Here is a 70,284-nt window from a genome sequence, read left to right as displayed (position 1 = left end):
GAAATGCCATTTTAAGCCATAGTGAGAATGCACAGTCTAATCTTGATGGAGGAAAGAGGTGATTGTTGTGAATAGGGGTTATGGTGGGTAAATCGGTGAGACCAAAATGTGGGCGAAACTGTGCCAGAATTCTTATTGTCATAGTCACAATCGGGTTGGAGGAGCGTTTTCTTGGGGAGAAAGGGTCGCCCAGAGGTTACCAATGCTAGAAGAGGCGATGATGGGCAAGATCTGGCTTCGTTTAGACACCAGCTTATTTGAGGAAGCTTGATCCAGTATATTATTTTCTGTATATGCGCTGCCCAGTAATAATATCGGAAATTTGGAAGAGAGAGTCCACCTTGAGATCGATGTCTTTGCACCATCACTTTACTTATCCGTGGTTGCTTATTGTCCCATAGGAAGCCTGTAATATGCTTATCCAAGTCAGTAAAGAGGAGTTTAGGCAAGAACACTGGCAGGCATTGAATTAATGCTATAATTCTGCTACTAAATTAATTGAATTGAATTGAAAAAAACACATATTCCTCATCATCATTTGCGTCTATTCTCAAAGTTACTGTCAGCAACACCTTGCAGAATCAAGGACAGTGCTGATTGGACACTGCATAACACAAACAAACATCCACATCCTTTTGTCTGTGATTGTTTGTAATGTGAGTGACATAAGGTCAAAAAGGAAAACATGGTACTGCCAACACACCATGGAAACTGAATAGGTTAATAAAGCTTTTATAGAAAACATTTCAGTATTGCCTTTTCTCAATAAAAAAATAAATTCTACCGGAGTAATTTCCCCAGAGAAGATGGTCAGGGATTTTAATCCTGCCTGAAGTGAATACTTTGGTCTTTTATCCCCTTGAACATTGCCTACTGTTTTATAGTTTACTAGCTGGCCTTCCTGTAATCCAATTCACTTTCATGTGGACGGACCTTTATCTTGTTTTTTTTAAATCGGCTGAGTGAAGCGGGAAATGTTTTGACCTACAGAATCTCCATGTACAGACCACATCTTTTTTGTAAGGGTTAAAATGACATCTGGAAGGATGAGTTAAGTCCTTTCCATGATGTTGTCTGACCCTCACGATCTCCACTGTTCCATCTGTCATCGAGGTTACAACATTTCACAATCGTCTATCAAGTTACTCTGGAGAACGTGGGCCTCAGCGCCTCTATATTAGTGAGGTACTAATTGAGTAAGCCGTGTGCTGATGAAACTGTCAGCTCTCTTTTGTAGGCAAGAGTTTTGTGCTTCTCAAAATCGATGATGCTCTAATTTCAAATTACCGAGCTGGCCGATTGCTGGAGATGAATAATACATTTCATCACCTACTGTATTATGAGCACACATATTATGAGCTCATCTTTCATCTTGGAGCAGTGGGCATTGTTCAGGACTGGGCAGGAGCCTAATTATGAGGTTGCGCCATTGGGGAGAGCAAGCTAATCTCTGATGGGCTCCTCCAACAGATGTTTCCAATTAATGGCCTGTCTTTGAAGGAGTTTAGATCCGTACCACTCTGGGAATATTATCTCAAAGTAAAAGACCCAGCCTCGTTTGTGATGAGTAGACTCTAAAGACTTTAAATCACCACTTTCTTCTATTCAGTTATACTCAGAATTCATGTTAAATAACTGCTGGAATATGAACTGATGTGAATGTGAATGACCTGGATAGAGCGGATAAGGACGATGGACAACGTCCCTGGTCCGTCAACTGGCTGAGACACAGCAGGTCGGCAGCTTTGAGCAGTAAGACATAAGGGGACATTGTCTATGAGAAGAATAGGCACAATACTGCAGTATTTCCATTGAATAGAAAGAGATTGAGGGCAGGAACATTAAAACTGAGCACTTTATATTTGCCACTTGTATGCCCGAGCACGAGCCCCGTTTTCCTAGAATGAATGATTTTGGTCTGAGGAGCTTTACAGTGGCAGAAAGCGAGGACTTAAGCTGTCCCGAGAACCTTGATAGATCTGCGCCGGCGCTCCCCTGCTGCTCTGACAGGGAAGCATGTTACGTAGCATGAACGTGCATTTAGGCTTATTTAGCTCGATCCAGCCTGCTGGCGGACGGACACGTCTCGCCGCTGGAGATGCAACATGGTCGTCTGGCAACCCCCTCGATCAAAAGACTTTTGCGGAGCGGCTGGCAAATAGCAAAGGGCGACACGGAGAGAGCGGCGTGCGGCAAATGCAAAAGATGAAACACGACATCTGCGCCGATTTATCACGGCCCGCCCTTCAGTGTTCATAACCTGAACTAAATTATTAATCTACGTTTTGATTTGCCGGCCGGTGGGCCCCGTGGCTCCGCCAGGTACATGCATTCATTTCTGCCGTCCACGAATTGAAGATGAAGACATGGAGAATATGCTGCGCGGCTCGTGACCTTTCCATTTCTACATTTTGGAAGCAAATTGGGATCAATAACATCCGAGTGTCTGGTCTGGCTTTTTACTCATGGAGTTTAAAGTGAGGCGTATGAGACTGTGTTCGCTTAGATTATATTGTGATGCTTATAGATATTGAAAGTTAAACCATGGCATAACCAAATTACTCATTTCATATTTATGTGGAGCTGAAAGAAAAAATAAACTGCTCGCTTTACATTAAAGCACATTAAAAGGTTGCCTGTCATATCTGACACAGAAAATTGGGTTGATCTCTCCGTCACCATCTGCATGCAATTTGTTGATTAAACTGGAACTGCAAATATAATTGGATTCCGTTGGAAGTTTGTAAATGTGGAAAACAAGCAGACCAGCTGAAAGGTCCCATTGGAGCAGTTACAGAGCCCAGATTGACGTTTATTTGAAACATGACCACACGGCACCAAGGGATATACAAAAAAGCACTTTCAAATCAAAACACTTACGAACATCCAGAACAGATAAAAGAAATCAGGAAACAGTCAAAAGTCCTCTCTAATTCCTTCTGATTTTAACTCTCTGCACGTGTTCGTCCTCCACAGCGAATGGATGGCACATAGTCTAGTCTGCACTTGGGTGGGAGAGGGGCAGGTGTCATGTCGAGACAGTGAGGTTTTCACCTCCAAAGACAGCTGTGTGTGTTCTATACATTCTGTTTATTGACCTCTGGTCCAATACATTGCTTAATAAAATGCAGAGGCTATAAAAAATAGTTGTTCACTACTTCAGCATTGATGACTCCAATATTTGTGGATATTCATAAATAATTAAATACATAGATAAATAGATATTCTTTGTGTGGATTATAAACTTTCATAAAAGCTTTTTCTCGGTACTACAGGAGTGACTATAAATGCTGAACTGTCGAGGGCTGCCGTCCGACCCCGGCGTCCGGTAGACGGCGGGAAAGGCCGGAGGTCCCGGAGCCGACTGGCGCTGGTGTCTCGTGCCAATGTCCCCTCTGCCGTGCCTGTCTCTAGCTCCGCTGGCACTCGTTCTTACTGCAGGTGGCCTGATGTTCAATCTGCCATGTGCCCTCCTCGTATGTGCAGTAGCAGATTGTACAATCATCAATCTTCACCTCTCGGCCGGCCGGGATTACTGTGGTGTCCGCGTAGCAATTTGGCCCTGTAGGTGGTACAAGAAAAACACGTATGGAGTCATGCAAAAAAAAACAGGTCTGTCATAAAGTGGTGCAGCGGTGATGCATTTTCGTAGACCCACCCATGACGTTTGGGTGGCGCTTCTTCACTCCACAAGAAGCTAAAGGGATTCTTCCATTTTACTATGAATTATTGCAGCATATATATATATATATATATTGCAGCATATATATATATATATGTTATTCATATATATGTATATTAATATATGACATGTTGATAAACACCACGTTTATGATTTTGAAAGCAAGAATCAATCGGCAGTAAAGAGGAACATTAGGCAATTAAGCCTTTTGAAAGAATTAAGATGCGGCTCTTTAATTACTGTTACATCAAAGAGAAAAACGTCAAAAAAAAACTGTTACGTTTGTGTCAACCACAGACTATTTCAGGCATCTAACCAAAACACATTTAAAAAACCTCTTTGACCTTGAAACAAAGGAATAGGGAACACATGAAGGTTTTAGGAAGTTTCCAAATGATCCCTCATATATTTTCAATGCATTTATTTTGTGTTGTCACATCGTTGAGGTCAGACGCTAAAGACTGAAGCTACTTTGACTTCTGGTTGGTTAATAATTTTGGTCCTGTGGTTTAATAGGCCATGTGTACGTTGCCCTGGTCAAAATAATTAAACCTTGTTTGCAAATGTTTTATGGGTCAAAGTTGCAAACATATACGGAAAACAGAAAGATCCTCTTTATGTCGGTGTACCTGTGTGACGGAGGTTGTGTCATTTTTCTGCTTCTGGACCCACCGAGGACACTGATCATTGTGTGAAAATGCAGTTCAATGACACGAACCAACTCAAAGTCACATTCCTTTGTGCTGCTCCAAGGATCCCAAGATCATAAAATCAAATCAAATATGAAATCCAACACATGGGAACACAACTCTTGCTTGATTCATTTCTTGTCAAGACACCTTGTTCACATCAGGATAGAATATGTGCAGATCCAGACTCACGTCTCACGTTTTAGTTCACATTCACCAAGCACCAGGGTCTTTTCATAACCAAATTATTGAGGCTTAAAATATGCGAAAAATGAATAATAGAGTAATTTTGAATAGATGGATCATTTTTAAGTAATTACATGATGTTTTATTAACATTTTATCAGAACACATTTATTTAAATATATGTTTATAAATATCCAGGACTTAAAAACCCAACAGAAAGTTTGAGCCTCCCGCAAATATTTGAGAGAAAATGTTATTTTCTATAATATTAGAATACATTTTGGAACGGAGGCCAATGGGACACAAGTTAGTTGGAAGTAGGACAGGAGTTCACTTATTTGCTTCCTTTCCTTTCGTCTCGGTGGGAAATGGGCGCTGGTGTGTGAGCATTAATTTATTGTTTCCATAAATAGTGAGAGTAGAGGAAAAAGTTTTAAAAAGAACATACTTCCCCTGGCGTCAGGGGCCATTTCTGACTTGATTTCATTCAGTATTAAACGAATGTTAAAGAACATTTTCTTGTGTTTTCTGCTCGAATCCGCCACCAATCATGCTTATCTGCTTATCAAAGTCATTGGCCATCATTACCATACCCTTCAGATCACCACTCAGGGCTCTTTGGAGGATCATTTTTATGCAGGAAGACTGTGTTCCCATCAAGAAAGAGATGCATCCTGGGATTAGGGTGATTACACTGAATTTTCAAGGATTCGACTGTAATAATCATATGCTCCACTGCTTCTCCTGGGATTTTTTTCATTTTTTTTTTGCAGAAAAACTGAAATTAAGAACTATTGTGCTTTAATATTGTTCTGAAATGCCCCACAGGGAACATTTTGTACAAAAGACGGAGCCCAAACAATCGCAACATGGACGTCCTCATGCACCACCTGCAGCATTATTTGGAACAAGGTGTGCTGGACTTTTTATCTTGTGACGATTCCTCTGTCCTCAACTAGTCGCTGCGAAAAGAGAGATCATAAATCATCCATTATCTCTCAAAGCGCACAGCAAAATATAAACACGGCGGAAATTACTTCCACAACACCAGTTATAGCATAACAATGCTCATATGCTTAGAAAAGCACGTTCTTGAGCAACTCTGTTGTACAATTAAGATGCTGATAGATGGTCTTTCCGCTGCAGCCACCGCATGTTATTGGACGGCATCAAGCAGAGGGAGCTACAGGCACATCAATCAATGCGAACAGTTTGCAGAGGCCTGTCAAAATGTCAACCCCAACACATTCATAAGTCTCCAGATGAACACGCACGCACCCTATCTGAATAGAAACTCTGCTTGCTGTCGCTACGGATTCATCATCATTAGCGACATTTAGAACACAAGAGTCACAAAATGAAATAAAACACATTGGGGAAAATGCTAAGGGAGTGAAATGCACTAGACGAATGAAAAGAGCTTCCTCCTGGACCTGGGATTAACACACATCATTCCCCGTAGCATGACACTCATTCGCGATAATTAATGCATGTATTCGGAGCCACTATGCTTACTCATTGCTCTCGCCCTATTATTCTGCCATTCATACAACACCCACCTTTTTGTCAGCGCTTCATTAATATAATATATCCCCGTCTCTCCATCACTCTTTCTCTGCCGCTCGCTGTCTGTGGCAGAAAGAGGCTTTTGTAGCCACGCCAGTCCTCACAAGAGCCCTTCCAACAACATGCGGAGACAAATTGTCTCTGCATGTGCATGAGCAGTTGGACTCAAACTGTCGCTAAAACACGTTAGAAGTTGGCATGGGCAGCGTGTGAAAACCACGGCCATTAGCACCTTGGCTCCCGTAGCGGAGCCGTATAATGGACGAGGAGACGAGGACACGTCCCGATCATCACACGCCTTCGCTTTCTGAAATGTTGCTAAGTGCCATTATGAGGCGATTGAAAGAGAAGAATAGCAGAAATAACTCTTCTTAATGCATTTCTTGAGCATATTTGCATTATAAATGCAGCATGAAAGGGTCCTTGCTTTGTGAGGCTACAAAGTGGGAGCGACTTATAATATAAGAACATGATGGATTTCCTTTCGGAGATGCCTTGTGAAATGTGTGAGAGCGCTTTCAAATATGAACCGCCCAGCATCAAAGCAGCAGCTCTGAATGAAGTGCCACCGCGTGCGATTGTTTGCATATGTCGTCTCCAGCATCTGAGCCCACTGGGAAACTTTGTGGTTGAACAGCCAAGCTGCACACAAGCACTCTCGCCAGCCATCTCAGCGCCGTCCATGTGACAGATCTATTATATAGTATTTATAAAGCTCTGATGTCGACCTCAAAGCTCTTTTGTTTGGCTTTGTCAGTCTCCATGTTTGTATTGTGAAAAATACGTTTGGGCAAATCAGACCAAAGATGAGCATCATTGATAAATACATCCAAAAGAATCTGCTAGTGACATTTAATTTGCACCGACAAGATCCACGGTTGTTGACTTATAATAAGAAGAAGCATGCGCTTATTTACTTTTGTGTGTCTCGAAGATGAATTAATTAAAAAATGACTGGGAATTTGATAATAAATAAACCTTGCTGTAATCATTATCACCATTGTGTTATCATTGTAAACTTTATGCTGTGTGTGAACGGAAAGCTTGGCAGCCTTGGGAAGGGGAAAGCAGGTTTTAGCAACTTGTCATTAGAAAGAAGCCTCTTCTGGGCTGTCAGGCTGAGATGGAAGCTGCTTTAAATCAGCAAAAGACCCATTTTCAAATAATCATTTTATCTCCCCCCATGTCTTCCATCTTTAAAGGCGCTCTGTGAGTCACTTCATTTAAATGAGTCTCTATCGCTCTTGGCAACCACCGTGTCTTCGCGTTGCTCTATTTGAAGTGATTTGCGCCTGGGTTCAGGCTGTTTATCACAGATTAGTGTTGACCCTAATGTCCGAGGGGTCTTGAAGAGCCCCACTCTTTTCCTCGCGCCCTGCCAAGGCGTTGTCTTGCAAGAGCAAATTGCCACAGCGACGCAGATTTCATTTCCTGATCAGCATTCTTCAAAAGCAACGCTCGGCTCAGATATTACAAAAAAACATTTTAACACATTACATGACGCATGTTAGAAATAAAAAATACTGACATTTAGAGAGCATGCTTCCGTCTTTTGACATTTATGAGAGTTCTTTGGATGAATCAGCATCACTTGATTAAACTTACGGCGGCGAGCGAGTGACAGAAACTTTAAGGAGTATGAAACAATTTAATTGCAATGTGTTCCAGTGCTTTTAGATAACGAGTAAAAAACGATGGCAACCTGCCTCCATTCACAGCTGTTCTTTGATATTCATGAACAACTGTCTGGGGTGGATGTTAGCGATACCTCTCACTTTCATCTTCCTCCCCTGGCTCTTTCCCAAGTGTCTCCTCGCATACAGGCTGAATGACACATCTGAGACAGGGCGCCCTGCCATAACCATCGATTTTGCATGCCTGAAAAGGCCACGATAATGCTGGCGCATATTTGCCAGACTAATCAAACATTGAAAATACCTCATTGTGATTTATATCAATAATGAGGAAAACGGTCACGGCGTGACATGTTGAATGAGGAACCAAATCTAATTCACTTCTTCTGATCCGATCTGATGTCTTTGGTTTTACAAATACTTTGTTACTGTACTTAAGTAGAAATGTGGGGTATCTATACTTTACTATTTGAGTATTTATTTTTCAGACGACTTTTTACTTCTACTCTTTTCACGCATTTCCACGCAAATATCTGTACTTTCTACTCCTTAGATTTTAAAAATAGCACACACAAAAAACCTACCCAGATACAGTAAATCGCGACATCCGGATCGAGTGAATGTGATTGTGGTTGTATGAGAAGTATAAACATTTACCATCCTCACACCCTATTGGTTTTCTCCTCTTCCTCACGCAGATTCCATGTAACGTTGAATGAGTACCTTCTTGACCATGGGTTTGTCGTAAATGTTTTTTTCTAACTTTATTGAGAGTCTGGCACAAGACAGCGACTTGGAGGGAGTGCAGCGTATTAAATAAAGTGATGTGTGTCTGAATGCGGCTTTAGAAATGAACACAAAGGGATTCTGTATTTGCTCATTAAGTCTGAAAAAACGGGTGATTTGACCAATGTTTTGATAACCGGCCGCAGTTCAGTGTTTCCCATCATTATAAACAGGGGTGCACGCGTGTGTACGTCCTCCGACTCATGTCGTTCAGCCTCTCTGTAAAATGGGTTCTGGTTTTATCTGTTTAAGTTATATAGATACATTTGTCCCTCTGTTGTTTCTGCGTCGCCTCTCTGAACCTTCTGATTAATATTGTAACGGACTGACATATTCTGTGAGCGAGGTTACATATTAAGAGTTTGTTCTTACTGGAATTTTTCCCTTACATTACTTTAAGTAGTTTTGAAACCAGTACTTTTATACTTTAACTTCAGTGAAACGCTTGAGCTGATACTTCAACTTCTACAGGAGTCTTTTTAAACCCTAGTATCTGTACTTCTACTTGAGTAATGAATGTGAATACTTTTGACACCTCTGCATCTGGATTAGTACCTAATTCGTTACCAGTAATGAGCGGGGCTTTGATGCGACACATCGGAATGCGCTGGGGAGGTCTCAACATCTGTCTACACTGCAAGCAACATCTGCGGACAACACAAACAACACCACCTGAGCGGGAGCTCTCTGACGGCCTCCAATTACCTTATTTTACATCGTCAGTATTTCATCACGTCCAGTATTCAGTGCTGCATGATCAACGGCGGTAAGATGCGAGTCGACAACCAATGGCGCTCATCATTTGAATGAAGGAGTCCTGTTATACCTCTCAAATAAGCTCCATAAATAAAAGACAAAGTGAAATCCGATGTGTGATCCTCATGATATCGATTTGAGCTGAAAGGGGGGGATTTGTGATTTATGTTTTGTTTACTTCTCTGTCTTCCAATTATTCTATAAGTTATCCTCCATGTAGTTCATTTTATCATGTTGTTTGTTATGTTTAAATTGTCAACCCAACTGTGAAATGAAGTGCTCGCAAATGAAAGCATGTGGCAATTAAGTCTGCGAAGCGACAGGTCTTCGATGGATCGCTGCCTGACAGACATCCGTTTACTCCAGCTGCCCAGCACCCTGTGCACAGTCACTCACAGCGATGTGTGTTGATTCACACTCCCTGTTTACACCTCCATTGGCCTCGGTCATCAAGCCAGAGCCAGAAATATTCCCTAACTAATGAGCGTTTGTTTAACACATTCTGCTGCAACGATACCCAACTTGGTTTAATTATCACCTCCTCTGAGGTTCACAGCTATCCCAAACACGTGGCGCGACCTTGAAAATATGTTTAAACAGACAAATCTCACCTGCTGCTTTAAAAGCACTGAAGGCCGACTGCCGCACAAACGGCCGTGAATGCTGCCAAAGGTTATTATTGCATCTTCGTAAATAGCTGTAGATTATTTCCAGAGCGCGTGAGACCGAGCTGAGAGTTTGCATGACGATGTGGGACCAGAATTCTAATTTCAGCAAAGTGCCATACAGGTGTGTGTGTGTGTGTGTGTGTGTGTGTCAGGGAATAATATGACTAACAGTGTTTTTCATCGAGTGTCATTTTTTTCTAGACAATATTACCCAAATGAAAGCCACCCGAAAACGAGAATATGCAAACTCCACATAGAAAAGCCCCGACCGACCGGGGCTCAAACCCTGACCCTGCTTGCTGCGAGGCCATCGAAAATATGCACTTTCCCCACACGTTCCTTCCTGTACGGACGTCCCGACTTCATGCGTGTTTTGGACGCGGAGAAGGCGGGTCTAAGAAGCACTTTAGCCAATTGTGCGTTCTCGTCAAGGCTGCTATTGACGGGCGGATGACTTTCTGAGAAGTAAAAGAGCGCAGATTCTATCGCCATTCAAGCAGACGAGGCAACTGACATATTTACAGTAAATATTATGTCATACTCATTATTTGATATATATTAAACTAGAGACACACCTCTTCAGACTTGCACTTATAACAGCACTTATTTATAACAAGTTGTAAATTGGCTCATTTGATGAAATTGCCCTTTCTTGTTTCCTGCTCTTCTGAGTTTGTATCCCTATGGTTGAAATGCACTTATTGTAAGTCGCTTTGGATGAAAGCGTCAGCTAAATGACATGTGATGTGATATTATACTGATTTCCCTGTGAGGATGACAAAAAATAAAATTGTCCAAGTGTTATCTACTGTGTTCTATTTCCTGTTGGAAGAAGCATTTAACTCTAAAGTAAGAATGTGCTTTGACACCTTAATTGTTTTGCATTAGTCAACCTGGGATGTTTACTGAAATTGATTTAATTGCACTACCTGGAACATTCTCCGCCACTGATTAGCAGGTAAAGGAAAATGAGAGAAAATCAGTCTGGTAAGTTTAGAACATTATATCACTTTTGTCGTATTACAATATAACAATATCCAAACAAAGATAAAATCTTGTCTCATGCCATGATATTATATGGATATTATATGGATATATAGTCCACATCTAATCAGGAGCTTAAATGAATTCCATTAAGATAATCAGATGTTAAAATTAATGTAATTAATTCAGCAACTGTGTGTTTTTTTAACAAATTCGTTCACAAAGCTTCTTCCTGGTCTATTCTCCATAGCAACGGGGGCCAAAGGTCCTGGGGCAAGACTATATTGTAATGTACTTTGTAACAAAGATCAAATCATTCAAAATGAAGGAGACGTCTCGATTTAACTCGTCCTGTTAAATCATCCCCACTTCACAACCGTATTAAACACTCTCTGTCTGACTCAAGGCCCCATATTTCAAACTACAAATGCTCAATTCACCGTGTGAGTTTAAAAGCTCCTATTGAGACACAAAATCATCAATGCATCTGTTTTTCACAGGCGCAGCACTCGTCATGATGAGCAACCTGGTTTCAACTTCAATGTGTTAGCGACTATTTGTTATTCAGAATTCAACTGTGTTAGTTTTGGTCAAATAACGTTGTAGGCTCTGTTTATTGAATAGTAAAACGTGGTGATCTTATGGTAATGTTTAGGGAGTGATGCCATCTTAAAACTGAAAATCCTTATTGGCTGAATGGGCCTGTGGATTTGGAGGGACTGCACGCTCTTCTGCAGGCCGCCACGTCTATGCACATACTGCACCGTCCCTGCATCGCTCTGCATCGCTCTGCTAGACGAGGGGCCTGTAAAAGGAACCCGAAATATCCACTGGGAATTTTGATGGGTGGGTGGAGCGCTGCCCAAACTCTGCACAAAGCACTTTCAGCACGATCAATATGTGCATTTTTTTTAAAAGTGGGTGAACAGCAAAAAACAACAACAAGGGAACCGAGGACCAACATATATTAAAATATTAATAGAGTGAGTAACGCTCCGCGACTACAAATGTTTTAATTTTAATAAACCTTCTGTTTATTTGATCAAATTAGATTATGTATTTGATGTATTTGTTTGTGTCTTTTGAGGAGGAACGTTGTTTTTGTGGATCCGCTCGCACACTCTGTTTATTTTGTAAGTGTAATTTAATGTTACATGCTCAGTTCCAACTCACAGCATGGAAATGGAAAGTGACTTGCCGGCATTCTTACAAAATGTTATTAGCAGTAGTGTCGTCTAATAAGCGGGTTATACAAACAAAACATTTTTATGTGTAACGCACGTTGCAGCTCTAATCGCACATGCAGCCAGCCTGCGCCACTTCAAGATTCCAAGTCAGAGATGCATATCGCAAGTCATCATTCTTTTTGCTGAAGGAAGCAATGTTGCTGGCATTGCCATGTTGCATTAGAGTCACACCAAGAAAACAAGGGGACATAATCTAGGACATGCTGTCTGGAATCATTCGAAACAACTTCAGATAATCGACTGTGAGCCGTGGAAGTCCTTCTTCTTCTCCGGCGGCCGAAGCTCAGAAACCAACGGGATCATAAACCTCGGGCAGCTCGCAGCGGAAGACAACGCGAGCGCACCTCAAATCTCCAGGCAGTACGTTTGGAATATAAGCTGAAGCTTCCATCAGACAACCTGTGCAATAATGACACGTAACCTGAAGAGCAAAACACAAAAAACGGATTATCCTGACTTCTCTTTCAATAACATCTCAGCACTGCAAACTGCAGCAAGCGGCGGGCTTCGCCTCATCAGAGCATTGCGGTACCCCACCCTCCCGTTTCCCGTTGAGGTGCCTTTGAGCAAGAAGCATTTGACACTCAGCAGCCACCGCCAGCAGACTGCTTGTGAGGGAACAAAGTGTAGCCCAAAAAGAAACAGCCCCCTCTCCACTCACCAGTCTTGCAGATGGGACAGCACTGATCCGGCTCGTACTCCGGGTCCACGCACTCGGTCTGAGGACAGGCCGCCACGGAGCACAGCACCTCCCCGCTCGGCTCACAGCGGCACTTCTCACACGGAGACACCTGGATATCAGAAAAGAAATAATTAAAACCCTAATAAACAGTTCACACACTGATACACATGGGCAACAAAGACTACGCCTCTCCATTAGTGACTCAATATCTTTGTGCTGGGCTCTTGTTTGTCTCATTGTCTATCTCTCTATTTCCACTGCTTTGTCCCTCTGACACACACACACACACACACACGCATAATAAACAGCACTTACTTGCACACACAGTCTCACACAAATGCTCCTGCCTGTCTGGCTCCTACCGTGTAATCGAGTGTGTCACAATGTCACAACGCCACATCTAAAGGGAAGTCCCATCATTCTTAACTTGACTGCCAATGAATGCCTCATTTTAAAGAGAGCGAAGTCAAGAATTGAAGCGCGGTTTTCCAATCAGCGGATGTGGAGCGATTAATAGCAAAGGGAAAAGAGAGAGAGATCCTTCCCATTTTCTTGGTGCTTGAACAGAAACATTAGAAATGATGGGTTATCCGATCCGGTTTTCCTGCAGCTCTGGAAATAGAACAAATGTGGGGCAAAAGCGAGGACCGATAGTATACAGCTTGAATGTCATCCAGGCCCCTAAACACCCCGAGAAAAGCTTCGTTTAGCAGCCGCTTGTACAAAGCCATACACCTTTAATTCCTGACAAGAGAGCAAAGGTTAATTCTGCCGGCGTTGCTGTAGATTGCAGAGGCTCACGCCTCCGCACCGCACTCCAGTGTGAAAAATGGAGCGAAGCGGCACTCAATGCCCAAGAACTTAGCAATCAAGCATAAAAACCCGCCTGCTGCTTAGTTTCATAGCACCACCCCCCCCACTGCACGCCACAAAGGCTGACGTCTGAATCCTGAGGCAAGTCTTTCAAAGGGGCGTCAGAAGATAAAACATTTTGCCGGCACGTCTGCATGTCTCTTCACCCATATACGTAATATTACCATAACTGGAACTCTATTGTGTATATGAACACACTGAATATGGAAACACTCGGCCGAAGGCAGGCATCGGTACATTCCGATAATATTCAGGCATTGTGCAAAAGGAAAAAAAAAAGACAAGTGCTGACCTTTGCCATTATAAATCTGCTTGCCTGTTCGCTTGCAGGCTGTGAGGCAAGGTACCCCGGTTCTGCGTAGTGCCGGTGATAAACTCAAATGAGCAGTGAGGAGTGTTCCGTCAGCAATTCTTTCAAGTTTGAAAACAACAAAAAAATGACTGAATGCGGTTAATAAGCTCACCTTAAACTCCTGCAGCGAGGCGTAGACCTTTCCGCGGAACTCGCAGTAGTTCTTTTTCTCCCTGCAGACCGGGCAGCATTGGCTACTGTCCACTTTAATGCAGCGAGGGTGAATCTTGGGACATTCCTGCTCGGTGCACAGAGGGCCCTCGTCTGTGCAGAGGCACGGGCACGTCGAAGGGCCCGGGGTGAACTGCTCGCCGATGGCGAACACGAAGCCGCTCTCATCCATGCAGCCTTTCCCCCTGTAGTCTGGGTAGGCGTACTCGTCAATGGCGTCGAGGGAGAGGGTGACGTCACTGGTGGGGCCCTCGTCTATTTGGTTCTGGCCGTCCTGTGCGGTCCACACCTCCTGGGACTTCCCGCCCCTAGGTTCTTGTGTGAGGGAGCTGAGGTTCGTCTTGCCCCCGCTCACAGCGGTCCTGTTGGGGCCCAAAGCGTTCATTTGAGCGGCGTATCCCAGCGGCTCATCTGGGTCCCGATGTTTATCCTCCCTGACTTGGGTCAACACCCACTCCAGACGTTCTCGGCTGGCCGGTAAGGTCGCTATAGGGTTGCACCGAGCGCCGCTAATCATAAACCCCAGAACAAAGAGAACTTCTGCTGTCATGGCAACGGAGTGCAGCATCTCTCCCCACCACCAGCGAGGTGGGAAAACGCCTTGGCTCACATAACACGCTTCACATCTCAGGTGTGAGCCAGTCCATCTGGAAAGAGAAAATGAAACTGTGGTTATGCTCTCAAGATTTTGTCATTTTTTTTTCTTCCAGGTGAGGAGGTTTGTTTCATTTAGTCGAGAACAGTGTAAGAAATTCAAGCGACTCTTGAGCACTGCCCCGTTGTGTGAAGCAAGCATCCCGCTGAGTGTGACGCCAAGCCTGTATGATCAGTGAATTGGATCATTAGGGCCGGGAGTATTCATAGAGCTGTGTTAGGAAATCAATACTGTGTCTCACTGTAACACTTTCCTGCATTAATCCCTCCCAGTGGTGACGAGTAAGAGGAAAATTGACAAAGAAGGAGCTGAATCTGACACTCTTAAATTCCTGCTCTTACAAAGAAATCAAGATCAATGTCTGCCTTTTTTGTTTTAAATGAATTGCAGTTAACTTTAAAGAAGCAGAAATTGATTTAAAAATGGGACATAATCATCATGTGTCTACTATAGCCAGCAGAAGAAGCCACACCAATTTTCATGTGCTGTAGCGCTTTTACATGGTGTCTTATGTGCATCAAAACCTTCTCAGGTTTGTTTTCACATAAACTAAAAGTTTTGATCAAAAGTAAAAAGCACATCACTTCCTTTTTCAGAGCAGATTAAATCCAAGCATCAACAGTTGACGTTGCAGAGACTGCACATTTTCGAAAACCTCTTTGTTTTTGTCACTCGCTCAACTTGATTTAATGCAGCCTCTTGAAATTCCAATGCCTGCTAGGATGCTCCGCTTCGTTCGGTGGCCTACTTCCCTTAATTTCCTTCTCACCAAATGTTTGGTGTAATTTCTGAGCTCCGTTTAACGGGCTGCAGCAGTGTCAACGTGAAGCTCATTTTGACAGGTGAGATTACTCCTTTTGAATGACTGAACAACGAACTGCAGTCCTGTCTACGCTTCTTTAAGAATAGTTCACCCCATTGATCAATTTGTCAAAATCAATATACAATGCTTAATTGCCAACAGAGCGATTGGGACCCGGGAGCAGGAGGTGGTGCGCAACAAAGCATTAAATAAAACCCTAAGAAAATAAGTGGTGATACACAGGAGCAGAGACAGTGCAGGGACAACCAGCTGCATTCCTTTCATCCAGCTCCAACTACAACGGCTTAAGTCATTTATTTTGATATTCATGAATTCTGACCCAGTCTACGGTAAAGGGGCTCAAATTGACTGCAGCCACGCCAGCGTTGTTTGTGTGGCGTTTTGGCTGAATTGCTGTTTGATGCAGAATCCTTGGAGCTGCTTTGGAACGGAGAGGAAGCAGAACGAGGTGCATACCGATAACGCTGCTGCAGCTGAGACCGAGAGAAAGAGAGACAGATAGATAGAAAGCGAGAGACAGGTAGATAGCGAGAGAGAGAGAGACAAGAGCCCAGGCCTCATTAGTCAAAGGGACCTCATTTGGCTTTTTTCAGCCCTCTCCACCTTAACAGCTGTTACTCGCTGTCGCACTCAGTTTGCTGCGGCTGCGCCCTCCGTCAGGACAGGGGCCTTGGTGGCCCTCAGGCTGGTTGTCAACAGGGTGATGTACCCTCCGCCCCGCAGTATCTTCAAGGCTTACGCCGCCAAAAGCTCTTGTTAACAAGTACCACGGAAAGACCAAACTAAACTGTATCCAAAGTCGGCAGCATACAGCGCCGCTGTTGGAAAACACATCAATGAGCCACAAGCGTGAAGGTCCCAATGTGTTATTCTATAACTTATTCAATAGTCCATTGGCTTGTGCGCTGCTTTACTTTAGTTTAGCGCTTAGCACAAATGTAGCAAATCAATATAAAAATGTCGTTGCAATATTTGATGAGTGTCATAAAATATTGCTACGAAGGTTGTATCTGCGTAACAGCCAGTAACATCGGAGTTAGCTTTACTTGTCAAAAAACGTGGTAACTTTTGCTCCAAATTACTGTTCCCTGCTGCTTGTACAGAACCATCCTGGAAGTTGAAACTGCTACTATCTGTGATCATTTTCAAAATTCACATCTTCTGCAGGAAGAAGAGGTTTCTGGGTTAAGTGCAAAACAGTAGGCTACTGAGGAGGAGACCTGCACATTGTTAGTTTGGGTCTTGTGATGGTTATTTTTGACATTGAGAGAAATAAAGAAACAACTTCAGCTATTCTTTGATATTTACTCAATTTTAAATCCCATAAAATCTCAATCCAAACCGTATGTACATTATCTGGATCTGCAACTAAATGATTCATAACGTCCCGATGCCTTTTTACATAAAAATCTTCTTCTATATAAAGAAATAGTCTGCTTTCTTTTCTAAGCCACAAAGAGCTGAGCAATCATGTGGTTTCTCATCTGTTAACTAAAAGGAAGGAAATATATGTGTATATACAAATGTATTTATGTGACCATATGTGCATGTGTTTATGTATAAGAAACAATTATTAATAATCAGTTAACTTCTTTTAAATTGTGCAATACTGGGTTTGTTCTGGCCTATAATGTCTTTATGTACTAAAACAGTTTTACAAATCAGGCTGAAAGCCTCCCGTGGTTAAACAAGCATTTTAATAAAATCAATAAAAACAAGACCTCCTCTTAGCTTTGCTCTTTTGCTGCATTGTGTGAGAGGTAGAGCCGAACTCCCTAAAGTGAAATATCTCATGTCCTAAAACATGTGTGCTCAAGTCCAGTGGTGGAGGGGTATACCAGTTCATACCAGTTCAAATGCACGGTTTCTAATCCTCCAGTGAGCCAGACAGCTACGGTCAACCAGAGCTCAGAATAGGGGTGTAAGAGTTGTCACTTCAAACCTCCGGTAACCTCTGTGTAAGCAGCAGGAAGACCCCCAGAAAGTAACATGTAACCTTGCAGTGCCGCCCCCGCTGCTGCGCTTCTCCGGCCAAACCCTCCTTTCCAGCACCTTGGAGTACACTTAACCAGTGAGGCGGAGTAGAGTGATACCTCTGTAATTGGCACGCACTCTCTGGTCCCCCTTTTTGATGAGAGAAAGCACCACCCTGAACTGCCACACCCAGTAGCGGCTGGCCCATAGAGGGCCATGGGATGGGGCCCCACCTGAGCCACAAAAAATAAATATATATATATATATATATATATCAAAAATACATTTTGAATATGGTCAATATTTGTGTTTTTGAAATATGGAATATTGAGATTTAAATATATTTTAAAAAATGTCTCCCGACTGAATTAGTGTATTCAAACAAATAAAAGTACAGTATGTTGTGCTAAACCATGACATTACTTATGAATGGGGAAAGTTACACCTCTTATTAATGAAATCAAACTCCATAAACCATAGCAGACCTAATTACGATTTGGGAAGGTGGTGGAAAAAGGACTATTGACTCCAGTCACAACGAGAGCAGATGAAAATCTGTTTGCTGATGAAAGCTTGAACACAATCCAGTGCAGTGTATTAGCAGCCTAATTGTAATCCCATCAGCTGTCAAAGAATTGAAGAGACCATAAGAATAGGACCTGACAGCAAACAGCAATTATCACATTTACAGAGGATGTTACCTTTGAATTGCACCCATGCATCAGCAGGAATCGCTAATTAACCTGCCGAAAATGGGTAATTTCACAATAATAAAGTGCCATTATGTTATTCTATTTCCTCATTGACATGCAAATCTAAATGCCGACAGGCTATTTCCTATTAGCTTTTAGGGCTGACGAAATTTCCACTTTCAACGGATATTGTGAATGTTGCTAGTGAGAATGAACGCATTAGCCTTAGTGTTCGCCAGCAGCAGTGGGTTCAGTTATTACCGTTCCTGTAGATTTGAATCCCTCTTTCAAAGGCCAAAGTTCTGTTTACATCTCAGGCTCTGCTTTAACCACTGAGGTGCAGCCACAATGATTAATCAAGCAAGCAGAGACTCAACCTGGCTGTTAGTTCACGGTTCAATGATGCTCACCATCGCATTGATTTATGACTCATAAATTATTATTGTTTTCATTACCCAGCAGAGCGAATAAGGCCCATAAGTCTTGACACAACCACCTGAGCTCGGAGTGAAATCTTAGATCTACCTTGACTAATAAGAGGCTGTTATTCATATAGATTGAGTTGGCAAGCCTTCAATAACTCACAGTGTGGCAGTTCAGCTGCGTTAGGGTTGACCTGCCTCAAACAGGTTTCTTCCACGGATGTTGATAGCTGTTCCACTGAAACAACAATGCTATAAATAGGGGGAAATGTGCAGAGGCTGTGCTCTCATCTCCAGGAATATTCCACATCCTGAGCTTGGAAGTGTTTGACTGTTTATTTGTTTATTTCTTGTCTTTAGAAGAAATATTTGCACATTTGATCCGACTGAAAAGCCTACGGTGACAGATAATGAGGACAGAGAAAGGGAGTACAGTGAGGTGAGGCTCACGACATACTTCTGATTCCACAGGACATCTACATCGTCTTGGAGAATAAAACGCCCGCTGTGTCCCTCTGTAAAATCCAACGGGATGTCATTGAGAAAAAGACTCCTCGTGTCCTCGGGGCTGGAATTAACTTACAGAGACAATATGCACTCGCTGCTGTGTGCACTTCATTTATTGCACATTACAGATTCGCCTCCTCCTTACACTGTTCCTACATCTCAACATGCCGTCGATGGCACATCGGGAATGCAACAATTTACTTTGAGGTCCACTTCAATTTACGACAATGCAGATAACGGGGACGAGATGTGAGACGTTTAGACAGCGGTGGCTAGTGGGCTCGGATCTGACAGGGCTGAGAAAGCATTGAATTAATGATGCCACGTTTGAAAAACTCATTTTTATACAAATAAACAGTGTGAAATGATGAAATCCAATTAGAGCAATAAGGGACACTGAGGCAGGATCTAAGAGTATTAAGCCATCTGCCAGTGAGTAAAGATTGCTGCAGGGCTGCCTAATTGAATTTTATCCTCTTGACTGTAAATCTTACGACTGACCCAAATCAAAAGTAAGTTTGCCTGAACGTGCAATGCAAAACCGGCAAGCCCTTGCAAAACTGTCATATAATCTTAAGATTATGTGCGGTGGAACAAGGTGAGAATTTGCTCGTACACAAAGCCCTGCCAGCGTGCCAGCAGAAGACTGCAATGTCAGACACAAGCTTGATGCTTTTACTTTCTTTTTTTTAGATTAACAAGACAAGATGATCATGATGATGATGACAATGTAAGAAAAATGTGAATAAATCCTAATGATCGTGTAACGTTAAAAAAACAACCAGCAATCACCACAAAACAAGCGTTCCCAGAAAGGCACATTGTGTCATCGTTCAACCACTTGTTTTGCTGGGCACTATAAACGTATGAGATGATACAGGCATTGCATTATGTGTTGGGAGGCTGCGTCGGACTGCATGTTGCATCCTGGAGTGTGTAAGCAGCAGAGTATTTGTGCACTCATTAAAAGCCCTGTGATGCGCCTCGCGGTGCCATTTACATGAAGATATAACAAAACAGTGCACTTGCGGAGATGCTCGTGTAGCCTCCACAGGTGCAACAGCCTGCAGCAGGTTTGAACAACCCCACCTCTCCAATCAGCATATCAGAGCTTTGGCCATGGCGATTCCACGCAGGCACAGTGTTATTGGCGCGAGTGTGCGAAATCTTCCTTACATACATTATATTATGCCAGTTCCTGGAGAACACTCTGCAAAGTAAGTTGACGCAAACCTCGACAAACGATCCGATCCGACTAAAAACACGCACACACAAAACAAGCCGCATCTCCGCCGGCGCGGCAAGCCGTGGCATCGTGTCACCTGTGATCCTCGGAGTGCGTCCGTCGTCCGTCTGTGGGCGCAGCGGGGGGGGGGCGACGCAGCGACAACCGGTCGTGCGGTGAAGCGACCGCAAACTGACGCTCGTTCAGCCGGCCGAACGCTCAGTGTCCGCGGAGGATGCGCACCGCAGGGTCCCACAGCGCCTCGCGCTCAACTTTCACCAGCCGCGGTGAGTGGAAGCGCTCCGTCTCTCTCTCGCGCGCGCGACCCGCCGCTGCGTGTGCCGCGCGAGCAGCTACTGACGTCCCTGCTGCGCGCGGGCACTTTATTTCTCACGGTGACCAAAAAAAGAGAGCAGAAATGATTTGATAAATGGGGGCCGCTAGATGGGGCCCTTTGAGATGGACGAGGAGCAGCGGGCGGTCCATCGGTGAGGGCCACGTGGTTCACACCCCGCTGTGATTAACGACTCCGCTTAATTATCTGGAATTAGGGAGTCGTTTTCCTTGATTTTGGACACTAAGAGACTTGTTGTCGAATGAGAAAAGGAGCACATTAGCCCACTGGGAGGGGGGATACATACTTTATTGTATAAAATAGAAAAGGCTGGAGCCTAAATGAACAATAACTGAAGAAATACAGAATGATCAGAGTGAAAGATCACCAGTCGAAAAGCCTTGTAAGTTGACTTCGCGATTCAAGTTTTCAACGCTTTCTTTACACATTCAAAGAAGAATTCTTATTTAGGGTATATTAACCTTTAGGCAGTTGGAGTTTGCTGATTCTCTGCCACTGCTCTTCACTGCTGCTTTACTACATGAATCTGACAGCAGCGGTTGTAAATGAAGGAACCGTTAACAGTCTGCTAGCGGCTTTCCAAAGCTGTACATCCTCTCTTGTGGTCTATTGAGGTATATTTTAGATGCTTTAGGCCGAACCGCAAACTGTTGAAGGTTAACTGCCAAAATCCCCAAATGCACCAAAACAAGAACTGAGGACAGGACTTCGGTCTACAGTCCTCCGGGAATTAAATGAGGAATACGGACAAACTGTAACTCAACTTTGGAAGAAACGTAATTGCTAGCGAAGGAACAATCGAGATTCTATAAGAATTGAATAGGAAGGCTCCAGGTCTTCAAAACTATCAAATATCATAGTAGTAGCGTAGATTTCCAAAACAACAGATCATAAGTGTACCCTAACAAACACTTAAACATGTTATATGTATTTTAGATTGTATGAAGTGTTATGTTTCACAGTTAGGCTCCATACGGTCCTCAGCCACTCCCACATCTAACGCCCTTCACCTGTTCACACACCTGCCTCCGATCACTAATCAAGTCCTTAGTTAGTCTCCTGCCTCACACACACACACACAAAGAGCCAGATTGTGCATCTGTTTTCATGCCAGACAAGCACTATTCAGACGGATCGCCTGGTGCCGACCCTGCGTGTCCCCGTTTAACTCCCGGTGAACCCGCCCTTTGTGGTATCGTTACTCCGCCGCTGTTTCTGGAGTTTTAATTAAGGAGTCAAAGATCCGTGGAGTCTTGAGTGCATTGGGGTCCCCACACGAACTGTCACAATTATGCTTCATGATATCACTGGCCTATGGTGAAAAACTGGAGGGAATATCCTACTGAAAGTAACTAAATAGAACAGAACTCCAAATGGATTTTTTTTGTGTTTACATACGTTTTTTGTAATCTGTCCATAGGGGAATATTTTTTAGTGAGTACTGCTTTTTCATCAGGAATTGAGTGTCAGCTCTGCCTACCAATTTCCACAAACTTTCCAGCAATTCTGACCCCCCCCTCCACACCCAAAAAAAACCCATGTACTTATTTTCCTTTGAATTGCTTTTTCGAAACAGCGTGATGGCAAAACGCTCCCAAAAACCGCCCCCTCACTCCCGCCTGTGTCAGGTTGAAAAAAGGAAATCATTAATATAGCATTAGAAGCTGGCCGTGGACTCATAACTGCCCTGGGCACCCATCAGCGTACACGCAGCACTGCTCTCTGCTGCTACACCTTCCCCCAAGTTCAAATGTCGTCCTTCACTGTCATTACATGTTCTGCCTCCATTAACTATTGATTACATCCACTTCAGCATTCCGATATGGCTCGCTACCCAAACTCCACGGATCCGGCAGAGCAGAAGCCCCTAACTCCTTGTAGAGTAAAAAATGGGGGCAAACCTACCTACCCATCAGCAGTGGGCTTGAGCACACAACTGGAGGTTAAGTTGTTCTTTCCCAGGACCCGTGAGAACAACTTGTGTTGAATATTTACTGGGAGGTCAGTCCAAGTTTGCTTCTGCTTTCCAGGCGAGTGCAGGCTGGAAAGTTTGTTCTGCCATCAGCAAACTGCGTCCATAATACCACGGAAGCTCTGATATCTGCCAAACTTCTCAATGTCTGCGTGTTGCCAACTGCTAATGGCGGCTGTTTCTGCGCTCCGTTGTTTTCCATAGTCCAGTATCACTGCTGTTTAATATTTCCGGGCTCTAAGTGCACATTTTCTCTTTGTTTGTTACATGAGCCATGTTATCCTAGCTGTCTGGTCTGTAGTTTTAAACGGGTCAAGCAGAACACAAGGGCAATATAACCTTATTTTAATGTTAATTTGTTTTAAGTCAACAGCTTGCATCAGTAAAATGTGAAAATCATATCCCAATAGGTGCTAAAAATATATTATGCACTGCACCTTCATAAAGTCAAACAAAGGAGATCAAAGTTTTTTTGTTTTTTTTAATTATACAAAGAAAATAACTGCTATAAACAGTAGTTCCAGCTGAGTGAAATGTGTTGCCCTGATTAATATACAGTATAACTAGTTCAAAGGCACTTATGTTAACAATGCATAAATCCCTTACGAGTCAGACTCAACATAAATGTAAAGGTTTTTTCTTGCTGACAAAAGTAGAACAAAACAACCAATCTGTATTCATAAAAAGTCACATTTATTCCAAAGTCATTTCAAATATTACACTCTGCATTGTTTGAAGTTGGACCCACACCAGGAACACGATGAATAAGACATTTTTCACAATAATTACTCAGCGTCCATTTCCGATGCTGAAAGTCCAAGCAATCCTGCCGTTTGGGTTGGAAAATAAACAGGAAAAAAAGCTGGCGTAGAAAAACAATGAATGAGTTAGTTTGGCCAGTCCCGCTCTAGAGGATTACTGCGAAGAGTGAAATCCACAAGAATCCAATGTGGCTTTAGGAAAATCCCGTCAGAACTGCAACAGCGCAACGCTACTACAGAACACCCATGCCTGTTAGCACTGAGGAGAGCCTATAGTGAAGGAAAGGTTAAGTTGACAGCCCTTATTGAAAGATACTTAACACACTGACTTCTACTGTACAAGACAAACATTTCAACAGCCCGCTGCCAACAAAGCACCAGGTCACATGATGCTCCGTTGCATTATCTAACAAGAGAAATATTGTAAACTACTTACAGAAATAGAAAACTAAACCAATATGTGCATCATGTAAAATAACTCTCCTGGAGTAAGTCTTCATATAAAGCTCTGTAACACGAATCCATTTGAAAATAAAATTAGTTTTCTAGGATACTAATACAAGCCTGAGTTACCCACATTAATTGTTAAGCACGTCTGCTGGATAATACTGAGTGAATATGCACCTCCGCTGCCTGTTGTAATTAACAAGGACATGTTTTGATTACTACCATGCTTTCAGTCTGTTTCTAATACTCTCCCAATTTATGGAAGGCAAGCGCTACACTGGCAAACCTCTCACACACACACACGCACACGCACACACACTGGTGTAAGCTATGTGCAAGCCTATGTGTGCTTAACCTTAAATTATCCTTTGAATCATTAAGCAACGTCTTACCAGTCAGCTACACTGACTATGACTTAAAAAGCAGACATCAATAGGGAGCAAACTTCTGCCGCTCTGATTTTTTCATGCCGGAGGTTGACATTTTGGCGGCATAAGGGCACAAACCATGAGTTAGGCCGGAAGCGGCTGCAGGGTGGACAGTCAGGAGAGGGAGAGTTTTCATGCCAAGCAGGCTGCTAACGGGGACGGCGTAATGTGGGCTTTGGATGGTTTGTAAGGTGGAGGGAGAGTGGACGTTAATGGTGGGGGCTTGGTTGGAGGCCGCCAGGACGGCCATAGAGGTAGCAGCGTTGGAGGCATTGGGAGCGGACTGAGAGAAGCTCATGTTGAGGTCAACTGGGTTCGCGGAAGAAGCGGCCTGCATGGTGTATTTAGCCATCTCTAAGCTGCAGGGGGGGCGTTTGGGGAGGGGAGGAGGGGGGGGGGGGGTTGAGATGGTGAAGGGGTTAGGGGAGACGGTGGAAAATAAGGTTGGAGAATGGGTGAGATAAAAGAGAAGGGAGGCGAGAGAGAGGAGAAAACATAAGTATCAAAGACGGTGTTAAAAAGCAGAGTCAACAGAGAAAACGGAGCAGTGAGATGGAACAAATCCGGCTTCGCTCCGAGTACAATAACTCTGGCTGTGTTATCGTCATGCCGCCATGTGATGGCCTGCTGGCTGTGGGTCCCCTGCGTTATGTCTTACCTGGCGTTGATGAGGTACTGGGCGACGCTGATGCTGGCCGGCGAGCCTGTGATCGTGACTTGGCGCATGGCTGAGCCATCAGTGGCACTGGCAATTTTGATGTGAGCTCCAGAGACCTGCCGAATCTCATTGATCTTGCTGCCTTGTCTTCCAATTATGCAGCCAATAAACTAGAGAGGGAGAGAGTGTAAACATGTAAATGGCAGAAAAGGTTATGTTTCCAATTCTTGCAGGAATTAGATTTCAAGACAGCAGGTGGAAGCAACTCCTAGTTGTTTTCTACAGAGGAAATGCACGTTTTTAACGACAGCAGCAAACACTTATGTTCGTGTTTCTGACTGATATACCATGACTACATGTGATTACATGTTAGCTAACATTTGTGTGAAGCATGCCAGTATATCACTGTATAAATGATGTTGTCACACATCACTTTGTTAAATATTGACACCACTGTGATGTGTGTGCGGTTAATATGAATACAAGGTGTCAATGAGACTCCAGGAAGTAAACTACTCCTACCCAAGAAATAGTCCCGCACATCGTCAACCTAAAACCCCGTCGTTTTATACATTGTATGGATTCAATTAATTACCATTAGATACAGCTGTAAATTAATCCCAGCTGTTTCCGCGTCAACATAATTACGTTAACTGATCTGATTAATTTCTTAACATCTCTCTGTATTTGCTCATAAAAAAAACAAAGGAAACTTCCCACATATGAAAATACACCTCTGCGTCACATTTTTGATTATTTTATGAAGACATTTTTTATGGTAGACATTATTTGTTTTGTTTTTGTTTTAATGGGAATGTGGATCTTTCTGATTTATTGTCGTGGTTTTGCATGTTTAATGTGGCGAGGGACCTGTACTGTGCTGGTATTGGTCTCTACCCCTCAAAGTCTTGGTCTTGTCTTAATTTAGGTGGTCCTGACTACACTCTCATTACAGCTGTCTTCCTAGAATGTATTAATAAATCAAACGGCATGAGGGTAATCTGTGTGAGTTTTTGTGCTGAGAGAAGACAGAGTGTGGCACTTACATCGTTGGGTATTGCCAGTTCTTGTGAACTTGTGGGGGCAGATACATCGAATCCTGCAAAGTAGGACAAGAAATGCGAACAACGGTATGGCACAAATGGCTAACACGTTCTTGGAAGTTACTCTATCACTATCACACTGCTTAAATAGGAAAATGAAAAATGGCAAAAAAAAATCATGAGCAACAGACACGTTTACTGCATACACATATAAATTTGAATATTTTGCATTCCTACCCACAGACTAAGCTCTAACACACTAGTACTGTGCACATAATCACACGGTGTCATCATGTTTTGTCCTCAGTTTAGTTGTGGCAGATTACATGAGTACGTTGGGGGGTGAAGGGTTTGGGGGGCTGAGGTTAGGGATGGGCTGGGCTGACCAAGAGGACAATGTTAGATTTGGAGGAGAAATGTTGCAGAGGTGGAGGACGGGGTCGAGAGTTTAGGATTTTGTTTTCAGAGGGAAAATGGGAAAATGGATCTGAAATTCTGGGAGGATGTGAGAAATTGTGGGAAATGAATAAATATTTACAAAATTCAATATTGCTGACATTTTTCTCATTCCCCTCTCAGAGAGCTGTTTTACTTTTGTGTTTCAATCTGTCACCTACTATAAATATTTCATTGACTAACTTTCAGATTGTTTATATTAAACTAGTTTGGTGGCTTTTAATGGTCCTGTTTTTTTCATCTTATTTTGTCATACAAAAGGATGCAAATGCCAAAGCAAAACCCAACAGCTTAATTTCAGTGCTGCGCACGTCTCTGTAAAGCCACCAGCAACAGAACCTGTGAGAGTGTCTGTAAACTGAGAGAATGGAGACCTCCGTGTTCCTGTCTGAAGTCACAGGGGGGGCGGCTTGTTTCGAGAGGAGTGAAGTCAGAGGGATAGATGGACATCCCCGGGGAGCCGTGGGTACGTACCAGGGAAGGTAGGGTTGCTCTGCCCAAGGGAAGGGAGGGGGATATGCTGCATAGCCAACTGGTGAAGCTTGGTCAACTGCAGGGTAGGAAGGAAGTTAGAGCTAACCAATCAAACTGGGTTATTATCAGAGGAGCCGACAACTGCAATTCCGAGCCAATTTTGAAGATCACAAACATCACAAGGGATCAATTCCCATCAGAGGGCACGCTGGCTTCTCGTGGCAGCCATCAGAAAGTTCAGTCACATCTCTGGCTACAAAGCTATCACTGATCATGAACTCTTAAGATCTCCACCTTCAGTTTAATCAATGCATGCTGCTACAACAACAACAACAATGTGTTAGCGTTAGTAATGTCAATAGATCAGGGTTATTTAATTTCATCTTTATAGAGTAGGGTACACAGAGGTCAGAGTGGAGGCTTTGAGGGAGGGGACGAGGGAATTTTAAAGGGGAGAATGTCGGCACCTTAAATACGCATACTTACATCCTGGTGCGCAAAAGCATACTGCCCTGGAATCGCAAAGGCCTGCGAGGAATAAGAGAGGAGATGGGGTTGTACGACTGGGAGGTGCAGAGTTGCTCGAACATGACTCTCGAAGTGTGAATTAGTCAGAGTATAACGTGTGAACTCAGCGCAGTGAGTGCATTTCTGAAAATCCATTCTATTCCACTTTTCCGTAGCTCTAATGTGTATGGATTTGATGGAATTTCATCTAAATGTCATCCGCTGTTCTGCACCCATCTCTCACTCTTTGGCCATATCCAAAAATCCAATAACATAAACAGATGTCTGGTAGGTCAGAGCATACTGTTCCAGCATCAGGGCAGCAACCGGCCAGTTAAGGTTAAGCACAAGCTTTAGTCCCGACATCTTTCAGGTGTCACGCGGTGGAGGAATTGTTTTAGGTAAATGACTCATTCATATCACTTACAAATTACAGCTCGCCAGAATACTTTCTAATGTGATCATTGCCTCTTGGACCGTTACAATATGGAGAGCTTACCGCTGTATAATTACACAGATGTGTCCCTCTAGTGGTAAGATGTGTTCAATGATGAGCGTGACTCTGAAGTCCCACAAAATAAGGAGCCTATATACATATTGTGCTTTTAACAGACCTGTTAAATAATGCTAATAATGCGAATTACTAAATAATGGTACTTACTTGTGCAGGGTGTTGTGGTGCTAATACTGCATGGGCTCCAGCAGGAATGCCCTTGGGGCGGTAGGGAATGGTCGCTCCTTTTGGGGGAGACTAGAGACACAAACGTGCAGCCAGAATTTATAAACAGCTACAAGTAAGAGGAGATGTCTTAAAGCCACTGGTGCATTCTAGATCCCTTTTTTAAAATTGCCTGCTGAATATATATATATATATATATATATATATATATATATATATATATATAGATATAGATATAGATATATAGATATATATAGATATATATAATTCAATTTCATTGGTTGAAAAGTTAAATAAGAGCAAAATAACTGTTACGAGCAGAAAATATGAAGTTGGCTAGAAAGGTCAGGTGAAAAAAACATGTTTACTTTCAGTTTAGCTTCATTAGTGATTGCCATACCAATGGCTCAACCAAACTTTCATTAAATTTCATTAAATAAAAATTGTATCAACAAATTCGACAAGACTACAAGAACCCTTATCTAACAAAAGGAACTACTGTATATGTTGGATGTCCTCAGAAACAGCACCATTATTGGTGCACCCCTCTTGAGGATGAACAACCACTCCAACTTGAACTTAAAGCTTTAACTAAACTAAAACGTATTCAACATCTAGAATGTGCTACCTTTTATCAGCTCATGAACAAATGTGACATTTTTTGCCCGAATAGTTGCTGATCTTGAGGATCATCTGCTTACCTCCAGCATGACGGAGCAGATGTGCCGTACACACTGAGTGATGGCCTGTGGAGTGCCGGAGATTGTGACAGCCCTCTCCGTAGAGTCCGGCAGCATGTCTCCTGCCACCTGAACCTGAGCGCCTGTGGTCTTCACGTCGACCAGACAACAGAAGAAACAACAGCTATTTACTGCTGAAAAGAGCACACCATCACCTAAATTGAAATGCTGTTTCGAGCACCCGCAAATTAGCCCAAACACATTTTGACATGCATGGAGCAGCTGCAAGCCAAATAGCAAAGTGTGCTCCAATATTTGAAGAGGCACACACAAATATCGTCCATTCAGAACGAGATTTCACCCTCCACCAATCTTCACAGGCAGAGGGATTTTTCATGAGCGGCAGACGAAGAAAAAGAAATACACACATAAGGCAGAGAAAAGCAAGTGAAATGGAACAAACAAGTTTTACTGCTTGATACTTGAGGTGTTGAAGCAGCAGGGAGGAGGTTTTTTGTTGGCCTTTTGCCAGTAAGTAACAACTTGCCGACAGAAAACAAAAAAGAAAATGACTCCGGCCCTACCTCTCTGATCTCTTTGATCTTGGAGCCTCCTTTGCCGATCAGCGAGCCGCACTGGCTGCCTGGGAAAACCAGGCGAAGCGTCACAGGTGGCTTGCTTGTCACGGCGCTGTTTGTCATCGCTGCGGTGATATCCTGAGGGACAATTCACAAATACTTTTTTTTAGCAATGACCGTGAAAATGACTGTGTCACCTTTTTTGACAAGGAAAAGGGGCATTAACTTCAGATAAAATCTTTCAAGCATAGTTATTGCGTTAAACAGAATCTTAAAGGAATCGTTGCTGTGGAGTTTGCTAAATAATTCCTGCGCTGTACCTCCTCAAACCTCTGAGCGATCATGGAGAAGGCTCTGAAGATGCCCTCTGTCGGGCCTGTGATGGTGACTATCCTCTCAGGAGACGATCCCTCCGATATGTTGATACGAGCACCACTCTGGTGAACACAAATCCCTGATTATTCCAGCCTTAATTTGATGAAATTGATCTGCCGTAAGATATTCAATTATACGTGTTTTCACATCAAGGGTGTCAGGGTGAATTCTCACCTCCTCCCTCATTTTCTTGACTGTTTCTCCTTTCTTGTGTAATGTAGGAGGATATAAAACAGTACACTTGATTAGTTTGATAAAGAATACAACAAGACAATTAGGAACAAATCAGTGTGATGCAGATGGCTTGTAGAAAAAGAGTTACCTTCCCAATGATGCTGCCAACTTCCTGTAAATGAAAAGATAAAAACGATTAACAAGCAAGTGGCAACACACAGCTTTATACATGTGAGGCAAGATGTAATAATGTTAACAAAATTTGTATGCTATTACAGACCATTAGGATATGATGACATAAATAAATTAAATTATTTGAACTATTTCCATATCTGTCTATTACCTTTCCGTGCATCAGCAGCCTCAGCGTCAGCGTTACATTCAGATTCCCCTCGGAAATCATTTCTTCCTTCTCAGACATTGTCTATTTTCCTTTAGTGTAAACCTTCTGCAAAAAGGAGAGAAAGGGTTTAAGTCTACTCCTGTGCATAACAATGGACCTCTGGCGTTTCAGGTGGCTTAGTAGATTATCTGTTGTAATAAAGAGGCATCTACAAGATCCTAATTTCATTACAAATTCAAACTGTATGGAGTATTATGGGAGCTCCTCCTTTCAATGAATTGCAAGCCGTCTTTGTTTTTCAAATCATTCTGGTTCTTATCAATGCTCGTGCTAACTACCCTGCTCTTTTTCTATTTATTACTGTCAAACTGCGGCAGCTGCAGGAAATGTGAAATGTATCATTTCCTGTGCTCAACAGGATTCTTCTGGGGATCAGCTACCAAACACAGCCAACGCAACAGCTTTCAGGAACCGGGCTGCCTCATCAGTCTGCAGAGATGAAATAGATCTCTATTTGAGAACGTTATGGATGATTAGCTAACTCTGGGGAATGCAAAGTGACCGGATCGCTCCCCAAAGTATGAAGAGTCCTTTTGATGCTGCTAAAAGGAGGCAATTTTCCTTTTTTTAGATTCCATCAGGGGATTTGTGGATCATTATTGTTTGTCTTCTCACCGTGTACTTGTGTGTGTGGGGGGGGGGATAAGCATATCTCTAGGCCTCCACTTGGAACAGCATCTTCAGTTCAAGTTGTGTGTCCCTCGGATAAGATACAAGGGAAGCCACTTGCTGTGGAGGCCTGAGGATCAAGTGATGTGCGTGTGACCAGTTGCTCTCTCAATATCACATGTTGGCCTCGTTGTGGCCGCGTACCCAATCCGTTGTATTTGCAGAACAAATAAAGAATGGTCCCCTTTTTTATTAGACTAGCGTCGTTCTGAGCAGTGCTTTTGACATTCAGAATGACACCGGGCTCAATAAAACTAAATAATAATAATTAACTCTGATAAAGAACCTAAATTGAATAAACCATATTACCTTTATGGAAAGGAGTCATTGAAAGATGGAATGTTTTCTATACGAAACCATTCCATTTAAAATGTGTCGGCTTAATGCAAACGATAGATCTAGGTTTGTTTCAGAGACCTTGGAGATAAAGAGGAAGGAACATGGTGGGATGCTATTGGTGAGGGATTGTGCGTCTACAGTTAATCCACAGTGTAACACAAAACTGCTCTCGTGCCTTTGTGTTAAACGTTAAGCTTTAGCCAAAAGCCAGTTGGCTTAGCTTAGCATAAAGACCGGAAAACTGCCACCCGGGCTCTGGCCGAAGGTTTTCCTTCTACCCGCCTGTTTAAAGCACACTGCAACCACAAATGTAATCCATGTAAACAAACTCAAATAGTAATAATGTAAATGAAAATGTTAATTTATGAGATTCAGTTGGGCTGTTAGCACCACGCTAGCTGTTGCCCCCTGAGCTAAGCTAAGCTAAACTACTGCTGCCTACAGCTTCACATTTAACTGCAAGTAAATGTATTTCCCCAAATCTCTCTGCTCCCATGCTAACACCGAGGATAACACATTTGTCCGTTATTATCGGACAAAAAGAGGCAATATTACTAACGAGGGAGCGAATGAATACAAAAGGGTTTTCTAGGAACAGAGACAATAGGATGTTGTTGTCGCACATTCTAGTTTTGATATTACCGGTGTGACTTACTCATATCGGCACCTTAATCGGAGGACGTCTTACTGCTAACAAAATTCACAGGCATTCTTCCTTCCGTGTATCATTATGAAGTTAACGTAAATACAACAAATAAACAGCAACATCTCTGTCTAATCCTATAGGCCGGGATTTGTTTAGTTAACGCTAAGACCCCGTTGACCCATTTCTGTCACCTCTAGCACGTCAGCGCCCACTCAACACTTACGAACAAAACACTAGTGCCCAACAGCACCCTCAGAGTATTCATGATAAAACAGATCATCTACAGGAGCTGGAGACACAAATTTGCTTCAGACAATACAAATACAGATAAATCTGGGGCATTAATCCTAGAGGGAAAAGGAGAAGAATCTCTGAGTGGATTACTTGAGGGTTCTCGTGTACTCTAAGTTTGAGGTTATAACATAAATAATATGAAATATTGAAGATTGCAATGCAAAGATTATTGTATTTTACAATAATGTATCATATATTAGTGCTCCAGTTGAGGGAGCAACGCTATAATCATGATAATAATAATTCAACAATAGTTCATTTTAAAACGTGTCAAATGACACATCTTTAGAATAATTACAATAACCTACGACTAATCCCTGCTTAAATATTTAGTCACATTCTATTTATAACAATCACATATGAGACAATAAGCTTGGGGCCTGGCGGCATGGCATTTCTCCCTCAAACAAAGGTTACACTTTGAGAGATTTTTGTCTGGTTTAATGCGGTAATTCACTGTAGCCCAAACTATCTCTGCCGTCAAGAGTGCAACTGAATGCATTTACAACACAGCAGAGTACTGAAAAAAAACAGGCGCAAATGGGAGTCAGGAGACGTGCATTAAAATGAAGACAAGCATTCTTAGCGCTCTGCAATAGTAGGGAAGAAAAAAGTAGGACTCATTTTGTTACTTCAACTTAAAGTCAAACAAAACTTTGCTTGTGGTGAAACCCTCAGCATTACTGTACTTTGCTTTATTGTTACCAGTTAAAACTGAGCTGTGAAGGAGTCTGACCCTTGTGGCTCAATTAAGGGGCCTGCGTTCAAGAAAGATAAGTTTAGCGTACTGACCTCACATACAAGTATTCCTCCTCTGTATTTCTGGTATCTCCTAAATGAACGGCCCTTTAGTCTGCAGTCCGCGTTCAATGTTTGCCCCCTTTGTTGTCCGTTATCCACAGAGTGGACAGATGGTTCCCTGTGCCCTCAGACCGGCTGGAGCGGAGGCTGGCTTTGCTATTAGTCCCTCAGCTTAGCCCAAGATAAGCCCCCTACACAGGGCAAGTGAAGCCGCATCTCTTGCCTAATTCTCCCTGTCACAGCCACCAAAGAGGCGTTCCTCCGCACGGAGATCCACGAGCGGAAGGGGCCTGCGGGCAGGGCGAAGAGGCTCTCTGGCTGGACACTGTCCAGCGGAGACAGAGCAGAATCCAGTTAAAGCCACCAACAACTAAGATGGAAGAGCTCTAGCCTTTTTCAGTCATTAAAACACACAGAGACACTGAAGAGAGGCTTTGTTAAGCGGTACTGCTCTGAAATTAACAACCCTGCATGGCTGCTGTGTTCCTCATTAGATTTTCGGAGCTTCCTGCCTGCAAAGGGCTGGGTTTGCTCTAAAAATAAATCGCCCTGTATGAAATTGGTGCTTTGTACAAGGACCCCACTAATTGATGGCTGGGAAGGACAATGCCGTGTTTGAGGTATTTGGTGATGTTAAGCACAATGTCTTCATGGGGCGCTTCTCCCCACCCATCACTGCCTCTGCCCTCCCCCACACCAAGCCCTTCTGCCCCTGTAATGAGGCCATACTCGATACAATACAGCCCCGCACAGAAAAAAAAAATGCATTCAGCTGAGCTTCAAAATTGTGAAGGAAATGAATCAGTGAAGCATAAGTGGCATATTTAATTACTACTCACTGCGTTGCACGGGGACAATGATGGCTGCTGTGAGCCCCATGGCAGCCTGTCAGACATGTAGCAGGACACGTCACACTCACACATCAACTACGGTTTCAATACAATTTCCAATTTTTGTTACTGATATTTAAGAATTCATTGTCCACAAAGATGAATACAGTCCTTTGGAGCATTGTGTTATGTCATTCTTCTCTTTTTAAGGCACTTATTCAGCGTGAGGCTCAGTTCATAATGAGAGGGTTAAGCAAAGGCAGTGACGACTGATAGGAAATGTTCTAGGTAGGGCAATCAAATCAACTTCAGCCGACATCCCAGATTGATTTAATGCAAAAAATTAAGGTATCAAAACACATTACTACTTTGCAGTTAAATATTTCATATTCATTTCAACATGAAAAAAACATGTACATGTACATAACACTGACAATTTTATTTTCATCACCCTCACATGCAATTAAGTATAATAGTTATATATATAATCAAATAATAATCAGTATGATATAATGTGTACTGTAAATATGTCAGTTGTCTCGTCTGCTTGAATGCCGATCAAATCCACGCTCTTGACTTCCTCCAAAATGTCATCCGCCTGATAGCAGCCATGATGACAATATACAAGGTTTGGGCAAAACCAATGTTGCCCCAATTTGCCTGTAAGGATTGTGTCAGACATTTTTTAATTAAATCAGTTAAAGTGGCTTGAGTGCTTCTGTGACTCGCCTTCTGGGGGCAGTCTTCCGATTGCCCCAAACACACCTAGAACGTGTGTAAGACAGGCAGAGACGTGCAGGAAAAGCACATATATCATATTTTACATACTTGTACTTTTTTTCATTATTTTGGGCTGCAACTGAGCTACAGTCAATAAAAGATCAGAACAGTATAACAAAACTTGTACAACAGTGCATCTGTCTGGATCCAGACTCCAAACAGACTCCAAACCACAACAAATCCACCAAAGCTTTCAAGGGCTCTAAGACTCTTTATTTCTATGCTTTCTGAGACCATGAGATGATCTGGCATTTCATGCCAATCACTCGTGACGAATTTCCCTCCCCTCATGTACCTTGTGTGTCAATGAGATTAAGGAGTCGGGGATTTTATGTAAAGGGATTGCTATTAAGCGATTACTGGGACTTGTTGGTGTAATCAGTTACAGTTAGTGACAGCAGCATATAAAGAAGAAAGAAAGAATAGCCCAAACATGAAACGAATGGGTCTGCACTAAGTTTACCTAAATAGAAGAAATGGCTAAAGGATTAATATAATATCTAAATAACACACAGTAAACATTTTTCATTCACCACTTCTGGTTGAAATCCAGCAGCACCCTTTAAACTGCTCTGTATGGATATAATAATACACTATAACATATTAGAATAAATACACTAGATCTGTTCAAACATTTTGCATAACAAGCCCAAAGTGACGCATGGCTGCATTTTCATATTCCACGTGTCAAATGCAAGTTGAACGTATAGATATATTGCGAAGTACTCTTGAGGAATAAATGTCATATTGCCAATTATCATGCACGCATGTTATAGTGAAAAATACGGACGAAAAGCATGTTTATCAAATAATAAATGCCCAAATGTAGACGTACTTTTGTTTATAACAAGCTGTTGATGACAGGATGATGTTACTAACGTTTCGTCCCTCATGTCTTCTTCCGCAGAGAACCAGGCTGCGCAGCTCGTGTTAGCTGCGCATTAGCCAACGTCATGCTAAAGATCCAGCTAGCGAAGCTTATCACATGATTGCAAAACGTTTATTCTCTTCCTGGTTTCGTTTTCGGTCTGGTGACCTTTCTCCACAGCTCGGACGCGGACGGACTTGGACCGCTGACACGTCGATGCGCGTCAATGCGCAGTAGCGGTGTGTGCGCGCGAACCCCCCGCGGGCCATGGATTTCCAAACACTTTGCACCTTTGACACCTATAAGTCGCTGTGGAGTCACTACGGCTACGGGGGAGACCTCCGGCACGTGCTGGAGCAGGAGTTCACTCGGACTAAAGGTAAACGTCTCTGTCATCGCGTGTAGTGACGAGGCAGAGGCGCCGCTTGTGGACCGCTTGCACACACACACACACACACACGCACACACACACACACACACGGCTGCTCTCTTGTTGTCAACAGGAATTACGTATCTGGATCATGCAGCGGCTACTCTGTACCCGGAGTGCCTGGTCAGGGACTACTTCCAGGACGTGTCGAGGAACGTGTACGGTGAGGGAGGTTCACGTGTCCTTGATTCAGCCAATGAGATCCAGAGCATGAGAGCGTTGTCATTTCTCCGTAGGAAACCCTCACAGCCACCACCCCAGCAGCAGACTGACCCAAGACACCGTGGACAGGGTCAGATACAGGTACGGGCTGCTCATAATGGGCCCCTGTAACTCACATGAGTGCTACTTTCCCGGATGAGATGAGAGAACTGAACTTTTTCTTACAGGGTGTTGCACCATTTTAACGCCACCCCTGAGGAGTACTCTGTGATCTTCACTTCTGGTTGCACAGCCGCGCTCAAATTAGTGGCCGAGAGCTTCCCCTGGAGGCCACCGACTGAGAGCGAGGCGGGAAGTCGCTTCTGCTACCTCACCGACAGCCATACCTCTGTAGTGGGCATAAGAGGGCCGGCCTGTGGCCGGGGGGCCGTCGCCCTGCCCGTCGCCCCGCAGGAGGTGGAGAGCAGGGCGAGGACGGAAAGCCAAGGTGCTGCTTGCCAGACGCCGCACCTCTTCAGCTACCCGGCGCAGAGCAACTTCTCGGGGAGGAAGTATCCCCTCGGCCTCGTGAGGGGCATCCAGGCAAGGCGCCTCTACCCGGCGTGTGACCACCGGGGCCGCTGGTTTGTGCTGCTCGACGCAGCCTCCCACGTCAGCTGTTCCCCTCTGGACCTGCAGGAGTGCCCCGCCGACTTTATTCCCATCTCCTTCTATAAGATGTTCGGCTTCCCCACAGGCCTGGGGGCCCTTCTTGTCCGTAACGACGCAGCGGGCGTACTGAAGAAGACCTATTTTGGAGGAGGCACAGCAGCAGCTTACCTGTCAGGAGAAGATTATTATGTGCAGGCGGCCAACATTTCTGACAGGTAAAAAGCACCGTACGAGCCTGTCAAATCCAAGATGTTTTCTGAAGGCCCACAGTTGTTCTGTAGCTGCTGCATCAGTGTTCTAAGATGCAATGCTTTCTTTCTCCCTGATAAAGATTTGAAGATGGGACTGTTTCTTTCTTGGACGTCATTGCTGTAAATCACGGTTTTGATGCTCTTTACAGGATCACAGGTATTGTAACAGGGCATTTCAATAGAAAAAAAACACTAAAGTATTTTTTACACACAGAATAATTATGCATATGCAATAATTTGTTAACCAGCAATATTCTGTCTTCATCTGTTTTTGGCTTCAGGGGGAATGCACAATATACAGCGGCACACCTATGGCTTGGCACGCTACACTTACATGCTGCTGTCTAGCCTTTGCCATGGCAACGGGCGACCGGTGGCTCAGATATACACAGAAGGCCTGTTTGAGAGTCCAAACACACAGGGAGCAATCCTTAACTTCAACCTCAGAGATTCTCATGGACAAATAATTGGCTATTCTCAGGTGGATTCAATAAGTTTCAGTTTCCCAACATTTGAAATACCTCATGTTTTATGCAGAGGTAGTGTCGGTGCATTTTAAAACAGTTCCTCTGTTGTTCCTCAGGTGGACACAATGGCCAGTCTCTACGATATCCATGTGCGAACCGGTTGCTTCTGCAACACTGGAGCCTGCCAGTCCTTCCTCGGGATCACCAATGAGCAGATGCGGAAAAATCTGCAGGTGAGGGAAACAGTTATAGGAAAAAAGTCAGAGTCAATTAAGAGCATTTTCATGTGGAAAAAATGCTGTGTTTTTCGCTTCAAGGCCGGCCACGTCTGCGGAGACAGAGTCGACACGGTGGACGGCCAGCCGACCGGTTCTGTGCGCGTGTCCTTCGGCTACATGTCGACGTTTGAAGACTGCGAAAAGTTCCTGAGGTTTGTGGCTGAGTGCTTCGTGGAGGAGCCAGTCACAGTGGACCAAGTGAGACTGCAGAAGCTCATCTCAGCCTCAGCAGCGTCCCAGTGTTTGCCAGAAGATCCTCCAATCAACATAACTAATGGTGGTACACTTGGAGCAGAAGAGAGGGCGGAGCCTACAGATGCTTCACCGAGGAGATCTGGACAAAGAGAGTCAAAGACCCAATGGGAGGCTTATACCCTGACCAACATCTACATATACCCCATCAAATCATGTGGAGCCTTTGAGGTTGTAGAACAACCCATATGGTGTATCGTATATCTTGATCTTTCACTTTATTCTTTCACTGTCGGCCCCGTTTCTTTCCCCTCTCTCATGCTTGGATTTCGCTCTGTGCTGTTCGTCATGCAGGTCCACGACTGGCCGCTGGGACCACTGGGTTTACTCTATGACAGAAGCTGGATGGTAGTGAATGGAAACGGCGTGAACCTGGGCCAGAAGAGAGAGCCACGTTTGTGCCTCGTTCGCCCACAGGTCCACCTGCCCTCGAACAAATTGCTTCTGCGGGCACCAGGTCAGCGGCTCAGTAGGATCAAAAATAAATACAAAATCAAACTGCTTCAACCAAAGACATCTCAGTCCGACGGATGTTCTGCTATAACTTTTCTTTGTTAGAGGATTTATATATATTCTTCCACTTCCCTGCAGGCATGGATACCATTTCGGTTCCGCTGAAAAACAACACTCAAACGCACGAGAGCTACCAAGTGTGTCAGAGTAAAGTTTGTGGTGACAGGTGAGCTGGCAACGTTGAAGCATTTGAATGCAGCAGCTGCAGGAAACACTGTGACACATATCATATGTCGCGGGCGCTTTTCGCCTCGTATCAGTGCATTCTCTCGATTTTTTTTGGTTCACCGTAGATGTTGCCCCAAATGACAAGCAGCATCAAACTCTGTAGATTCCCCTCAGGGCCTCCACAACATAATGGGCCTCCTTCTCCCCAGGGTGGAGGCTGTCGACTGTGGGGATGAGGCTGCATCGTGGCTCTCAGACTTCCTTGGACAGCCGTGCCGCCTGATAAGACAAAGTCCCGATTTTACCCGTGATGGGAAAAAGAGGCTGAGTGGAGGTACCGATTTAAGCATTCTGACCTTTCTCTTTTTTTTCTTTACGCTGGATTTAACTGCAAAAATCAACATCCTGCTAAATCCACCTGCTCGTGGCTGTGACCCTACATCCCCTTCAGCTGGTTAGCTGGAATGAATCAATCATCCTTCTCTTCTTCTGCAAGTTACTCTGTTTACAAGCATCATTGTATTACATCTAAATTAATAGCTAAATAATATTCACCTAATTCCATTAAGAGGAACAAATTGACAGATACTGTCCACAAAGGGGACCTTAAATCAGATACGGCTGTGGAGACACTAACTCGTACCAGCAGGCGATCAGGAACAGATATGCGGGGGTAGCTGTTGCATCTTCATCGGTTCTATGCATCTAGTTGAGTTTCTGTGTTGTGGTGAGCAGTGTTCAGCCTGTGAGCTGTGACCTCTGTTCAGTCAACGATACCTCAGCCGGGGCTTCTCAGCAGAAAGCCTGCATTACAATCTGGCTTTTTAAAAGACCGGGGTATTTAGCAGCCAGGAGGATCTAACGCAGAGATCTTATCCAGTTGCATTATGGGAAGTGTGGGCTCCAGTGTTTTAGGAGTATTACTTAAGGAATAGTAATAAGAATATATTTCACTTTTCTGCACAGGCGCTGTCTTTTGTGAAGTCTGTTCTCAACGGATATATCCCAACTTTTAGTGTCTGGTATAAGTCAAGCCCAGAAAATACTGCATCCCTCCTTTCCCATAATGCAACTGGGTCATTTCATTTGACCCATGACTGCTAAATGCCGTACCTCTTTTTGCGTTTGTAAAGCAGGTTGTCTGTTATCTGCGGATGACGTTGGCGTTATCAAGATTCATCTGACGGCCTTGAGGAAAGTCCCTGAAGAGACAGAAGCCATTATGCAACTATTCGCGCAGTCTGAGTAGTTGTACCCGTCACAAATATACCAACCCTCGTCTCCATTTTAGGATTTTTGCTGGTACTTTTGCATCAGTGAGCCACCCTCCTTTATTGCATTATTTAATTCAATTTTGCATTATCATGATGAATTCAGGTATTTTGTTCACTGGATGAGCCAATTCCCATTTGACTCTTCAATCCATTAACAACTTCTCTATTGAATTTCTTCACAATATGTGAAGCCGTTTGAAAAAACAATCTTATCACAAGGTCCGTGTTCTAGCGGTTTTGGAGCTTTTGATCGTATCACACAATCTTTGTCACCAGATGGAGTTTTCCCCCGTTGTCATTGAATTGCAGATATTGAAATTTACATTGCCAGAGCATTTCAAGGACATCTCCTTGGCTTTAAAGTTGTGATTGATGTTGCTGTATAATATTACACTCACACAGATGGAACATTTGATCCAAATCCCCGAAATTCAATTAGAAGTGCACGTTTTGATTAGCGTTGACAAATTTACTCACACCTCCTTCACAATTCGTAATACAGCGCAACCTCAGTTTTCCGGCGGCCGAGCTAACCAGGCGTCAGAAGCTTTTCATAGAGTCACTGGGGTAACAGAAAGTCTTTCCCTCCTAGCTGCCACCTCCACGTCCCTCTCCCTGGTGAATGAAGCGCCGTATCTGATGATCAACCGCGCCAGCGCGGAGCTCATTCACAAGCTAATGAGCAGCAGGTTCGAGCACATCACGCGTAATTCAAAGTGCACAACGCTCCAGTGAATAACGTCAGGATCCGTGGACGCCTGTGCATTACCATGACAGTGGCTGATGTTTCCAAATAACATGCAATTTCCACGTTTCCCCCTTCCCAGGCAGGACGACACGGAGGGCGACCGGCTCCTCGACACACAGAACGTCATTAGTCGCTTCCGAGCCAATTTAGTCATCGCTGGAGGAGAACCATTTGAGGAGGATAATTGGCCCCACTTGATCATTGGCAACACTCGATTTGTGGTGAGCTGACACTTTGAGATACGTGCTGAAAAGTTTCAAATGCTTTAAGAGCGGATCCCTCGAAAATAAATGTGCTCTCTTTGTGATTAAACTGAAGGTCGCAGGTCAGTGTGGGAGATGCCAGATGGTTGGAGTAGACCAGGAGACCGGGAGCAAAACAAAAGAGCCGCTAATGTCTCTTTCGGCCTACCGCAACGGGAAGGTCAGTCAAAAGCAATTACTGCTCATTCATCTAAATGCTGTGTGTGTGTGTGTGTGTGTGTGTGTGTGTGTGTGTGAGGGAGGGAGAGTTTTGCAGCAGTGACAGTTGGGTGAAATGGATAAAAAGATTTCTTTCATGTTCATGATACATTTTTAGGTGACTTTTGGCGTGTACCTGACCCATCAGCTGCCAGAGGGCTCCAGTACAATCAGTGTCCTGTCTGCTGGTTCTCCGATACAGCCGGAGCCACTGAGTTCCTGAAGTAGTCATCCGAATCATCCTGTTTATTCATCCTCTTTATTTATTTTGGTGACATCCTTGGCTCTTGTCAGTCATTTTGGGCCGTGCACGTCGCTTGTCAAACCCTGCGGAGAGTTTGATGCTACTCTTTTATTTGTCTCTGACGCCACGGGGCCCTTTTGTCCTCTCAAGTGCCCCATTTCATACCAGGGATTTCATTTCACCCGACTCTGTTTAGATGAGAAATTATTTAGATTTCATCTCCTGTAAATGTGTGCCATAGTGGACGTCAAATAATAATCGCATGACAAAGTTCTACTCTGAATGTGATATTTGAACCAGAACATGCGATAATCGCAGCTCATCGCGTTAACCTCCCAGACATTTCTTCTTCTGTTTATTCCCATGGAGGATTATATTGGTTTGCATTCCTAACACACCACTTAATGTTATCCCTGCCACAAATCTATAACACGTTGCTCCCTGAAATGGAAAAACCTACCAGACACTCGGAGAATATGCTCTGAATGTGTTGCTGACTTGGACATGACATGACAGAAAACTAATAATATCTTGCACACCAGAGATTCTGTGCCTGTACACAAAGAAGCCGTTCTGTCAACATTTGAGTGAAGTTTTCCCTGCACATGAGAGGACAGCAAGGTTTTGTACTGCTTGTCACATGTTTACACCTATATGCACGTGGCCCCATATTTTATAGTGCAGAGCAATTGCATTTAGATTGGATGGGATACAGAATGCTACTGGCCAAATCTAATAAGAAAGCTGTATATGCAAAGGTTTGAAAATAAAGTAAGTATACATACATAAATGAGTGTATATTTCTTTACAAATACAAATTGTTTTTTTCATCAGATGAAATGTACATGACTTAAAGGAAAAACCACTTAATTTCACGTGTCGTGTTATTTGTGTAATTAAACGTGTGTTTTACTTGAATTGAGTCTTTTTGCACAATGAGCTCGCTGCTGCGTTTAAGGTGGCGTCACGTGTGACGTGGTGGGCTCCTCGTTGAACTGACTCCGCGCAGCAGTGCTACCTTAACCAAAGGTTCCGCCCCTTTGGTGAACTTTGGTCAAACTGCCCGATAGCCGATGACCAAGTGACCAAAAACAACTGACTTTACCTGAACAACAGTGCAGGTATGGCGAGGAAGAGGGTCTTCAAACAGGAGGGGTCATCCTCCGCCGGCAGCAGAGTCCAGGGGGCCGCCGGACACCGGAAGGGCCCCGAGCCGTGAGTTACTCCCTCATAACTCACGGGGGTTTGCGCTGTAATCGGTGTTGCGCTGTTATTGGTGTTGCGCTGTTATTGGTGTTGCGGTGACGCGCTGTTGTCCTATGAGCGCACGCGGCGGCTCGAGACTATTCCGGGTTCCGACATGTGCGACGGCCTCCCGAACCCGTCCGGTGGAGTTGGAGAGATATTCACACATTCGGACTTCCGCGTTGTTAAAACACAAACGACAGCTTTCTGCAGCCGTAGTGACGTCGACAATGGGGGAGGGGCATGAACCATATTATGTACTTAATAGATGAATAAACGCAGATGTGTGAAACAGGATGAAAGGACACTGGATAAGGCGGTCACGTGACTGCGGCCTCCACCACTACAGATGGGATAATACATTAAAACGTCCATAAATCATTTATTTTACACAGTTTAAACAAAATAATTACTGTATGCAAACTGTATTGGAGGAAACATGTGAGTTTGATTGTGTAATAACTTCAAATATGTTAATGCAGTTGGACCGGAGAATATCAGGACATTCCTATGTAGCATTTCCAAATAAAAGCCCTTCGTAATCTCATACATGCGCCAATTTCAGGTCAATTTCACATTAGATTTGAAAGGAAATGGTCCGAAGTTACTAATAATTTCACTTCGGGTTGATAGCAAGCCAACTCAAGGTGTCACTCAGGAAGAATCAGGACAGTCGGATGGACCATTTCAAAATGGCCTGTTAAAATGTCATTCATGTGCCAACTTCCATCTAAATCTCATTTGTGAGACAATTTCTGTTCAATTTCAGATGTGATTTAAAAGGGAATGGTCAGTAGTTACATAATAATCTCACCACCTCTACGTGTCAATTGGCTAATCAGGATACTCCGATGTACTATTTCAAAATAAAAGTCTGTCAATGTCATTCGACTTCTGGTCAATTTCTGATTAGATTTGAAAGAAAATGGTCAATAGTTACATAATAGTTCACTTCAGGTTGATAGTACTAGTACCAAGTGAAATTATTATGTAACTATGGACCATTTCCTTTCAGATCTAATCTGAAATCTGTTTTTAATTTTGAAATGCCACATCAGAATGTCCTGATTATAATTTATCCCTTATTGAATGAATGTGTGTTCTATCACGTTGACCGGAACTGCTCTTATTTTCAAGTCAGTATTTACAAGCCACTACCGTGAGGCCTATTTAGTAGGGGTGTAACGATTCATTCACTGAATCGATTAATCGATTTATATTCCTGCAATCCAACTGAATCGATCTGTGCTCCGCAAATCGGCCTTCCGGACGACATATACCGATTACAAATCGATTGAAATAGTACATAATCGATTGTATCGATACTTGGAAACTGCACATTGGATTTAAGTACAAAAACGGCATGGATGTCTGTTTGTTTGTTTGTTTTTTAGCACTTTAGACACGTTAAACGTTACTGGATTCAGTCTGCCTGTCTGTGACGTCATCAGTACGCAGCGGCAGCCGCGCGAAACTCTGAACAACAACAAAACACAGCGTGGAGGAGACGACTGCGAGCGAGACATTTACAAACCAACTTATCGATCCAGCGTGTGGAAACATTTTGGCTTTTGCAAACACGGAGGTGTTCTAAATAAGCATCACATCACAGTAACAATTGCCAAGTTTACCTGTAAAGACATGCAATCCTACAATGTTGTTGAAAATCCGGGGTTCTGTAAATTGATCCAAACATTGTGTAATTATTGTGTAATGTTTATATTGAAAATGGCACTTGATTCAAATAAAAGGTTAATACATTTGCCATTAATTGTTGTTTGCTTGTTTATAATATCCATAATTAATTTAAACCTGATTTCCTTACAAGAAACAACAGGGATCTCAGAAACTTTGCCTGCACTGTCCAGGAAAGTTACTGAATCGATTTCAAGTCACTGAATCAAATCGAATCGTTCTAAATCAACCCAGATCGTCCATGAACCGAATCGGCAACCATGAATCGCGATTTGAATCGAATCGTTGTTAAAGTGAATTGTTACACCCCTACTATTTAGTATTTACGCAGACCACAACATAACATGGGGTCAAGGACTGAATTGTATATATCGTTACTTCTGTAAAACATATTTATTTTTATCTTCATATTCAGAGCTCTGGAAGTCAGGTTAGAAGATAACAGATCTGTAAATCGTCAGCAAAACGCCACCAAACGGAGTGGAAGAATGGTTGTACACTAAAACAAAGGTTACATTTTATGACTTGGCAGTTCCTCTACATGGCCTAAAGCCTTGGACGTCTTATAGAAAGATTTGGAAGTGAAAAGTAAAGTACAATCGTTAACTGGGGACAGATGAAGCGACAGTTTAATGGCTGGGGAAATGAATGTCCTCCTATATGTTTCCCTCCAGCAGTGTGGAGAAATCCGTCTCCGACTAAAAGGGCTCTTCTGGCTGATTGGAGTGTTAATGCAGGGGGGTGGAATGTATCGTCCATTAATTGGCAATAGTCTGATCGCATTCTCTTCTCCGCTGTTGCCTCTAACGACACACTGCCCTCCTGATTAGACTGATCACTTCTTCTCTTCCATAGTAATGCTGCGACCCCCGGCTGGGAGGACATGTGCGGACCAGCTCTGCACATGCCAAGTGGCTTGATCGCACATTCCCGCGTACATCTGTTGTTTTGAACGACGGCACTCACAGACGAAGGCCAAACACACAGAGACGGAGCTGCAGTCAGTGAATGTGACGCCGCTGAATTCTGGTTTCATTCAGTAAAGCGATTCGGCACTTCCACCGTCCGCTCTGTCTTTTTTTGAGGGGGGATGAGAGGTTTGTGAGGCGCTCGACCTCACGAACCTCTCATCCAAAAAAAAACGTCTGAGAGATGGAGCGGGTTTCAGCACCAGACGGAGGTGGAGTGAATGGAGAAAAGGTGGGGGGGGGGGGGGGGGGGGCTTAGTGTGGATTTGGTATTGTGTCAAATCCAAAGTGGACATGTGACGATCGGGGCGTGGGAGGTGATCTGGCGTCAAGGACGGAATTCAGTATCACCAATAGTGACGGCACAGTATTTCAGTTGGTTGGAGACACAACATGGAGGCTCACCAGCTTCTGCGTGCGAGATAATAATCACATGTATTCACACTGATTTAGTTCCTCGCTCTGTTCGCAGGTCCGGACGGTGGCTGAAGGGAGGCGTACTGGCCACCATTGCTGTCTTCTTTTTGATGCCTTGCTTGCAGAAACAACTCCCTGCATTAATCCAGCACTTTGTTTACTCTCACAGAAGTAAGTAAGTCATTCCTCTGAGAAGTGGTGTAAATCCCCGAGTTGCTCACTAAAAAGGGCCCACCTGTGATCTCTCCCCGTTGGCAGTCAGGGTGCCTCTCTTTGTGGACCTCAGCCGACCCGCTGATCTCTCCCTCAATCACACCATCAACACATACTTAACCTCGGAGGAAGGAATCTCTCTTGGGGTGTGGTGAGTATAATCGCAAAGTTAAAATAAAACAAATTGGACTTTTATTTTAATGATGCAGTCATTGTTTGTGCATGTAAGCGGGTGCGTTGTTCTGAACCGTCGTAGGCACACTGTTCCTGACCGGCGGTGGAAAGAGGCTCAGGGGAAGGATTTGGAATGGTACCAGAATACTTTAAAGGATGGAAGTCCCGTCTTCATTTATCTTCATGGCAACACAGGTTCAAGGTACAATAAATAATGCATTCGCACTATAGTTTGTTCCCCGAAAGAAGTTCTCGCCAGCTCGACATATCTGGGTTTATTATTTTTAGACACTTTACTTTAAATCTTTCCAACAGGGCAGAAACTCACCGTGTGGGGGTGGCAAAAGTGAGTGATCACCACCACAGACATGTGTATCTTCAGATGGTCTAATAAACATATGCAAGTCTCAATAGCTACTCTGATGACCAATAAGCTGTATGTGCCAACAGGTATTGAGTGCACTGGGTTACCACGTGCTGGTGCCAGACTACAGAGGTTTGTGAAAATGAAGATTTATGACCCTTCTTCCGAACATATTTTTCCATTGCGACGCTTCTTTCCCTTCGTATTGATTGTGATAAATAACCTTCCCACATACATTCAATATAATGTGGAGGCATAACGTCCCTGTGGAGCAATGCACTTGTGCTTAATGAGTGGTTTTGTTGTAAGGCAGTCAACAGACAGCGGTTCATTTTCAGGTCAGTGGCTCGTGCAGTTTCTCTTGCGTTGCTGCCACCTGGTGGCCGCATAGAGGATCTCTATGATGTATTAGTGAGCAGTCCCTGATCCTGATGTGAGAAAACTCTGGCAGGGTTTGGAGATTCCACCGGAGAGCCGACTGAAGCCGGTCTGACGACTGATGCCCTCTACTTATACAACTGGGTCAAAGCACGTAGTGGAAACAGCCTGGTCATCATCTGGGGACACTCTCTTGGCACTGGGTCAGTAACAAAAAACAGCATTTTTCCTCGTAAAAATGATTCATGTCACTGTTTTGGATGTGCATTGCATGCTCCTTGCAAATGTGAAAATGGAAGCCTAGATGTGATAGCCTCAAACATTTTTGCAAGAGCTCCACACTGAGGAAGACTAAATGCATCGACATGAAAGCAGCGCAGTGCCAAACACATAAAGACTGACATTATTGGCCAAAATGGAGAAACTGAGGATGTTTCTTTTCTGTGCAGAGTGGCCACAAACACTGCAGTAAAACTGATTGAGCGAGGTAAGTTAAGCCATCAGGGAATTTTGGCAAATATAAATAACATAAAAGCATTCCTACTTCTTTGTATGATTCTGCCTTGTCTCGTTTTCAGGTGAGAAGTTTGATGGAGTGATGCTGGAGGGTGCATTCAATACTGCTCGAGAGCCAATTCAAGCCCATCCATTTAGCTGGGTAAACTAAATTGTACTATTACTGCTTGTACTGATTGTACTGCTACTTCATTATGCAATGAATGTCATGTTTTATCTTCTTTCTGTTGAAAGTACTACTGGAAGTACCCGGGCATTGGGTACTTTTTCCAAGAGCCGTGGGCAGAAAACAAGGTGGTCTTTCCTACTGAAGAAAAGTAAGTTTATTTAACATGGTGCTTCTTAAAAATAGAGTTTAAAGTTTAATATCCAATGATGCATAAAACATTCACCAGCCTCTAATGTGTTATTGCTGGGAAAAATGACTACTATTGAAGTTAATTCGTACTTTCTTTTTTTCACTACACACTTCATGAGCAGCAACAACAAAAAACAGTCCTGTTTCTTTCATAATAAGAGGCCTACTTCCTTCCAATGTGTACACCCCTAAACAATACATGTATACAATTATATTTAGTCACTTGAATATAATGCAACCTGTATGAAAATATAAGCATGTTAACAGTTATTACCAGCAAAATCCAATGAGTTGTTTTCTGATACTGCAGTTTGAAGAAAATGAGAAGTCCCATCCTGTTCCTCCATTCAGAGGACGATCACTTGGCTCCCATTCAGAGTGTTCAGCAGGTAACGCTGCTTTTCCTCTGGTACAATGTAAACAGAGGTGGTATAAATGGAACTGAATAAGGTTGTTCTCATGATTTTTTGGGGTAAAACATTTCTTTGCTGTTCTCTTCCAGATGTATGAGGTAGCAGTGAGTGCCCAGAATGCCGAGCGAGTCAAGCTGGTTTCATTTGACGGTTCTCTGGGGTATCTGCACAACGGCTTATATCGTGACCCCCATCTGCCTGACATCGTACAGTGAGAAAACATTTAAATTCCAACACTTAAACGGATTGTAGTCTGGCTTTGCAAACATTTATCTATTTTCTGTTTAACAACATGTATATCTATTATGTTTCCTCTGTAGGAACTTTGTGCTGTCCTTATAATGTCGGAAGAAGAGAAACCATGCCAGACTTCATCATTTGGCTTTACGCGGTAGCCAAATGGTTACAGTGCATGTCCTATGGCTACAACGTATCATTGCTTCCAATCAGTCTTCCTCTGTGCAAAAAAATTGGGGAAAACGCCATATTTTGAGAATCAAGTTCATATGGCAAACTGAGAGTAAAATTCTTACTGTGATTTATTCTGAATTATCAGAACCATAAACTGTTCTTCCCTCTGGAAATGAGATTTGGATCAGACATTGTTGCTGTAGATTCCCTCTAATGTCTGTTGTTTTTCGGTGATAATGCTCATCTATACAGTATAATGCGTTTGGTAATCCAAGGCTTAAGATCCTTCGCCAGCAGCTGTGGAATGTCTGAGGTTTTTTAAAAAAGGTTTTAACCACAACAGCACTGCATTCAGAGTTGTGTAGTTTCTCACTTAAAATGTCATGCTCTTTAATTGCAATAAATTTGGGGAGTGCCGGTATCAACTAGCGGTACATTGGTCTGGTCTCATCCGAAAAAAACTTGGACATCCATCTTACACAGTTAATACAACTCCTTTTTACCTCTAATAAGTCCACTAAAGTCATTCTATAGCCAAAGTATAGCAAGACAGGAACCTTCCCTGTTTTGCTCAGGGAAGGTCCCTGAAGGTCCCGGAGCAAGACACTTATCCCCTAATTTCTTCCTGGGCAAAATAATAAAAAATAAATAATAATAAAAAGCTGTAATGTAATCTAATGTCATTTTCACTGTCACTCCAAGCGCCGCTGCTTGGAGTACTGCCCTGGTCATAAAGGTGTAACGCCCCCCTCCGGCCTACGCGCAGTAGCGGTAACCAAACGGAACAACAGCGCTGCACACCGGGAAGCAAAACAAATCGGTATAAAAGAAAACACAACGAGCCGATCGTCTGGTCCATTGAGGGCAATGGGGCGTGTGGCCCCACCTTGAGCGACAGGAATGTTTTTTTTAATTTGTGTTTTATAATAAAAATACATTTTACAAATAGTCAATATTTGTGTTTTTGAAACATGGATTATATACCCGGTAATATTTGTAAATTCAGATATCTGCGCAAAATATGTTTTTCCTGCACGTCCTCTCCGCTTGTCTGCATGTCTCAGCTGGCTCAGGTCGGACCGGGCCCCAAAGGCGGAGAGTCGAATAAGCAGTTAGCCAATCACTGATAAAGTTAATGAGTGACGTTATAATTTCAGCGGCCTAAAATACATTTAGATTTGGGTCCAACCCTTCGTCGCCCCACGCTGCGCCTCGTCAGGGCGAGTCTTGCGACGCGCCTATCTAGCGACATGACAATGGCAAGCAGTGTCTCTCCAACAAGACCAAACCCTAACTCGGTACATTCTCTCCTCAAAGAACCGTTTGACAGAAGAACTCGCGGAGAAACTAGAGGTGAAACAGCTGGACCAGGATCAGACAACAGACCGGCGTGAAAGGGAAGCCGAGGCTTCTGTAGAGATGCTACACTGGGAAACTAAGTCATTTTATCCTCCTTTTTGAAACCAGTGCAGTTAATGAAGAACACACTTCATCCAATACAAAATGGAGAGATCAAGGTGCAGGGCTACCGTATGTTTATTAAGGCTGCATTGTTTCCAGTACAAGAGGTGCATGCAGTGGTTACATTCTCCATGTACAGTGACTTGAATGCCTACTTGTTACATCATGCTGCTGTATGTGGAAACATCCCCAGACCTGAATGATTACACGTGTTCTGATGAGCTCAAGTAGATGAGGAAGAAGCATTAGGAAATGTCTACTCGTCTCCAGTAGACCCAACTTGAAGCTTAATTACCTCATGAAATACGTATTATTATGGAAGTGGAAATGTTCTACAGCAGCGATTCCCAAAGTGTGGGCCGCGAGAGGTCATTTACAATAAATGTTTTTAATTTTCAATTTTGAAAAGTTTTAAATGAATATAAATATGATTTAAATTATTTTATCTGACCAGCTCTTGTCCGACTATCGTTATTCAACAAAAGGCGCCGCCAAACAAAACAATGTCAAATGGGGCGCCCTCTTGTAGTGTTAAAGTAAATATATAGGAGCTCCGGAGAAAATGGTATACAAAACATTGTTAATACATTTTTAATCGGTTAAATTCTTAAGGTCATTTAATCATCCCTAGTTTATGTTTTGATCAGAGTTGTGATTAAAGGTTTGGGTGGGCCGCAAAAGGTTTTCAGATTTCAAATTGGGCCGCGGCATTCTTGAGTTTGGGAACCGCTGTTCTACAGAGTAATCCACATGAATCGGTGTGCCTGCTTGTTGAAAGATCCAAAGCTGGTTTAGGGCCATTTAAACCAGGATGCATTTCATGACACCTGCGACCGATTCAACGCTCCAAAAGGTTCACATGAACATGAGATTGAACCAAAGAAATCTCCCAAAACAAAAGGGTTCTATGAGAAGTGTTTTATTGAATTCTTCATCTAAACAGTGAGGTGGAGAAATGTTCTGAGTGGACGGCTGCTTGCACTTCTGTTTACATCCACTCTCAGGACCACGAGGATTTCCAAAGGATACAACAGGAGTGCTGCCCTATAAACAAGAGATACACGTGTTTCCTCTTTCTATTTGGTGAGGAGATACAACATGTATTTCCCTTTGTCAGCTCTGCAATATCTCATATCCAGATTCAGTTACACTGACTGTTGGTGTTCACAATAAATCCTCTATTCTAACAATATCAGCCGCATGTTATTGTAATCTAGAAACATTCACAGGCTTCATCTTCTACACACAGTGTTGGATAAATGAAATATGTTGAGGGAGGTTAGCTGTGAGAAATATCATCACATGTTTACTCTTTATGTCTCTGAATGTTAGCAACAAGCTACTTCCTCACTTACTCCACTGAACCGTGGACGCCTAAAGCTCTCCTCTGGTCACGGTCCTTCTCACCTGGTCGGGAGTGAGCGATTGTCTTCTGTCGTCATGGTCACCCTGGATGTAGTGCAGGAAGTTGAGTCTCTGAAACAGAAGAACAGGAAGTAGTTCAACTTAGCTGCTCTCCATCTTGTCCTGGGAGTGGAATGTGGGCGTTTCTTTTTAGTGTTCAACGTGTAGCCCTGGATGTCCTGCAGGAACCCGGAGTCCGGCTCTTCCTCCTTTGCTGCTCCCTGTGTGAACGTCAGAGTGAGAAAGGCCAGCAAATACACCTAAATATTGATGTTATCATTCACTATTGACACTTTTCTGTCTGGGGCACAAACACCTTTGAGTTATTGAATTAGTGACAGTTTAAGGATACTGAGGTGCACAAAGAGCTAGTTTACACAATAACACACATTACTTTATATACATATTACAGAAGTCAGATACTCTTACTCATCTTTTAGTCCACAGCGAGAGGTAGCGGCCTGTTAAAAATAACAGTGAGTAACACATATTACATTTTGATCATTGAATCGGTGATGTAACGCGGAGAACCAAGTTACTCAGGTTTTATCTTATTCTTACAGGTCACAAGCTCGTACTCTAATTATATTCCTATATTTCTACAGATAAACTTGGTGATGATATATAGTCGTTGTGCTCACACTCACCTTTTGGTCCTCGGTGAACAGCAGCAGCTCAGTTGGAGTGTGGTTAAAGTATTGGTCAGTAAAAACAATATTTGCATAATAGAGTCAACATACAAAGTGCATAAACAGATTCACAATAGAATAAAAGAATCTACTTCTAACGTTGCCTGTAGGTTACAGATTATTCTAAGTTACTTACCTTTTTCGTCCACATTGAACAGCAGCATCTCAGGTGGCAAAGTGAGAGAGGTAACAACACATAATGGTAAGTGGCACGGGCAAATTATCTTTGCATAATATTACTTTGTATTCATGTTATAGGTCACTGTCTGAACAAAACCGACGCTGGTACTTACTTTTTCACACGGCCAAATGGGATAAAAACATAATTAGTATGGGAAGTAATTGTAAATATTTGAATATTATGAATTTCCATAACGGCATACACTATATTTGGCCATATGAAGGCATTTCTAACCTTGGGAGTTCTACTTACTCTGTTGTTTGTCAGTTTTCACTGATACCTTCACTCTTAACCTGTAAAGGAATGTGGACACTGTGGGGGAGGGGGAGGCATAAAACGAGACATAAAAGCATTTTTGTCTTCTTCAGCCCTGCCAGACGCAAAGGCTACATGCTCGGGGTGTCAACGCCTCTGCCAGACGCAAAGGCTACCTGAGGCAGCGCCGGCCAAGCCAGTCGCAAAGGCCGGCCGTCAGGATGAAAGAAAAGTTGATCGATCCACCGCGCAAAGAAGAAGAAAAGCCCCAGAGCAAGACGCTACATGGGGGACACAAGCCCTGCCAGACGCAAAGGATACCAGTACCTGCAGAAGGGGTCAACAGCCCCGCCAGACGCAAAGGCCTCAGGATGAAATAAAGGTTGACCGATGTCTTGTGCAAATATGACTACATAATACAGAAAAGCCCCAATGCAAGACGCTACATGGGGGACACTAGCCCTGCCAGACGCAAAGGCTACCATGGCAAACACTGTTCCTGCTGCAAGTGGACTCAGTGGTTGCTCCGAAGCTTCCCGGAGGATTGTCAATCAGAGTCGCTGTCTTCAGACTAACGCGCCCTCTTCGCAGCAGACTCCTCCCCGTCGCTCTCGTCCCTGCGCCGTTTTGCCGAGGAGTCGAGGCCAGAAGTTGAGGGAGATTCAAGAACATCTGCATCCAGGAGCTCCTCAAAAGAGTCTTCTGGGAGCACTGGCCCGATGTCTTCAATGTCCAGTAAAGGGACCTGTAACGCAAACTCACCCACGACATCGATGTCAGAGTCCTCCTCCTCATCGGGGAGCCCTAACCTGTATCTTTGAAGCATACGGTTAATTTCATCGTTCATATCATCATCACCATCATGAGGGACAGCGTTAAGGTCAGCATGAGGGTCAGCGTTAAGTTCAGCGTGAGGGTCAGCGTGAGGGTCAGCGTTAAGGTCAGCAAAGGCAGCAAAAGCATAAGCATAGGGAGCAGCAGCATAGGGAGCAGCATAGGGAGCGGCAGCATAGGGAGCAGCAGCATAGGGGTGAGAGTAGGGAGCAGGGTAAGGAGCAAGGTAGTGAGCAGAGTAGGAAGCAGCAGCATAGGAGTGAGAGTAGGGAGCAGGGTAAGGAGCAAGGTAGTGAGCAGGGTAGTGAGCAGGGTAGGGAGCAACAAAGGGAGCAGCAGCATAGGGAGCAGCATAGGGAGCAGGGTAGGGAGCAGCAGCATAGGGGTGAGAGTAGGGAGCAGGGTAAGGAGCAAGGTAGTGAGCAGCAAAGGGAGGGGGGAAGGGAGGAGGAAAGGGAGTAGCGGCATAGGAAGCAGCATAGGAAGCAGGGTAGGGAGCAGCAGCATAGGGGTGAGAGTAGGGAGCAGGGTAGGGAGCAGCAAAGGGAGCAGCAAAGGGAGGAGGAGGAGGAACCTGTGGCTCACCGTCCCCTCTGGGGGGCTCGGCCTCCTTCAGCTCGTCCTCGTAATCCGGAAGAACCACGTCGTCGAGGGCCCTCTGGACGACAGGGCGGTCAGCGAACAGGGGCCAGAGGGGTTCACCTGGGTAGAGCAAATTCATAAAAAAAGTTGTTACATTCACAACCAACACAAAGCTACCGTCTTAAATACCCAATACTGTGCAGTTCTGTTACGGCTATTTAAAACATTAAGAAGCTCCATGTGTGCTCTGTGTAATAATCACGTCACATCTACACGTTTCACTTTGCAAGTTGTTGTAGCATATTTGACTGCTAAAAATGTTCAACACGGTTAGCACCATTCTGAAACATTAATGAGGGGGTGTTGGAGCACGACTCTTAAGGAAAAAAAGAGTTTGTCTGTTTTAAAAAGGAACTAACGTTACATCAGTAATAATCAGAAGCACATATTAAAATGTTACTTCCATGTGAGACCACAGTCTGCACTTATTAAGGAAAAGGTCAGTGTGCACCTGCACAAACTATTCTCCTTCATAGTTTATAAGCTACGTTCATCATAATTCTGAGTGGAAACAGGTGGATTTGACTGATTCAGTGAGAGGTGACACTACCTCCAATATTCCCTTTAGTTTCTGATAGAATAAATAAAATGTTTTATGTGCAGAGACCCGCGTATGTAACTGCCTTTAATTCAGCGCCATTAACAACACGGGTCTCCAAAATATCCACACGGAAACATGTTGTAAACTAAGCTAACGTTCGGTCCATTAGCTGTAGGGAGCTAACGTTAACGTTTACTTTATCTTTATTTCGGGCTCTTAGCCTCTTGAATGAATACCTGAGTCGGGTATTAAATGGATTTTCGTCTAAACCTGAACGCTCTGAAGTTCGCTTCTGGAAGTTCCGTTGTTGTGATTATACAAAAAAAGTTGTTTATCTCCCAACGTTCGGTGAAAGTGCCGTCGGCGCCATTTTGTTTCCCCAATTTCCGAGACAAATTTGGACGAAATTATCCATTTAAGCAAAATTAAAAATACCATTTGAATCCCTATACATGTGTTGACACATTACACACGGTCCCTGCCATAAAAAACACACTTTTGACGTTTAATTACCATTTTACACGGAAGAAACTCCAGATGTGCCCCAAATCAGTTTCTCCATAATTTGCTAGCTTAAATTCAGAACATTCCATTTCTTAATATTCAACATTTAACGTTATTACGTGCAATTTTTGTACTGAGGTGAGTCACTCATCTCTTAAGAACATAAATAATCCCATTTGGGATGAAAATATGTCTTACTTGCAAAGGCAAGGATCCACCGTCTGACTCTGCTCAGCAGGGGCTCCACCGCAGGGGGTCCACTGGAAGACATCGTCTCCTCCACGTAACACTCGTTAGTACTTTTGGTCGGTTCTCCAACAATTTATTCTCCACAGGTTATTTTCCACGGGATTGGGCCTCAGACCGTTCAACTTTTTAGGTAACACAGCTACACTCGTCAAGTTCAACAGCAGAAGTGAATTCAGAATGGCCAGCAGCGTTCAGGTGACCTCAGTGAAACGTCACCGTCCTGTTGCCATGGCGTTTACTCACCGCTGTGCGTGAGGCGGTTTTAATGTAGTACATTGTGTACATGTACAATGTTTGGACTTGTTCATTTGTACAACAAGTGTTTCCATAAATGTGTGTGTGATAATCTGTGTTGACACACTGCATACAAGAATGCAGGTTCAGCCAAGAATGAAACATGTCACCAGTTCAATTCTTGTTGTTGTAGATGTCCAATGATGAGTAGAAAGATAGAAGACATGAGGATACACTTGAATCCCTGCGTGCTTCCATCGACATCATGTAGATATTGCACAATTAATAAAGTCCTGAACTTCTTTCACTTCATTGCTGCAAAACCGTTTCTCCATTGAGTTAATATGTCTTTCCTGATACTAAATTAACATGTGGTGATTTTATTTGCCTTAAGGTGATACCGGGGAATTTCATTTTTAAATTTAGATTAATATGCAGTTGTATACATGCAATTGTATATATATATTTACACATGGTCTTATATACGCTGATAATACGCTGATGCATATTGTAATTTATTTATGAAAACGAGTGATTAATGACAACCCTTGTGTGTTATCCCGAAAACCTCCACACGACGGCAGTGTTGTAACGTCATAAGCTTTTTATTCACTGATGCATTTTGGCCAACACGTGTTGGAGTCTGAGCTGCAGTACCACGTACTAAGTATGACGGCCTTTGTTGTTGCTCCAAACGGGCCACAATCCCCCATCTCATCTCATCCGTGTGGCATCATGATAGCAAGTCAACGATTTTCATCCAGGGGAGGCCATGGAAAGTGAGGTGGGGTCGACGTGGCGCAGGGGTAGAGAGGGTGTTGCCGGTTCGAGCCCCGGTTGCTCCATGTCCCATGTTCAAGTGTCCCTGAGCAAGACACCAAACCCCTAATTGCTCCCTGGGAAAAAATGTAAAAAGCCATGGGTTAAAAATGCAATGTAAGTCGCTTTGGATAAAAGCGTCAGCTAAATGAAATGTAATGTAATAATGTAACACTGATGTAAAGCAGCGTCTCCCCCCTGCACACAATGTATTTACAAGATTAAACAGATATTGTGATACATCATGAACCAGTGACAGTTGCTGAATGCTGCTATTTCGTACCGCAGTGACATTTATATCACAACTGTACAATCGGAAAGCTGAGAAGTTGAAAGGTTACAGATAAAGTGAGACTATATGTGATAATGGTAAATATTTAAACTGTTTAAAGGTTACATCTAGACATTCACCACCATAAACTACTGGTCCGTTTTAAATCGTGGCTATTATTTTTCTTTTCTTTCTTTAAAGTTCTTTAATTTCAATAAATACAGCACATCTGACAGCAAATATTCCTCTTAATATGTCACTAAAGCTGTAGAGTAAAAGAAGCAAGAGTATAATACTACCTGATAAAATGTAGTGAGTGCTAGAAAATTGAAATATTCAAGTGAAAGTAGAATTTAAAGTACGATACTGGAGTACATACAGTTATTTTAAACCAATGAAAAAAAAGTGTTTTTTCTCATTTGTTTACAAGCAAAGCCAACATACAGTACAGCAGAACATGTGAAAGTAACATCAATCCCGCTTTTCTCTGTTTGGAGGAAAATGCATTTGCAGCTAATCAGTGCAGACTACATGAATGCAGCTCGAGGGTCAGAAACACTGAGTGATGTAAAATGCACAACAACCATGTACAATATGTCCACCTGTTGTTTCTGGTTTCTTGATTGAATGATGATTTTCCGTGTTTCTTGTCTGTGCGTAATGATCGTCTCATCGGCGCAATGAGACGACTACCATCATTGTCATTCTTCCTGGGACGGATTCAGCCAGGGGAAGTCCGGCATGTTTGAGAATTCATTTGAATTAACAAACAAAATAAACACGGGAACAAGTCCAAATACAGAGCTTCATCAGCGAGGCTTCAATCTTTTTTCACAGCACAGTCAAGCTTTCCTCAAAGTTCACTTTTTGACACCTTCTGCGTTCACATGCCATGCGATATTTGCAGATTTGGAAGGGCTGACTTGAGTCCAGAGCAGAAGATCTGCAAATACGAATCGACTACACGTGCCCGACTCCACCTGCAAGTGGATCACAGACTTCCTGTCTGACAGGAAGCAGCACGTGAAGCTGGGGAAACATGTCTCAGCCTCTCGGACCATCAGCACCGGTTCCCCCCAAAGCTGCGTTCTTTCCACCTCTGCTCTTCTCCCTGTACACCAACAGCTGCACCACCAGGAACCAGTCCGTCAAGCTCCTGAAGTTTGCGGATGACACCACCCTCATTGGACTGATCTCTGGTGGGGATGAGTCCGCCTACAGGTGGGAGTCTGACCATCTGGTGTCGTGGTGCAGCCAGAACAACCTGGAGCTCAACGCTCTAAAGACAGTGATAGTTGTGGATTTCCGGGGGAACAGAGCCCCACCCTCCCCCATCACCCTGTGTGACTCCCCCGTCACTATTGTGGATTCCTTCCGTTTCCATCATCACCCAGGACCTCAAGTGGGAGCTGAACATCAGCTCCATCACCAAGAAGGCTCAGCAGAGGTTGATCTTCCTGAGGCAGCTGAAGAAATTCAACCTGCCTAAGACGATGATGGTCCACTTCTACACGGCCATCATGGAGTCCATCCTCTGCTCCTCCATCACCGTCTGGTACGCTGCAGCCACAGCCAAGGACAAGAGCAGGCTGCAGCGTGTCATCCGCTCTGCAGAGAGGGTGATCGGCTGCAATCTGCCGTCCCTGCAGGACTTGTTCGCTTCCAGGTCTCTGAAGCGAGCTAAAAAGATCGTAGCTGACCCCTCTCACCCCGGACAAAACCTGTCTGTGCCCCTTCCATCTGGCAGAAGGCTGAGGTGCATCAGGACTACGACCTCCCGCCACACGAACAGTTTCTTCCCGTCGGCAGTCGGGCTCATCAAAAGAGCCCGGTCCCCCACTGCCTGACTATAACACTCCACCGGTCACTCCCCCTCATACTGCACATGTCACTTTACTGTCATCTTTCACTTGTCACTTTGTCACTTGTTCGCTAGTCCACATGTATTTTTTAAACTTTTCAAATATTTTTAATTTTTAACTTTATTCTCTTATTTTATACGAACCCATAGCCTTATATTAACTAACCCATTGCATTAGCATTTCATTTTACTTTATTTTATTACTTGTGCACTGCTGTCTTGCTGTCTATTGTTACACTGTCTACTGTCACGCACCAACCGGCAAGTCAAATTCCTTATATGTTTGACATATTTTGGCAATAAATGTTTCCTGATTCCTGATTCCTGATCCTGATATTCAGAGCACAACTAGGGATAGGGAAGAGATTCCTTAAGAATCATAGGATACTAACATGACCACGTGCGGGGGAAGTGTCGAGAAAAAGTCCTTTTGACACCTGAATGCATCACACGTCGTACCGTCAAAACGGATCGTTGAATTCTTGCCGCAACTCAGAACAGATCCTCGACAATTTGAAACATTTGTCAGTTGGACATTAAATACTGAACGCTAACTGGTAAAACAATTCAAATTAATTTAAGCCGATGCAAACGCCTTGAAGCCAACATATGTTAACCAGGACTGCAAACATTCAAGCTGCTCCGTGACAACAGACCATTAACGTTATAAGTGTTATGGAGACTATTCTCAACTGCAGACCAGAGGACTTGGATGATTACTACTTGTTATTAGGATGTGATGAATTGTCGACGGTAAGTTATTGCTTGTGTGTTTGAGGATCAGCCTATTTGTATATGTGCATCAACAAACCAAGACATCAAGATACTGACTGAAGAATTCAGAAGTTAAAGATAACGTAGGATGCTGGATGCAGATAAAATATCAGCTGCCTCTAAACTTAAATCTGATTCAATTACACATGCAGATGATAGTCTGATCCTGCAGCTCCAGCAGTACAATATGTCAGAGGAACTAGTGCGTCATAGAGATTCTTTGTCGGGTGGGTCTCAGTGTTTTCCTTATTAACGTCAATTCATTATTTCAACATGGGAACATGAAGGAAACATACAATTCACCGAGTGTTAGAGGTTATGTTGATAATGTCCATAGACCGTTCCTAGTGAAAGATCGCACGAACGTGATCAAAAATTGGGAGCCCGTTTGGGGAAATCTGGAAGGATTCAGCCAAACAACTTCTCTCGTTCTGGTAGATTTATTTGTCCGATCAAGTATCAGCGCTGCGTTTGCAAAGGCAGGAGCAGTTCTGTCGGGCCGCAGGCCGGAAGAACAACTGACTATCATCAGGAAAAACATTACATTTTGTATTTCTTGTTAGATATAAAAGAAAATATTTCTATTGGTCCTAAACTGGCGTCGAGGAGGAGCAGGTCCTGTCGCCACAACACAAGATCCATTCACATGCAATGTGTGGTCTTCTAACATAATGTGACCATAACGAACAAAGCGGGAATGTTGTATGGTGCTTGGTGTGTCTCTAAATCTCATCCTTATCAGACCTGGTTCGCACTTTCTGCTTTTCCTTTGACTCAAGACAGTGACTCCCAAAATGAGCACTATGAAAGAGCTTTTGATTATCACTAGCAGCAGTAAGTGTTTCCGTCACGAGTACAAGGATCGGCATAGATCAATACGTTTTACAAAGAACCCTGTAGCGTAGGGATGTGTGTCTACAACGAAGGATAGGTTGGGCGCCAGACAGGCAAATAACCCACGTTAATACCTGTCATTTTTTTAATACTATCGTTCGTAAAATGCACAATAATGTACCCGACCAGCTGGGTACCCCCTGCTGCAAAATGTAAAGTAAATCAAAGACCAAATCAGGAAGCCCATCTACTCAGGGAAAACAGCTGTATTCAAACATAAATTATAAAATCCCCATCAAAACTTAAGGTACAGCAGTTCAAGAAAACACATGTTAAAGCACACCAATAATAAAGTAGAAAGACCTTTGATCAAAGTTTGTTACGGAGTCCCGATAATGTCAAATGTGTTATTGTAGAGGACGGTGAGTGTTGGGTTGAGTGGAGGGTTGCCGTGTGGGGTGGTGGGAGTGAGTTGGGGAATCCGGAGAAGTGTTTCTGTGGGGACTTAGCTTCCCTGATCGACCCGGCGAGCCGTAGTCCAGGGCGGTCCAAAAGATCTCTCCGGCCGATTCTTCCGCTTGCAGTGTCGAGCAGGTCTTTTAGTATTCCTCCCGTAGGACTCCACAAGGTCAGCAACCAGCGATCTCCTGCTTGGTTTGTTCCTCGCTCCTATGGCATGCAGCCGGTGTTAGTCTGATAGTCTGCAGACTGTGGTCTGCTACACTCTCCCCCCCCTTGAGGCTTAATTATAGGGATATCGCCAAAGAAAATTAGTCAGAGAAGTCGAGAAAATCATCTTCCTCTGAGCTTTCCTGGAGGATGTCGAATATGGTTTCCCTTTCCATGAGTTCCAAATCCTCGGCACTGGGGTAGAAAAGATTTAAGATTGCAAACATGCATTGTTCTTAGGTCTTGCCCTGTATGCTCCAATACAACTTGATAGTTTAGAGGCCCAAGTCGTTTGATTATACAGTAGGGACCTTTCCACTTTTTAGCCAGCTTGGCAGTAAAGTGTTTTTCTGCATTTGATTGGGGAAAATTTTGAACCTTTGTTTGGGTTTGAATTCAAGAGTACGGCAGTTTTTGTTGTAGTTTCTGTTTGTCTTAGTCTGGATTTCTTTATATGTTCATCCACGTCTGCTTGGAGTTGTTTGAGGTGTCGAACAACTTTATAAGCAGGAGCATCCGGGGAAAAAATCCTTTCAGAATCTTATCCATCAGTTGTCTGCCAATTTGCAGCTCTGCTCGCTCCTATGGCATGCAGCCGGTGTTGGTTGATTGATTCTTTCACTTGCAGGTGGGTCCAATCCGCTCCCCTTCCTTGCCGCCTTTATTTTAGCCAGGTGGAAAAAAACAAGTCTGCAGACTGGTCTGCTACAACCCCCCCTCAAAAATACAATTTTCATTTCACGTTGTTTTACCAGTGGGTTGCCCTTGATAACCAAATAAGTGACTTATTACTGAATTAATATTTAGATTAGCAAAAGCTCCTTGCTTTCAGCTCCAGAAGTGTATCTGCTGCTTTTTCAAATTAAACTGGGTTGGCCTTGGCAACTAAAGACCCACAGCGATGCAAGTGTATGTAGCAGGAAGCCCGAAGCAGAACCCGAATGCAAAAAGGACAATTTTAAAATGCTGCATTTCCATAGTAACTCTTTACCAGACCGGCGCACTATTTCTGCTTTCCTTCTATAAGCACCACCCCTTGACATTACATCACATGTCATTTAGCTGACGCTTTTATCCAAAGCGACTTACAATAAGTGCATTCAACCATAGGGGTACAAACTCAGAAGAGCAAGAAACAGTGAAGGAACTGTAGGGATGATGTGGTTTGGGGGGAGTGAATGCTGGGTGAGCAGACAGTCTCGGTCAGAAGACCCGAACGGTACGGAGTGGAGTGAGAACACGATGCAAGGCAGGTTGGATGTAACACCAGTAGTTTATTTCCTTTTTGTAAGCTTGACATTTCTTCTGTGTGCTGCATCAAAAACATATACAAAGAAACGATACAATTAAATAAAATAACGGAGTGGTCAATCAAACAACAAACAGTCCTACATGGCTCCTGGCACATGTCTGAGAACAAAGGAATTGGTCAACATAGCACATGTCACAAAAAGGCATCACAAAGGCATACAAATGAAACAATCAAAAGGATAAATTGAATTGATCACTCACGTTAACTTGAATACGCACACTTCAGGATACGCTGGAGTACTGGCAGGGACTGGAAAAAGGTGACCTGCCAGGGGAGCAGACTATTTATAGTCTTCCCCTTAGCCAGCAGGTGAAGCTTGATTGATTGATTGATTGATTGAGTCCAGCAGATTCACCAGTCATTCATAAAGAAATTAACAGAAAAAAAGCCCAGGTTCCAGGGAGTCTTTTCAAACAGGAAAGTGCAATTTCCTCAAATGAGCCAATTTACAATTTGCTATAGATAAATTTACTTATGCCACTTAAGTGGTACAATTTGTTAGTCTTTAGTCGAGGTAGAGTCTGAAGAGGTGTGTCTTTAGTTTGCGGCGGAAGATGTGAAGGCTCTCTGTGGTCCTGGTGTCAGAGAGCTCGGTCCACCATTTCGGAGCAAGTGTACTGACACAAAGCGTGATGTATGGGTGATGAGGGCAGTTTAAATATTTTTATAAATAAATAAATATATTTATAAATTTTTTATAAATAGTTTAAATATTGTAATGTTGCTAGACAACGCCACCCTGTGAATTTCACCCAGGGAATTGTTTTAAATCTCAACCCAACAAAACTAAGGGGAGGCATTCAGGTTCGTCGCAAATGAGGCAGAGATGCAATTTACAGATTTGGAGATTTCGGCAAAGTAAAAGCCCTGTTTTTGCAAGTTCAAAAACACCATTTCTCAAAGTCTGAACTGCAATAAAACCAGATTCATCAATAGTTCCAGGCCAAGACCAATGTACCTGAAAAAAAACACCTGGTTCGGGGCCTGCCCTCACAAACTGGGTAATTAATTATTTTACTCTGGTCATTGTCTGGTCTTTATTCAACCGTTTTCATTCATAATATCATGTGTTTATTACTCTACCATCATTAAATAAAGGTGCTTCATTTTTTTCTCTTTTTTTTAGATCCAGTGAGACAGCTGTTTGCGCTGGTTCCACAGCCAATGCCTCCAAACGGACTACAAAAGTCTTAAAATCGCAGTTTTATTACATTACATCACACGTCATTTAGCTGACGCTTTTATCCAAAGCGACTTACAATAAGTGCATTCAACCATAGGGATACAAACTCAAGAACAAGAAACAAGAAAGTGCAATTTGTTACGGCTCGGCCAGCCAGAGAGTTACGCGCCTTGCGGCGGGGACGAGCCGGGCGTGCACCGGATCACACCTGAGCTACAGCTCGTTGGCTCGTTCTATGGAGTTAAGTTGGAGGACTCCCAAAGGCTCGTCGCGAGTCCCTCCGTGGATGTTCCCGATGCCAAGAGTGGATGTAGGCATGATGATGGAGGAGAAGAGGGAGTAGGGCAAGGGGGACGTGAGCGTGTGTGTGGAGAGGTATGTCTGTAAGCGGTTTTAAGGTTTTGTAAGGGTGTATACTGATCTAAGGTAGTGAATGGTGGTAGACTGGGTGCAGGAGTGCATGTTCCTGAGTTCAGTGTGAGTATCTGTCAAAGAGTCACTGATAATGTGTTGGTGTACACAGCAGAGAAGGTGGCTATGATCATTGGCAATGGAGATTGCAAATTTAAAAGCAGCAGGCAACATTGAAAACAGCCAAGAAAGGCAAAGGCAGGCTTATGCCAAACGAGTGTCGAAGAAACACAAACATATCTCGTACAATGTTGGTGATGACGTCCTGCTTTACAACACGAGGAAACGAGGAAGGAAAGGAGGCAAAATTGAGCCTGAGTTCTCTGGTCCTTATTTAATTAGGCATGTCAGTGGCAAGCTTGTCACACTGTCAAATGCTCAAGGTAAGGTCCTGAAGAACTAATACAGCCTGAACCACTTGAAGCCGTATCGGAGGAGCCAGACTGCCCCCTGTCAGGAATCAGAGGATTCCAACGATTGCTCACAGCCGCCGACCACATCAACAGACTGTGCCATGGCAGACATTTCTAGACCTTCTGTCATAAGAGTTTTCCATGAGTTCAGTCCTCCAGAAAGAAGTAAAGTATTAAGAACACATAATTAAAAACCTGCATACATGTGCCTTACATGAAGTTCCTGTCTGTGTGATGACAAATGTAGTTTGTAAGTTTATATATCAATATAACTGTGCATGTGATTAAAGCCAGAGCAGCTGCCATCTAAAGAGGACAACATGGAAGCGGGAGGTTGGAGTCAATAAACTTTGTGTTAGGTTTGACCCGTTGGTCATTTGTTCAGCCCACCTCCGTTCTTGTTGGCATGAGGATGTGGGGGGGGGTGGGGGGTTGTGGTAGTCGTTGCGGGCGGAACGACCGACGGTGGGGGTAGGAAGGACAAGAAAAACGCCTGGTGACGCGTGGGGAATATGTCAGAGGGACGAGCTCATAATTAGGAGGAAATCCGGTCAATTTTCAAAATAAAATATTTTTTAGAAAAAAAATAATATATATATATAAGCTTTCTGTGGTGCGGCCCGGTACCAAACGGCCCACGGACCGGTACCGGTCCACGGCCCGGTGGTTGCGGACCACTGCTCTACATCAGCACCCGTAGGATATTATTTGGAGGATTTTATATCATGCATCATTTGAGGTTTTTGTGTTATTTTGAGTGCTGCATCTCATTTTGATGTAGTAATCGGTATACTTATGTCTTGGTCTTTTCAAAAAAACATTTTAATAATATATTATAGCTTAAACATTGTAGGTATTTCGGCTGGGTGAACAGAATTAATTTGATCAATTTGAATCAGTCCTTTAACTGTTTCCTGCGATCAGCATTTCCTTTTCACATCACAAGATGTCACTAGATGTAATTGGGACCTTGTTATTACAATTTATTTGGAAAATCTGAATCAATACCCAGCCCTAATAGATATATCCTGTGTGTGTTAGGTTAGCAATACAATGATACGAGTCTGTCTTTGGTTTACCATTTATTCTTTCAGTTGAAAAGTTGTGGGCAGCTAATGATCAGGGCCAGGTGGAAGCGGTTGTTGGCCCATTCAAGCTGTACGAGTCGACACATCATTTCGCACACTGCATGGGACTGCATGGCTGGCTGATGATGTAAGAAAGCAAACCATGTTGATAAAAGCCCTGAAAGAGATACAATGGTATTAAAAAAAAGTGTCTAGTTTGCATTGCAGGTTATTGAAGCATATTCAGTGTCATTGTAAAAAAGAAGGCAAGGTTGAATTTTTTCTCTCTAAAACTGGAATGCATATGATTTTTATGTAAATGAATTTAATAACAAGCAAATAGAGTATAACAAAGAGCAATAGTTTGATCAAACAAGTAACTTTGAGTTTCATTTTTAATTATTCCACTGTGTTTGCATTCTGGCTGAAAGGACCAAGATATTCATTTCAGATTGAATCTAACTAAACAGCTATAAACTTTTTGGGTTTGACAGAAACTTATTCACCTTCTCAGTTCCACTGTGTCCACCTCATTGTTTTCGGGACGATTCCAGCCCCTCAAGAAGGTAGTTAGGCCAGTTAATTATATTGACGTAATGTATGTTAAGAAAAGGTAACGTTAAATTTATGTCACATCGATTCCCCAGATGAAGATTCCAGTGGAGGACATCTGGATGTGTCCTGTGAATGTTGGGGCTCACTGGATTTTGGTGGTGTGTTTAAACATCTTTGCTTGTTGCTGTATGCTGTGGAATATTTCACGGTTCATGTGTGCTGATAATCCAATTGACCTTGGGTGGAATATTAAGGCTCAGTTCATATAAAATGATTTGCTGAATGTTGCAATGTGATAAGAAAATTACTTTAATGGACTAAACATTTTTAGATTGTCAAAATGTCGGAGAAAATCCTTTTGCTCATCGATCCAGTGGGAAATGAGGGTTCATGTGAGAGGAAAGTACTGCGAAACTGGAGGTAATGTTGTTTAGGGTTGAGAAACACATTGATGATCTTTGTATGCCAATACAAATTTAATCAATTTAAATTGATGAAATGTTTTCATGATACACAATCATTGTGTGTGTCTTTTGCTTTTTTACTGTTTTGACAATTAGAAACTACTTGCAGAAGGCAAACTGCCAACAACACGTAGAAAAATGGACAGTCCAGAAAATACCCCACAACCAACAGCAGGACGCCTGGAGCTGTGGCATTTTGGTGTTGATGGTTAGATCTAGCTTGTCCAAACTTCCAAACCGTGATTTATTGAAGCAGATCAACTATAATCTGTCAGTCTTTTGCTTTGTTTTTGATTTGAAGTACTTAACATCCAAGGTGTAAAGGAACCGATTATGGTTAAGTCAAACTGACACAACCTTTTTGAATGTCATTTTGCAGTTTGCAGAATATGACACATGGTAATTTTGCCATGACAAAAACATTGCCACAAGCTGTTGCACAAGCTTGTGCACTGCTTCGGTCAAAAGGTCAGTGGTATCGAACACTGATTTAAGTTGACTATACTTTATTTACTATGTATGTACAAATTGTGCTTTGTACATTTAGTTGTAAATCTAAAATCCATGGTTTACGGGGAATGCAGATGATTACTGCGTGGTGTGCTCCTATCTGGAAACCGATGGGGATACCAGCATGTTCGAAATGGTAAAGTATCATATTTGTGCTTTGTAGGGCACAAAACCCACTTGATTATGGCTATGAAAGATCACAGGTTGGGTTAAAATTATAAACTGGAGTTTTCAATTTCCTCAAAGATATGCAACCTTTACTGTCATGGCAAGTTAAAGCCACAATTAATTGACATGAGCAAGATTAAGTCAGTTGTAGTTTATAAATGTCAATTTCGATTATTTTTCTATTAATTGCCCAGCCCTAGTGCTTTGTATTAGTTATTTCCATTTCCATATATCATTTCCTTTTTTGTAGGTGCAGTGCGATTCCTGCGGTCGGTGGGCACATTTTGAATGTGCCCATTACGTCAAAAACAGTGGCACACCGTACAAATGCCCAAAATGTGTTTGCGGGGCTCTCGGTAGCACAGTTGTCTGAGCAGGCGGATCAAATCCTGCATCGACGGTCCCTCACTGCGTGTCACCCCCCTCTCTCTGTCCCCCATGTCCTGTCTCTCCTTCATTAAAGGCATGAAAACCTAAAAAATGTGCCCAGTAAATCTGCTACTCCTCAAATATTGATGAATAAAATGTGATTAATATGCTGGCATTCATGCATAATTTGATTTGATGATTGAGAGGTAGAAAACCATAAAGTAGCATTTTTTGATAGGGTAGCATGACTTGATAGACAGAGCCATCGATTTATGCGGCGGTAGCAATTTTCGACAAAGCAGCAAAAAATCGACAGAACACCGGATCCGGCCCGCGGGCCTTGAGTTTGACACCTGTGTATAAAGATATCTACATTATCCTCAGGGGCGCATGGGAAAGCAATCCAAACAGATGTGAATGCGTCTGGTGACGTGAATGCGTTTTTTTATCCACCGTTTGATCCATCGCTTTCCCCCGTGACTGGAGGATGCGGGTCATGTGACTCAAGTCAGCCCATCAAATTTGCGTGCGATGTGCGGTGGTGAAGCGCTTACGCCAAATGCGTACGAGAGCATCCCTAAAATTGCCTCTGTCATACAACCAGGAAGAAGGTGGGATAGCCCTACAAAGCTAACATCCCCAATCTCGCTGTATTCCTACTCCGAAAAAGAATGGGGTCTTCCAGGTGGAAGGTAGCAGCTGCGGCTTTTCTCGCTATAGTGGGCTCTTTATTATCTGTCGACGCAGATGAACACGAACACACGGTAAGACGGCGTTTGGAGAGAGGCCGATTGAAAAGGGGGAGCCTTGAAAGTAATGGACGTTTGTGTGTGTGTGTGTGTGTGTGTGTAGCATGCTTATTTTATTTTATTATTTTATTTTATTTTAAAATCATTAAACAATCTCAGGTATCCCCTGGAGTGCCTTCACGTACCTCCAGGGGTACACGTCCCTCAGTTTGAGAACCACTGCTCCAATGCACGTGTTTGGTGACAATGTGACCCCCTTGTAGTATCGCCTCACCTGAGACATCACAGTCACTTGAGAACTCTGCAATTTTCACCCAACTTGTCACAATTGAAAATGGATTTCTCTGTTACTTCCCCCAGAGCCTGTCTGACGGTGACATGAGCAAGTTCAGTCTCATCCATCAACCGTGAGTAAAACCTTCACTCCACTGTCACCACACACCTCAACCAAACACCTCCCCGTCTTCTTGGCTCACCTCCCTCCCCTCGTTGTTCTGTCACCTGCATTTTACTTGTTGTCAAGGGAGTAAAACATAGCAGGCTCTTCATATCCCATTGGATACTTCAATTATTTCAGTTATTTTAGTTGTTTTAATGTACTGGAGTTAAGGGGTATAGTATAATATATAAAAACCTACACACGTGTGTCTATTGAACCGAAAGATGGTTGCGTAAAATAAAAAAAATAAAAAAGTATTTGAAGGAGTTTTAATTAAACAACAGATCCATTCTCTGGCAAAAAAACTTTTAATAATATAATAATAATTGTTAATGTTTTAATAATGGCGGTATTGTGCTATGAAACCGGAAATGTGAGATGCCGTAAAGCAGGGGTCTCAAACTCGCGGCCCGCGGGCCAATTGCGGCCCTCGGGACGATATTTTGTGCCCCCATCCTTAATATGAAAGTGTAATGTTAGTGCGGCCCGCAAGTTTTATACTGTAACCCCACTGTCAGCTGCTGTGTGGGACATGTTATGATGTTCTGGTTTCCTACTGTGTGCTTGTCCAGTGAACGTGGCATGCATGTGACTGACATGGGGGGCGGGTCGTGTGTGTCGGCCGAGGTGCAGAGAGCAGGAGGGTGAAATTCAGTTTCCTGCCCTCTTTCGCGCAGGTGATAATGTGACTAACCGTTAGCATCGCTCGTTTAATAAAGTTTTCCTTTACGACTCACACTAACAACGCATGAAGCATCTGACGTCACCGACGAGCGTCTCCGTCCATTACTACGCAGCTTCGATTCACGTAACTTCACGTTTGGCTATAAAGGAATTCCACGGTCACATGACCTTAGGTCTCCCCCGCTGAGTTAGAGGACTAGTGTTGTAGTCTCATTCGAACCGATCCCCCAGGGTGGGGTTCAATGACTGCTTTTGAAAGTGAGTGTTAAGTTGTGTTATTGTCGACCATGCCGTTCGGACGCTAGTCTGGCCCGCGTTTGGTTGAAGTGGGCTGCATCTGGCCCGCAGCTGATTTGAGTTTGAGACCCCTGCCGTAAAGGATGTAGTTAGCAGACCAATCACAGCAAGGGCCTCTTGCGTCTGCGTCTCTCTGAAAACGCAGAAGCATAAACTAGGCTTAACGGACGCGGTGATGTGGGGTTTGTTTGTGGGATCAAACACCGGCATGACATTTTCTACGTTTTGACCCAAACATTGTGAATGAAAAGTTATAATTGTGGGAACAAGATAGTGTTGTTTTTCAAAAATAAAATCCCCTTGGATTTCCCAGTTTATTTTGAATTTGAATATTCTGCTCAGCCAATCAAAACTCCGGAACCTGTACTGGTCTCTGATTGGACATACTTCAAAGGGATCACATCACAGAAGCGATGACATCAAGCTGTAACAGCCAATGATATTGCAGCACACATTCACAGAAGCGATGACATCAAGCTGTAACAGCCAATGATATTGCAGCACACATTCACAGAAGCGATGACATCAAGCTGTAACAGCCAATGATGCAGCACGCATTCACAGAAGCGATGACATCAAGCTGTAACAGCCAATGATGCA

At 43.3% G+C, this 70,284-nt stretch overlaps 5 protein-coding genes across 15 annotated transcripts; 2 read left to right on the top strand and 3 right to left on the bottom strand.

Moving 5' to 3' along the window:
• Positions 1–2,777: 2,777 nt before the first annotated feature.
• vwc2 (von Willebrand factor C domain containing 2) lies at positions 2,778–20,908 on the bottom strand. Of its 2 annotated transcripts, none has more exons than XM_040178154.2 (4): positions 20,671–20,908; positions 14,217–14,922; positions 12,859–12,988; positions 2,778–3,562 (listed from the first exon to the last, which is right to left on the bottom strand). In XM_040178154.2, the coding sequence occupies exons 2-4, from the start codon at positions 14,841–14,843 to the stop codon at positions 3,411–3,413; spliced, it is 909 nt and encodes a 302-aa protein (XP_040034088.1). In that variant the 5' UTR covers positions 14,844–14,922; positions 20,671–20,908; the 3' UTR covers positions 2,778–3,410. The 2 variants fall into 2 exon arrangements, with proteins under 2 accessions (XP_040034088.1, XP_077960676.1); XM_078104550.1 differs by lacking the exon at positions 20,671–20,908 and adding an exon at positions 17,847–17,942.
• Positions 20,909–23,572: 2,664 nt separating this feature from the next.
• LOC120820429 (poly(rC)-binding protein 3) lies at positions 23,573–35,899 on the bottom strand. Of its 7 annotated transcripts, none has more exons than XM_040178147.2 (13): positions 35,758–35,899; positions 30,504–30,608; positions 30,309–30,332; positions 30,161–30,193; positions 29,932–30,048; positions 29,618–29,749; positions 29,055–29,183; positions 28,336–28,425; positions 27,654–27,695; positions 27,168–27,243; positions 26,241–26,293; positions 25,195–25,364; positions 23,573–24,895 (listed from the first exon to the last, which is right to left on the bottom strand). In XM_040178147.2, the coding sequence occupies exons 2-13, from the start codon at positions 30,579–30,581 to the stop codon at positions 24,538–24,540; spliced, it is 1,302 nt and encodes a 433-aa protein (XP_040034081.1). In that variant the 5' UTR covers positions 30,582–30,608; positions 35,758–35,899; the 3' UTR covers positions 23,573–24,537. The 7 variants fall into 7 exon arrangements, with proteins under 7 accessions (XP_040034081.1, XP_040034080.1, XP_040034084.1 ...); XM_040178146.2 differs by lacking the exon at positions 35,758–35,899 and adding an exon at positions 33,304–33,929; XM_040178150.2 differs by lacking the exon at positions 35,758–35,899 and adding an exon at positions 33,304–33,929 and having other exon boundaries at positions 23,573–23,931.
• A 63-nt stretch (positions 35,900–35,962) lies between these two features.
• Positions 35,963–42,479, top strand: mocos (molybdenum cofactor sulfurase). Of its 4 annotated transcripts, XM_040178145.2 has the most exons (15): positions 35,963–36,169; positions 36,294–36,383; positions 36,457–36,523; positions 36,610–37,248; positions 37,365–37,441; positions 37,566–37,765; positions 37,868–37,984; positions 38,069–38,452; positions 38,576–38,738; positions 38,873–38,960; positions 39,172–39,296; positions 40,829–40,925; positions 41,064–41,205; positions 41,303–41,407; positions 41,564–42,479. In XM_040178145.2, exons 1-15 carry the CDS (start codon positions 36,058–36,060, stop codon positions 41,666–41,668), a joined length of 2,511 nt encoding a protein of 836 aa, XP_040034079.2. In that variant the 5' UTR covers positions 35,963–36,057; the 3' UTR covers positions 41,669–42,479. The 4 variants fall into 4 exon arrangements, 2 of the variants coding, with proteins under 2 accessions (XP_040034079.2, XP_077960670.1); XM_078104544.1 differs by having other exon boundaries at positions 38,069–38,738; XR_013467934.1 differs by lacking the exon at positions 40,829–40,925 and having other exon boundaries at positions 35,998–36,169.
• Positions 42,480–42,646: 167 nt separating this feature from the next.
• LOC120820431 (lysophosphatidylserine lipase ABHD12) lies at positions 42,647–49,794 on the top strand. The gene is made up of 13 exons (XM_040178155.2): positions 42,647–42,904; positions 46,070–46,185; positions 46,273–46,378; positions 46,484–46,603; positions 46,717–46,747; positions 46,852–46,897; positions 47,217–47,346; positions 47,593–47,630; positions 47,722–47,801; positions 47,894–47,976; positions 48,328–48,406; positions 48,520–48,641; positions 48,751–49,794. Exons 1-13 carry the CDS (start codon positions 42,813–42,815, stop codon positions 48,770–48,772), a joined length of 1,065 nt encoding a protein of 354 aa, XP_040034089.2. The 5' UTR covers positions 42,647–42,812; the 3' UTR covers positions 48,773–49,794.
• Positions 49,795–51,205: 1,411 nt separating this feature from the next.
• On the bottom strand, positions 51,206–55,623 carry LOC120821079 (uncharacterized). Its single transcript, XM_040179466.2, has 3 exons — positions 55,551–55,623; positions 51,710–54,367; positions 51,206–51,346 (listed from the first exon to the last, which is right to left on the bottom strand). Exons 1-2 carry the CDS (start codon positions 55,621–55,623, stop codon positions 53,403–53,405), a joined length of 1,038 nt encoding a protein of 345 aa, XP_040035400.2. The 3' UTR covers positions 51,206–51,346; positions 51,710–53,402.
• Positions 55,624–70,284: the final 14,661 nt, after the last annotated feature.

This window comes from Gasterosteus aculeatus, chromosome 6 (genome assembly GCF_964276395.1).
Source record: "Gasterosteus aculeatus chromosome 6, fGasAcu3.hap1.1, whole genome shotgun sequence".
Lineage (NCBI taxonomy): Eukaryota > Metazoa > Chordata > Actinopteri > Perciformes > Gasterosteidae > Gasterosteus > Gasterosteus aculeatus.
This window is presented reverse-complemented; position numbering and strand designations above follow the sequence as displayed.

Bases quoted from the DNA above. Each gene is read 5' to 3' on its own strand.
- vwc2 (XM_078104550.1), bottom strand. From the start codon at position 17,935: ATGGGCCAGCCGCTACTGGGTGTGGCAGTTCAGGGTGGTGCTTTCTCT. The intron at 12,989-14,216 runs GTGAGCTTATTA...TCTGATATCCAG, and splicing joins CCTCGCTGCAGGAGTTTAAG to GTGTCTCCGTGTGAGAAGTG. The intron at 3,563-12,858 runs GTGAGTGGAGAG...TACCACCTACAG, and splicing joins CTGTCCCATCTGCAAGACTG to GGCCAAATTGCTACGCGGAC.
- LOC120820431 (XM_040178155.2), top strand. From the start codon at position 42,813: ATGGCGAGGAAGAGGGTCTTCAAACAGGAGGGGTCATCCTCCGCCGGC. The intron at 46,748-46,851 runs GTGAGTGATCAC...ATGTGCCAACAG, and splicing joins ACCGTGTGGGGGTGGCAAAA to GTATTGAGTGCACTGGGTTA. The intron at 46,898-47,216 runs GTTTGTGAAAAT...AAACTCTGGCAG, and splicing joins GCTGGTGCCAGACTACAGAG to GGTTTGGAGATTCCACCGGA.
- LOC120821079 (XM_040179466.2), bottom strand. From the start codon at position 55,623: ATGTCTTCCAGTGGACCCCCTGCGGTGGAGCCCCTGCTGAGCAGAGTC. The intron at 54,368-55,550 runs GTAAGACATATT...TGCTCTACCCAG, and splicing joins GTGGATCCTTGCCTTTGCAA to GTGAACCCCTCTGGCCCCTG.
- LOC120820429 (XM_040178147.2), bottom strand. From the start codon at position 30,581: ATGTCTGAGAAGGAAGAAATGATTTCCGAGGGGAATCTGAATGTAACG. The intron at 28,426-29,054 runs GTAAGCAGATGA...TTGTGTCTCTAG, and splicing joins TCTGCTCCGTCATGCTGGAG to TCTCCCCCAAAAGGAGCGAC. The intron at 27,244-27,653 runs GTAAGTATGCGT...CCTACCCTGCAG, and splicing joins ATGCTTTTGCGCACCAGGAT to TTGACCAAGCTTCACCAGTT.
- mocos (XM_078104544.1), top strand. From the start codon at position 36,058: ATGGATTTCCAAACACTTTGCACCTTTGACACCTATAAGTCGCTGTGG. The intron at 36,384-36,456 runs GTGAGGGAGGTT...ATTTCTCCGTAG, and splicing joins CGTGTCGAGGAACGTGTACG to GAAACCCTCACAGCCACCAC. The intron at 40,926-41,063 runs GTTCGAGCACAT...CCCCCTTCCCAG, and splicing joins CACAAGCTAATGAGCAGCAG to GCAGGACGACACGGAGGGCG.